This window comes from Podarcis gaigeae (assembly GCF_964106915.1).
Source record: "Podarcis gaigeae genome assembly, chromosome: 6".
In the NCBI taxonomy this organism is placed as follows: Eukaryota; Metazoa; Chordata; class Lepidosauria; order Squamata; family Lacertidae; genus Podarcis; species Podarcis gaigeae.
In genome coordinates this window covers 25,251,947-25,324,035 of record NC_139682.1, presented here as the reverse complement: position 1 = coordinate 25,324,035, position 72,089 = coordinate 25,251,947, and the positions used below count along the sequence as shown (strand labels likewise).

The window sequence follows — 72,089 nt, the reverse complement described above, 5'->3', positions numbered from 1 at the left end:
CGGTGGGAAGCTGTTTTGGAGAATGAATTTGTTGTAAATACATCCACTGGCATTGTCATGTGTACTCTGCAACTTAATCAAAATCATCTGTCAAGAAAAGCTGTCAAGTAAATATATTTATCAGACTTACTTATTAAACTACTTTAACTTTGCCATTGTGTTGCCCCCCCCTACCCCCACATGCAGCTGTAACTTCTTTAAAAACAAATTAAAAAACCACACACACAGCTCCACAAGCAAAAACAAACATATAATTACCAACAGTTCAACAGTTCAAGATTTGGGGAGATCTTGCTGGTCATTCCACGGCCAGCAAGTTTGTCACTTAGTGGGCCTTAACCAGACATCCCTGTTTCCTGGGGACAGTCCCTGGATTTACACATCAGTCCCCATACAAAATCCATTGAAGTTGAAAAGTGTCCCCGGATTCATTGAAAAAAAACCTGGTAGCCTTACCTTAACAGCATGCACTCTCTGGAATGCCTTCCCTCAGGTCGTTCATGAGGTGGAGACAGTTATTCTCTGTAAATGCCTTTTAAAAGCTCTTTCCAGGTCTCTTTCTTTTTTTTATTTATACCTTGCTCAGTTTCATTTTTATTTGAGATATGCACTTCTGTTTTCTTTTTATCCAGTTGTTTGATGATTTTTTTGAATGTTGGGATTTTTTTATTATAAACCGCTTGAGAGGTTTTATTGTTTTAATAATATGTTTATAATTTTTTTACATTTAAAAAAAGAATGAATGAAGCAGACCTCCCAAAAGAGACCGTTCCAAATTATGTACTTCAAGATTTGTACATCTTTCTTTCTTTCCTTTGTGCAATTCTTACATTGGTAAAGAAAGGGGAGAAATCGTATGAATCAAATAAATAATAATACACCCTGCAATAGCAATACTCGGGGTGACCATCAAGCCTATCACTTCCCTCTTTTAATAAGAAGTGAGAGATTATTTTTCTAAAGGCTACGTACTCAGAAAGCTGGGTGCTAGCCTAATTATGTGCTTTTTTTGTACAGTGGTACCTCGCAAGACAAAATTAATTCGTTCTGCGAGTTTTTTGTCTTGCGAATTTTTCGTCTTGCGAAGCACGGATTCACATAGGAATGCATTGAAAATCATTCCCATAGGAATGCATTGAACGTTTTCGTCTTGCGAAGCAAGCCCATAGGGAAATTTGTCTTGCGAAGCAACTCAAAAAACGAAAAACTCTTTCATCTTGCGAGTTTTTCGTCTTACAAGGCATTCGTCTTGCGAGGTACCACTGTACTTAATGTTGAATCATGGGAAGACAATCAGTAGTTCTGAATATTGGCTGCTTTGAACTTCCAGGCACTCAAGCAGAATTATACAGATAAGCAGAAAGACAAAAGGGGTAACAAGTGTGGGGCACATTCTGAAGTTGGATATATTATTTAACATTGTCGCCTTGTTCTGTACTCATTGATTAAATTTAAGCTTGCAGAAGGATGAACGGCTTCCTGGATTACATGACTGAATACTTCACTGGGAGAATCTTCAGAAGTCACTAGTTTTGGTTGACAAGTCAGTGGAAATACCTGTGGTTATCTTCTACCCCCCCCCCCACTATCTGAAAGGGCCTCTTCTACACTATAACTTCCAAAACCCCTTCACAAGCTCCAGCTCTCTGCAGTTCAGACCCAAGCACAAGTGTGCAACAACGTTTTCCTCAAGAGCAGACCCATTGAAATTAGTGAACCTAAGTCATGTTCAGTAATAGAAATGTCTCTACTCTGAGCAGGACTAGTGTTTCAGTCTCTAAAGTTTAAAGCTGGGGTCACCAAGGTTTACCTCGCCTGGGCTGGTTCACTCCCGTGGAGATTGCTCCATGGGCCAGATTGCATCTGTGCAGACGTGATTTCCGGTGCCGCAGAAGTGAGTCCCCGCTCCGCGCTGTGCCAGTTTAGTGCAGCAGGCAGGGAATCACCAAGCGGGTGGCTCGGTTTGGGGGCAGCTTGTGGGCCGTTTAAATGACCCCTGTGGGCCACTTGTGGTTTAAAGCAACCTGTCCTGTTCTATTGCAGCTTAGGTGACAGGTTCATCACTTCAGAAAGCACAAGGCCAACCTCCTGCCCCTATATTGAAAAACCTGAGGCCAGATGGCACTTCTTGATGTGCTAGAATGGGCCTTGGGGCACCCACATTTCGTGAATCCTCTCTTGAATTAGCCGTTCTGTGTAACGCAAATAATTAATTGGCTCTTCAAGTGCTGCAGAAACCAGGGGTGTGTACCAAGCACAAGATTAAGTTAAGGCCCTGATTCAGCTCTTAAAAAAAACAGCCCGATTGGGTCCAAGGCACTTCAGAGGCTCCTGATTCAGGTCAGTCCAGAAGTGTATTTTGGGAAAAAATGAAACTTTGTGTCTCATTTGCTATTATGAGGCAATTCCTAAAATGGTTACAACTTTTTGACAGAAGCAGATGAATTTTGCAGGCACAGTAGGCCCTCCTGAGTGGACATATCATGCCAAATTACAGACGTATTAAGCCTAGGGTTTTTGTTGTTTTGATGCCGGCCACCTTTTAAAATGGGACGCGGGTGGCGCTGTGGGTAAAACCTCAGCGCCTAGGACTTGCCGATCACATGGTCGGCGGTTCGAATCCCTGCGGCGGGGTGCACTCCCGTCGTTCGGTCCCAGCGCCTGCCAACCTAGCAGTTCGAAAGCACCTCCGGTGCAAGTAGATAAATAGGGACCGCTTACCAGTGGGAAGGTAAACGGCGTTCCGTGTGCTGCGCTGGCTCGCCAGATGCAGCTTGTCACGCTGGCCACGTGACCCAGAAGTGTCTGCGGACAGCGCTGGCTCCCGGCCTATAGAGTGAGATGAGCGCACAACCCTAGAGTCTGGCAAGACTGGCCCGAACGGGCAGGGGTACCTTTACCTTTACCTTACCTTTTAAAAAAGGAAGGGTTATACACTTTTTTTTTTTTTTGCATAATTGAATGAAATTTGCAAGCAAGATGTATCCTTTCACATTTCACAAGGATAGTTACAGTAGTTTTCGTGTAATTGCAGTTTTGGAGTAGGTAAAAACGGATTTGCTTAATCTCTATTATTTTGTGGACCATTTGTATGAAAATAGCATGTCAGAGAGGCACCCTCAGCTAAGAAAGCAGTTTTTGTTCTAGGTGCCTCTAAGACTGATTTGGTAGGGAGAACTTCCCTCCCTATGGTTTTGGGGACAATTTCTTTAAAAATAAAAATGACCTACATTGTAGAGGGGACACGGGTGGCGCTGTGGTCTAAAGCACTGAGCCTCTTGGGCTTGCCAATCACAAGGTCTGGTTTCGGTGTTCCGTTGCGCCAGAAGCAGCTTAGTCATGCTTGGCCACATGACCCAGAAAAACTGCGGACAAACGCCAGCTCCCTCAGCCTTTAAAGCGAGATGAGCGCCGCAACCCCAGAGTCGTCTGTGACTGGACATAACTGTCAGGGGTCCTTTACCTTTACATTGCAAAGATACTCCTAGGAAAGTAAAATTTCAAAAGATTTGGTGCATGGGCTACAGGGTTGTGAGAAATAAAACGAAAACAGCAGGGGTCAGCAAACTTTTCCAGCAGGGGGCTGGTCCACTGTCCCTCAGACCTTGTGAGGGGCCGGACTATATTTTGAAAAAAATAATGAATGAATTCCTGTGCCCCACAAATAACCCAGAGATGCATTTTAAATAAAAGGACACATTCTACTCATGTAAAAACATGCTGATTCCTGGACCTTCTACGGGCTGCATTTAGAAGGCGATTGGGCCGGATCTGGCCCCTGGGTCTTAGTTTGTCTACCCATGGAAAACAGCTTCAGGCTTGCGTTCTGCTCAGCTCGCACCAGAAGTCACAGAAGCAACGCACCACTAAAGCTAAGGTTCCATCATCAGTACAAGAATTTATCCTTGCTGGATAGAATGTTCTCCTCTTCTCCTCCCATGTGTCCTCTACATTTGTTTTGTGGCTCCCCCCCCCAACCCTCCGGAGCAGATTTGGGGATAGAGTGGGGTTTGTGGGTGGAGGAGAAGGAGAGGGAGGGAATCCCCTTGCACTAGCACTAACCCTTGCACTTGTACAAAAATTTAGTTGAATATTGCCTTAAGTTCATAGCTGATTTGACAGAAGTGGAAATGTAGCCATGCCCAGCATTTTCCAAGAAAGCACCACTAGCAGAAGTAGCAAAGAGGATGGAACAGAGAAGAACAAGGTGATAAAAATTACCGTACTTCCACATCTCTTTCCTGACAGTGCTGTGATTGGAGAAGCCTGGTAAAGCCATCCCCAAGGATGAGAAACTAGACTTGTCTGACAAAAAAGAGCTCTCCTCCCCCCTGGAATTTTCCTTATATGGCAAGGAACTTTTCATTTTTTGCAGACATGCTGTTTGTCATTTCTTAACATCTGATTTGATTTGGAGGTCCCTGCTTCAGTTCAGAGCTCTCAACTTCAACTTTCGACAAGCCCTGCTTTGGTTCTTTGATATGGGATCCAGCCAAACCCAACACACACCCCAAACAGAAATGCACACAGGTTGCTGAAGACCTCTGTCTACTGAGAAGAGCCTCATCATTGTCTCTGGTGATGACAGTATTAATTTTTTTTGGGCGGGGGGCAGATAATTAAAATGAAACATGGCCATACACTTTCAAAGGTAAATGAGGGAAATCCAGTAGGGTGTAGTGGTTAGGGTGTGGGACTAGGACCTGGGAGACCAGGGTTCAAATCCTCACTCAACCATGAAGTTTTATGTGTGACCCTGGACCAGCCACTCAATCAATCAATCAATCAATCAATCAATCAATCTACCTCACAGGGTTGTTGTGAAGATAAAACGGGAAGGGAGAGAACTATGCATGCCACCTTAAGTTCTTTGGGGGAAAGATGGGATATAAATGTAAAAACAGGGATGATGAATGGTAACATTTCCCTTTTAGCCACCCATCCAAATTTCAGAGCCGAAATTTCTTTGGACAGAAATCTTGGCTCAGTTCCAGTCTGTTTCCAGATCCAGTTCAAGGTGCTCATGTTGGTGTTTAAAGCCCCGAATGACTTAGGTTCCAAATAGCTGAAAGACTGCCTCCTTCCCTATGAATTCTTTCAGGCGTTAGAGATGAGCACAGGGAACTCTCTTGGCAGTTCCACCACCCTCCAAATCTCAGGGAGCAGCTGGCCTGAGATCTCTGTGGCAGCCCCTAAACTGTGGAGTTCCCTCCCCACAGAGTTTCCTCTTGCACCTTCTCCATGCAGTTTTTGCTGTATGTTGGGGAGACTGGTCTTTGGCACTTGAGATGTATGTTTTGGGACCCACCCTATTCTTGTGATTGCAATTTATTTTAAACTTTTAAAATGTTTTAATGATGTGTTGCTGTATAAAGTTTTAATGTTGTCGTCAACCTTAGAGTGAAAGGTAGACTGATGATGGTGATATACTTTGAGATAATTTAGGTTGGGGCGCCAGGTTCTTGTTTTTATATCTTTGGTGGCCTTGTCGGACCATCTCTGAGAATGGCTCCAGCCCTTTGTCTTGCCAAACCAAGTGAGAATCCAGGCTAGCTTGGCAAAAGTGGAAATTGGACGCTGGGATTCTGACGGGAAACAGCCGAGCTTTGTAGGCGCTCAAGTAACAAATTGAACAGTGAATATCTTAAGACGGCTCTGGTTTATTGTCCAGATCGGGTCAGCGGAAAAAAATATTGGGAGGCTGAACAAAGAGATGGGCTCTTTTAGCAGATAAATGGGCTGATCATTTCATATTGAGGAACAATCTCTAAAACATAGTTTACTGCGCAGCTGAGGACTGAAGCATTTGCTGATGCCAAGAGCTCCTGCTCTGACCCTAGGCGCGAGCGGAATTAAATGGTGCGCTGTTTTTTGATGGTTAAACTCCCTGAAGAAGACACACCATTTGTTACCGGGGCTCTGATGAAGTAAAGTGTGGTTTATATGTACAAGGCCGGCCTTCAACTCATCTCAGAATGAATGGAGAGGTAAAATTGAATTTTACACTCCTGCTGCTATGATTAATGTTCGGTCTGTCAGGTGCCGCTTTCGATCACAAGGGGGCGCTGTGGTCTCACAGTCTCGGATCTTTTGCCCACTTATGCAGAGAGACGCCAAATGGAAGGGAGTCTGCATAAATGAATAAAAGGTTGCAAGAATAAACCTGTTACAGCAATAAATTCCCTGCACGCCCACCTCGGTAAAAATCCTTTGATACGAGGCAGTACCTGACAAAGGAATAAACTTGTTAGATGAATAAAAGAGACTGTGTATGTTAAATCACAGCTTTTAACACCACAGCCCACAGCGACAGAGCTGTGGTCCGAAAGCAGAATCTCCACAACAATCACATTGCATCTGGTGAGGGAGGATGAAACCCAATAAAGCTGGGCAGGATAAAATATTAAATATTATTAGCCCAGTGTATGTTGCACTGTCTGGTAATTCCACACACAAATGCACATATTCAAATTTATATCACAATATATTAAATCATCCAATTACAACCTATCATAAATATACCCCCGAAAAGAATAATTATAACCATAGTTTGGCTTGAATTAAACCCCTGAGTCCTACAAGATTCCTAATAATTTATTATCTTACCCTACCTCCAAGTATCTCAGGGTGGTATATCTACCTTCCCGGTTCATCCTCACAAGGCACCTGTGAGGTGTGTTAGAGGACGCGGGTAGCGCTGTGGTCTAAACCACTGAGCCTCTTGGGCTTGCCGATCGGAAGGTTGGCGGTTCGAATCCCCGCATTGGGGTGAGCTCCCGTTGCTCTGTCCCAGCTCCTGCCAACCTAGCAGTTTGAAAGCACGCCAGTGCAAGTAGATAAATAGGTACTGCTGTAGCGGGAAGGTAAATAGCATTTCCGTGCTCTCTGGTTTCCGTCATGGTGTTCCATTGCGGCAGAAGCGGTTTAGTCATGCTAGCCACATGACCCAGAAAGCTGTCTGTGGACAAACGCCGGCTCCCTCAGCCTGAAAGTGAGATGAGTGCCACAACCCCATAGTCACCTTTGACTGGACTTAACTGTCAGGGTTCCTTTACCTTTACCTTTATCATTAGAGGGAGAAATCATGACTGGCCCATAGTTACTGAGTGAGCTTCATTGTCAAAAGAGGGCAGGGGGGATTTCAATTCAGTTTCTAGCCACTATACCACACTGTTTGTCTCTCATGTACTCCTTCTTGCATGGTAGCTGAGTAAATTCAGTATTTGCCTACTGGAAGACTTCATCTCTGCACTTGCAACAATTTTGCTATCTGAGTTGAAGGACAGGATGGTGTCCCGCTCCCCAGAAGCTCACTGGGGACAGGGCACCACACCCAAGGTCAATAGGTGGCATAGCGCAAGCTGTGTTTTCTAACACCTTGCCGCCATTGTCTGCTCCACCCAAGGCAGCTTCTTCCCTCTGCCTAATGGTAGGGCTTGTTTCATCATAGCTTCGGTTTGTTTCCAACTTGCAGAATAGAACAGAATCATTTGTTTTGGGAGCTGCTTCCTTCTGTCAGAGAAGTGTGGGGAAATGCTTTCTGTGTTTCTGGCTAACATAATGGAAGAGCAGGGGTTGACAACCTAAGGTCGATGGGCCACAAGTGGCCCACGGGCCATTTAACCAGCCCCCAAGCCACCCACTCGGCAAGTCCCCATGTACTGCGCTAAAGCGGTGCAGTGTGGCGCGGGGACTCGCTTCCGCGGTGCCAGAAATCCCTTCTGCACATGCGCCGGAAATTGCATCTGCGCAGACGCATGTGCAAACTGGCCCACAAAGGAATCTCCGCTGGAGTGAACTGGCCCAGGTGAGGTAAACCTTGCCAATCCCTGCGGAAGAGGTTTTGCACATCTCCCCTGGGGCAAGATGTGAGAATCCTTCCCTCATAATTAATTAATTAACGACCCTCCCTTCACCCTCAGGTCCCAGGGCAGGTTACAGCATTAAAAACAACATTACACTGGCTGTATACACAACTATAGCATTAAAGCACATTCGAAGCACACATTTCCCTCAAAGAATTCTGAGCTGTAATGATTCTTTTTAATTTAGTTATATTTTATTGAAAATTTTCTGTGGAGAAAGAAAGCGAAGGAAAGGAAAACAAGGCAAAACAAAAAGGAAAAGGGTGCTTGAAACAGTGATAACAATACGATATATGGGTCTATAAGTAGGTAATATGATTGTTCCAACAAGTGTAAAATTATTCACAAGTCATTGTTGCTTTTTATACATGCATTCCATTCTGTGGTATAACAATGTTCAGTGTTGAAGATACATTTGGGAAATGTCTGTGCAGCAATATGGCTGATGGGCTGAGTGGAACTGTAGTCGGAAGCATCTATAGGACAGAATTTGGGGGAAGCTAATATAGACCAAGGTAAAGGTAAAGGGACCCCTGACAATTAAGTCCAGTAATAAACGACTCTGGGGTTGCAGCGCTCATCTCGCTTTACAGGCGGAGGGAGCTGGTGTTTGTCTGCTTCTGCAGACAGTTTTTCTGGGTCATGTGGCCAGCATGACTAAGTCGCTTCTGGTGAAACCAGAGCAGCGCATGCAAACACTGTTTACCTTCCCGCCGGAGCGGTACCTATTTATCTACTTGCACTTTTGGGCATGCTTTTGAACTGCTAGGTTAGCAGGAGCTGGGACCGAACAACAGTAGCTCACCCTGTTGAGGGGATTCGAACTGCTGACCTTTCGATTGGCAAGCCCAAGCGGCACAGTGGTTTAACCCACAGCCCCACTCGCGTCCCGTTAATATAGGCTACCTTGTTTTATATCAGGGATTTGAAGCAAAGATCACATTGTAGACACTGAAATGCCTGGCTTTCCCTGCTCACTGTATTGTATTGACCTAAATGACTACCCAATAAGTTCCCAGACAACTAAAGCACAGTGAAGTCCATTTCTAACCCCTTCTGTCCCCAGGGACAACTTTTTTTTTACAAGTTAATAGAATTGTGCATAATTGGATCAAAGAAATGGAAAGATGTAGTCCAGTTTAGGTCACAGGGCTCCTTCCTCTTCATCCAGGCCTATCAAGATCTCTTTGCATCTCTGGCGTTTTTAATCAATATCTCTTTTTCACACTTTGAATAATGATGGTGCGCTACTCCCTCTGCAAAGACAAATGTGTATTTCCAAACCTCTTCATTTAACCCTGCCCCCAGCTTCCCATTTATAAATATTGCATCCAAGGCTGAGCTGTATTCTTGTACACAAAGTTTAGTCTGCTAGTTTCTGAGCTGAGAGTGAGCTTTTGTCTAGGGGCAATTACCTATAGGTACCTCCTGATTTCTCTAGGCTCAACCAGTCCATGAAACACTTTAGCCCTGATATTAGGAAGATGTGATCTGAGAAATCAGTAATTAAGTATGGTGTGGGGAAAGTAGATGGAGAATTTTTGTCTCCCTCTCTCATAACATTGGAACTTGAGGCCATACAATGAAGCGGATTTCTGGAGGATTCAAGATAGACAAAAGAAAGTACTCATCCAGCTCATGCCTGATTGGCTCAGAAATTACAATGATTTGGCTCATTTACAAATCATTTTTTTCTTTGGGGGGGGGGGCAGAGAGGCAGAAGGTAAAGCCCACCACCTAAGAAAATAATATTTGGAAGAATATTTCCAGTGGCTTCTGCAGCAACAATTATTATACAGGCCTCAAAAACAACTGGTGGGAAAGAAACAGTGACTTGCTGCTAAATAATCTCTTGCTCCAGTGGTTCTCAGTGGTGGGTCCTGACATGGGCGTAGCCAAGGGGGGCAGCTGTCCTCCCCCATCAAGTAAAACAATAGAAATACTTAACTAACTGACCAATCATGTCGGTTCTGCCCCCCCCCCCAAGTCCATGGGTCCTGAATGGATGTGTGGTAAACTAGGTAGTCTTCTGTGACTGAACTGTAGAAGAATTTGGGAGGTTCTAATGATCTCCTCTCCACTGAGGCAGGCATGGCCGAGTCCTCAAAGCTAGTTTCCAGGGCTGAACTAGGGAGTTTGAGCAAGATGTCATCAGTATGCTTACGAAGGAGCAGTATGACCTAACTGTATTCTTCCTGGGGACTTCAAATCCATCAGCAACCCAATTTATTACACAGTATTAATATTAATAGGGACATGGGTGGCACTGTGGGTTAAACCACAGAGCCTAGGGCTTGCCGATCAGAAGGTCGGCGGTTTGAATCCCCGCGATGAGGTGAGCTCCCGTTGCTCGGTCCCTGCTCCTGCCAACCTTGCAGTTCGAAAGCACGTCAAAGTGCAAGTAGATAAATAGGTACCACTCCGGCGGGAAGGTAAACGGCGTTTCCATGCGCTGCTGGTCACATGACCCAAAAGCTGTACGCCAGCTTCCTTGGCCAATGAAGCGAGATGAGCGCCGCAACCCCAGAGTCGGTCACAACTGGACCTAATGGTCAGGGGTCCCTTTACTTTTACCTTTATTAATATTAATATTTCAATATCACAAATATTTAAAGCAACTTAAAATGAAGTCCATCAACTACTTCCAGCTCCATCAGCTTCCATCTGGAATTACCCAGTTGGGGAAAGTTGTCTTAGTCAATTTCCCTGAATGACTGATGTGTGTGTCGGTGAGTGCCTGAGCACGTGTGTGTGTGTGCATACATACACACACAGCCACACACACAACCTCTTTTTATTCCATGGGTGGCTAATCTGTGAACCTCCTAAAATTGTTGAACTGCAGTTCCCACCAACCCTGCCCATTGCCCATATTTGATGGAGATGATGGGATTTGAAGCTCAACTTCGGGAGATCCACACAGGTGAGTTGCCCCTGTTTCATTCTGATTTCATCCATTTTATATGATTGTACTTCCCCTGCCCTGTCTCTGCTGCTGTAAGCTCCTTTGAGCAAGAGCTGGCAAAGTAGGCTATATATATTTTGAATAAATATGTCTGAGGATGGGCTCCATCTGCTCTTCCACCCTGGCACAAGGCCCCTTTAATCAAGTGGCTTATCAGGGGATGGAGCAACGAAAATACAGAACAGAAACTTCAATTTACAGTGTTCCTCTCACTTTTGAAATTGCAGTGATCATCATCATGGGGGCAAAGAGAGAAAGCAAGAATCCCTGTGACAGACAATAAATGGCTGAAGGCTATCAATGAGTCAGTTCCCCTCCAAAAGGAGGAAATTGTTTTTTTGACAATCTGCTGTTGTGGTGGAGGGAGGGGGCCGGGAAAGGATCCCTGCAAGAACAAGGAGTTTGTGTAGAAGGGGATAAGTTAACATTAAATGGGCATCCGGTGACAGGAGAGGAAATGGTGAGACAGTTGGAAATGCAGAAAGAGAGCTGAGAAAATCGATACAAGATAAGCGTTCAAGGGGTAGCGCTGTTCATCAGGTGACAAAGTTAAAGGCAGCAAGACACTAAAAGGGAGAAAATATCACTGACCCCCTGCAATATTGATCAAACAGCTGAGACACCCAAGGCCAATCTCACCAATAAAGTGAGACGTATCAGCAAGAAGGCTATGAGATCAGATTGAGCTGGTTTGCGAAGGTCTTAAAAAATAAGGGGAGGGGGAAAAAAAAGGCTTAGCTGTGAGAGTTCTTGTTAACCGTTTCCTTTGTCTGCAAGGGCTGGGCAAGGTGGAGGCTTAATCATTCCTTGCACATCAAAACTAAAAGTGAGCAGGTACCTATGTTGAAAAGGAGCCCCATTACCTATCGGAGCTCTTAAGTGGTCAGAGTGGGCATGCAATGCAAGCGTATGGCTTGTGAATTTGGTGAGAGAGTAGCATTTCCCTTTTGCGATCGCACCCAGAGAGATGCTCGAGGCGTAAGAAAATTAACAACGTAGCTGATGATAGGAAGTGCACAACTTGGATGGAAACAGGTTTCTAGTTCTAATCTTACTAACTAATTTAGAGAAGACAAAGACATGCTTGTGCCTTCCCCCCCTCAGAGGATAGAGTCAAGGTGACCTCTCGTTTTGAGGTCCAAAAGAGAAGTGTGAGGAGGTTGTAAACAGGATGCAACCTAAGATGTATCAGTCTAAACTTCAAGGGGATAGGGAGGTCAGCAAAGAGGTCAAAGGCACAGTTTGGGAATCTGGAGGTCTCTTATTCTATTTGTTGTAAGCCCATGGAACCCCCTCTCAGCAAACTGAGTTGCACCCAAACTTCCAACTATTGTACAGTGGTACCTCTAGTTGCAGACTGATTCTGTTTTGAGGTGCCATTCGCATCCCGAAAAGTCCTCAACTAGAGCGCCTCTTCTGCGCATGCCTGGGTGGTGAACCCGGAAGTAAACACTTCCAGGTTTGCAGCATTCATAAGCTGAAAGTCCGTAACGAGCAGAACACAACAAGAGGTATGACTGTATGTGGATGATACCTGCACTAAAAGAAAGAATCTTGCAGCATCTTAAATATGATAACATTGGTTGCAGTAAATATTTTTGTAGGCTAGAGAGCTCTTGCTCCACTTGCTGTTGACCAGTGCTCTGCCCTACCTGTCCCAAGAGGCACCTGCTACCTCTGTTTCACATGCTGCATCATCTCCTGATTTCGGTGGTCCAGTTTCCAGCATCTCCCTTTCAAGCCCATTAACTGAAAGCAAGTCGGTCTTATCACTCACGTTTTTTGGGCTGGGCTGCCTTACAGCTGGCCTTTTACATAGTCATTATAAATAGAGGCAAGTGTCTCTGTGTGAGAGCTATTTCTCTCTCTTTATCACAGTTGAGATTGCCTGACTTGACAGACAGGAAGAGTGGAAACACAATCCGCAAGCTCAGGCTTAATCTTCTATTAATAGTGCAATTGTATCCTCTGCCAAAGCTGCTTGAGTGAATAGGATAGAATAGCACTGCATTTAAGTACCGGTGTACCATTTTGCTCTCGCACGGTTACACTGGACGCTGCATCCTGCCATTTGTGATGCAGAGAAAGGGCAGTGTAAGTGCAGCTGCAACACACCAGACATGAGCAGAGCGGAGAGGATTTATTTATTTATGCATTTATAACCCGCACCTTCAGAAAAATATGCATTCAGGTGGTATGCAACATATCAGAATAAAATCAGCAAAAAAACCAACCCCATAAACACACTTATTATAAACATCAACAAAACCAATATTGTTCAGTTAAAATGAGAAAAATTATATTGCAAAGGCCTGTCTGAACAATATCGCTTTCAAAATACACCTGAAAAAGGGGGAAATGGAAGGTTCCTTCCAAACTACTCCTGGCAGGGAGTTCCACGGGAGCCACGTCAAACTTCAGGGGCACCAGAAGTGCTCCCTGAGAAAGCATCAGCATCGTTAAGGTTGTTTGGGCCTGAGGAGTTTTGGGCTTTGGCCTAGTAGCAAAGCGGCAACCAATGCACCTCCCTCAGCAGCAGACTACCCTGTGTTTTTATGAAAAGAGTTTGTATATAGTAAGAGGCATGCTTGAATTTGTATATAGTAAGAGGCGTGCTCCTGATGTCAAATGTGGAGACTAAGAGATGATGACCTGGCCAATGTTGTGTTCAGGAGTCAGAACATGAGGGGATTATAAATAGGATGGCCTTAGTGGGACTGAACCTTTTTGAAGGGTGTTGGTGCTTTGTTCCGGGGGTGGGGAATGGTTGCAGAATGAGCAGCTTTAGAGCCTAAGGTAGAGATGGAAATAGTACAACAAGAATCAGATTATGAGCATGGAGTGGTCTCAAGGTTACGGTAAAGGTTACTGTGGGTGGGGAGAACTTTTGACCTGCCAGATGTTGCTGAACTACAAATCCCATCAGCCCCAGCAAGCATGACCAATGGCCAGGGACGATGGGAGTTGTAGCTGAGCAGCATTTAGAGGGGCAAAGGTTCTCCACACCTGGGCTACTGCTTGGTCCTGAAGTCTCAGTAGAGAAGAGTTACAGGAGAGAAAGAGGGGGAGAGTGTCCTGATATGAAGGAAAATTGTCCCCTCTGTGACATTTGGGTCCCAAGAGCCAACTGCCAAAATGAGGTGATTAAAAACTCTGATCTGCCTCACTTCAGATGGTGGGAAAGAGTAATTCTGACTGCTCCCAATTTTTTTAAAAAATTGCATGTAAAAGTAACATATAAGGCTACTATTTTTTCTGTTTCTCTGTATTGGTTTGCTACATGCAGGAAATTGCTCGAGCTTGTTTATGTGGGAGAGCATTAAAAATATGGTCTTCCTACCTGGAGTCTGAAATGGTTTAGTCCAGAATTCTACCTGCACCCCACACCATCGCAATAACAAAATCTACTGCTTCATTTTGTGTTAAGTGTACATTGATTCCTACTGATCTGTGTTGGGTTGAATACTGCCTGCATGTTTCCTATTATATCTCTAAAGACAAACAGGTATTTCGTTTTAAGATTCAAAAGATGCACAGTGGCGTTGCTGTCTTTTTGCTCACTCATATCATACAGAGCATTCGGATGAGATCATTTCCAAATAGTTGGCTTTCAATTCCTTGTCTTTTCTGCATACCCCTCCTGTTCCCCCCTTCCCAGATGTAAATTTTTGATTGATGATTGATTGATTGAGCTTACTTATATGCACCTTTTCCACAATGAGTTGTGCTCAAGGCAGCTTACAGCAAACACTCAAAACATCAAAACACAATAAACAAAATACAGAGCTCATCGATAATTTTTTTTAAAAAAATGATGAATCAACAATTTAACAAACACAGAATAAATTCAATGTTACAAATAACCCATCTCATCTAGGTTTACTGGTAAGTACATAAATATAAAGCAAAACAAGAGTTAAGTGACAACAAAGTTTATGGTACTAGTCTTCTGGTGTGTCTTAAATACAGTACAGAAGGGAGGGGGGGGTGTCTCTCACCAGGCTAGATGACATACAGCTGGCTCCCATATCCTTATTGCAGGGGAGGCTTATAAGCAGCAAAAGGCCCCCCCCTCCATTTTTTGCTCTACATTGTAAGCTGCTTAGTGAACCTTTATCATGAATTCATCTAAACATAACCTATATAAATACTTTTTAAAAAGTATTTAATTTTGTTACTATGGCCTGTATCTAACATAGCTCTAAGCTGGTGCAATGGAACCTTCACCATCTCCCCCGCCCCTGCAATGTCCCCTAAATCTATTCTGGGATTTTCCCCAAGCCCCTGGAGCAGATTTGGGGCAATGTGATGGGAGCCATGCCATTGCTGAAGCATATATCCTTGCAGTAGCAGAACAAGTGTGTTGGATACCACCCAATCTATTGAACAATTAACTTTTACATCTGACTGCTCTTTAGCTTCTTTGTGTCCCCCCCCCCCCCATGGACAGTAAGAGGGCATTCTTAACTCCAATCAACTCTTCCCTGCTGCAAATCTCTGAACTAGACAGACTTTGTAGTTGATCCAGAAGGGCTGTTCCTGTGCTGCCGCTGCTACCAACAATATTTATTTATTTAGCACTTAATGAAAAGCAGTAGTTTCCCTTGACTTACACTGAAGGGGCACATAGTCCCGGGCAACGTTTTGTGTTTTTGAGAGGCCAGACCCAAGTTGTCGGATAACGGATGATGTGCCACTGCTTGAGCGCCTCCAAGCACTGTTAGATCAGCACTCTGCCCGCCTGTTGGTATGGTAACGGCCCTTTATTTAGTGGGACACGCCATCCATATCGCTGTCTGGCTATTTGTACTTGTCTAATTATTATTACTCTTTGCATTTTCTTCCAGTGGATGAGTAATGGAGGAGGGTTAGAAGGAAGGGAAGGTGCGGAGGGAAGGGAGCAGTGATTTGTGGAATAGGTATCTTGTCTCTGAGAGGGGAACATTTATCTTGTTGAGCTTCAGCTACGAGCAGAAAGCTGCAGATAGGAATATGTTGTACACATACACACACACAGGCTGCTTGTGTGTACTGTACTTGCATGCATGCACCTTGCAACTTTATGGTTGACAACCTGTTGGGACTAAGGGATTACTTTTTTCTGATAGTACAGCCCATGTTCTGGTACAAGTCCTGTTCCTTTCAACTGGTCTTGTCCAAAACAACATCCCAGTTCAAGCTGCAGGTGTGGATCTAAAGAAGACTATGGCCAATTCAGTTGCAACATGTGTTTTTCAAACAGAAGCCCCCTCCATGTCACATGGAAAACATCTTTTGAAACTGAGGCTGTGATGTGGTGCATGATCCACTTTGTTTTGGGAAGTTGCTTGTTCACTATGCATTTGGATACCCAACCAAATTTTGCACTCCTGAATCAAGAGCAGCTTTTTGTCTATGCTCACTTACAATTAGACACCATTTGTCATGGGGCCAGGAGTCAGCTTCGTCTGCTGAACAACAACCTGAAAGGGGAGAAAGCAGAGTGATTCCACCAGCAGCTGATCAGTCTTCAAGGACACAGAGGAGAAGACGCTGATGCGAACCAGTTGGCTTTAGCCTTCCTAAGCAGAGATTCCAGAAGCAGTCAAATGCTTGTCATTCCTGGTCCTACCTTGCTGCTTTCTGTTTGTCCTGACCGTTGACCCCATGATCATCGGATTCCCTGATCCCTGGACCATCTGACCACACAGATTGCTGTTCTCTTGACTCTAAGACTGCACCTGATTTTGGATACTTACTCTGCCTCCAAGCAAGTATGCCTCAGAGACGCTTCTGGTTAGCTGACCTCCCCCTCCACTGAGCTCTTCTCATTGTTGCTCAGCAACGAGACTACGACACCATTTTGATTCAAGATGGCCAACTGAACCTTTTTATGCTGCACTGGTTTTAATAAACTTTTGTATGATGGTTCCTGAGATCAAGGAGTAAAAAGGTAATGGGACCCCTGACCATTAGGTCCAGTCGCGGACTACTCTGGGGTTGCGGCAACAGGAATGATATGATAGCCATCTTAAAACATCTTAAGAGCTGTCGCATGGAAGATGCAGCAAGTTTATTTTCTCCTGCTCTGGAGGGTAGGACTTGAAGCAATGGCTTCAAGTTACAAGAAAGGAGATTCTGACTAAACACGAGGAAGAACTTTCTGATGGTAAGAGCTATTTGAGAGTAGAACGGACTCCCAACAAAGGTGGTGGACTCTCCTTCATTGAAGATCTTTAAGCAGAGGTTGGTTGGTCATCTGCCATGGATACTTTAGCTATTATTGTTATTTTATTGCCCACCCTTCAGCAGCAAGTCCTAGCATGGACCACAATTGAAAATTCAGAATTATAAACAGTAAAACAGATTACAGTCAAAGGAATAGGGTGGGCCCTATCTCTCTATCTCTGCCCTTTTCCTGACTCAGATCAGTATTTAAGTGTGACAACAGCCTTGTGAGGTGGTCAGGCTCGGAGATAAGAACAATCTTCATCGCAGGGCCAGGGCCAAAACTGTAGTCACTGTCTCACAATGACTCTCCTCAGCCATATAGGTACAGTTTCAGCTTTCAATTGCTGTGGCTGTTTCCAAGTAGAAAAAAAAAAAGGTTTGACTGGCTGTATTAGTGGAATCCAGAGACTATGGGAGATCTGCTTGCCTCCATTGCTTGAGGCTTATTGCAGGACAATTAATGACTTGTCAACAAATATAATCCCCAACTACTTCTTCTTCTTCTTCTTCTTCTTCTTCTTCTTCTTCTTCTTCTTCTTCTTCTTCTTCCTGTTGTTTAGTCATTTAGTCGTGTCTGACTCTTCATGACCCCGTGGACCAGAGCACGCCAGGCACTCCTGTCTTCCACTGCCTCTCGCAGTTTGGTCAAACATTATTATTATTATTATTATTATTATTATTATTAAATTAAAATTGGTATACTGCTCTGCATCTGAAGATCACAGGGTGGTTCAAAACATAAAAATTCAAAACGAAAACACAGAATACATAATAAAACAAAAGCTATTTGCTTAATACTCCTGGTGTGTGTGTGTTGGTTATGTGTTGTTTATAAAACAGTACATTCAGACAGTTAAAAAACAACAATGCTGCTTTTTTATGCTGTTTAATGAATTAAACACATCATCTGCTTTGATTATTCCCAATAGGAAAACGGATAAAAATGCTTTGAAATGAATTAGCTAAGCCACACTTCTACAAGTGATGTGGTGAGAAAAGGCTCTCCTGCATAGTGAGCCGCTCCAGATGATTGACTCACTCCATGAAAGCAGCCATCATGGAGAAGGTGGAGAGAGAGAGAGAGAGAGAGAAAGAGAGATTGAGATTTAGGAATGACCAGCAGAAGCAGCTCTCCTGAACCAAGGTAGCCATTTCCATAGCCTTCCTGCTAAGTGTCCCATCCGCTATGTGCATGTTTGCTTTTGCTTTTTTAAAAAAGAAGTTCCAGTAAATATATTTAGAATGAAAATAATACAGATTAGTGGCCTTTGCAAAGCAGCTTTCGGCTAAAATAATTCTGTAGGCTGCATGTTTTGGCACCAAGCAGAGGATGCTTGCCAAGGAAGTGGGAATGGTTTCTGCTATTGCGAGTTGGCTTTGGTCAAGCTTGTAAGTTCATCTGTTCAGGATACAGGGGGAGGAATTGCACTGGCCCATCTCTTTCTGCACAAATGAAATGATGGATGATGCATGGCTACTTGACTCTTAGCCTGCTTTTATATGCCTGGAAAAACAGACTGCAGTATGTTTTGCATCTTATTGATTCTGGAGGGCCATTATTTCCTATTATGTAAGTGTGACAATTATTGAGTGAGAGGGAATTGGATGTGTGGAAAAAGGAAGGCTTGTGCTTATGTGTGTGTATTTTTGTCATGCCACAATTACACCAAACAGACCTAGAAGTCAGGGCCTGTCCAATACCAGAAACTGGTATTAGGAACATTACACAGCAGTCGTGGGTGCTGTATGAACTGGTGTAAAATAATGCCAAAAGACCGAGTTGTGATTTAGCACCTCTCTGGTTTGGGTTTGAATAGCACCAGCCAAGTTAATCTCAGAAGTTAAAGGTTTTGGCAATCCCACTTGTGGGATTTGACTATACATTGTGTTTTGACTATACTCGATTTTAGCTTTAGGCATGATCCCTGGAATCGTAACCCCTGCATAAGTTGTGGGCTTACTGTGGACTCAACCACATTACAGGGTGGTTATAAAACTGTTACAACACTGTGACACCAGATGGTGCTGTATAGCTGAAATCACATCTCAATTGTATTTTCAATTGTGAGCTTTACAACTTTTTTTTTGTAGTAGAGCGTATTCAAAGTGGGTTTTTTATAGTTGTGTAGATCTAGCCTGTATATGCAGAAACTGATTGCATGGGTTTAGACAGCCAGATAGCTTTCCAATCATTATCACCTATAGATGGTTCCATATCGGAGACCTTTGTGATCTTTAAACCAGCCATGGTACCTGGTGCGCTCTTAATTGGTTCAACGTATAGTTTAAATTCTAGAGCAGACCCTGTTCAGAGATATTGGTTGCTTGTAACAAATTTTCAAAATGTGGTGTGCATTCATATTTCACTGTGTGGATGCCAAGTACCTATTCTGCTATGATAAAGTTCTGCAAGGTCTGCTAGTAAAATGGGAATGGGAGAGATAATTTCCATGGAATTCTGTTTTAAGCCAGCAGTTCCAATTCTGCAAGATGTGTACTAATGAGGTGGCGGAAGAGCCTGTTTTAGTGTTTGGTGTGCTTTAGCAAACTCACAGTTTACAAAGCTTATCTTGACAATTATCTTGCTTAGGAGGAAACGGCACTGAAGATGAAATGGGGTAAGTCGCTGAATATCAGAAGAGGGAGCTAGGAGATCAGTTTGAACCGGGTGTTTCCCATTCAGAGCTGGTGAGTCTGCAGTGAAGTTGCCCCATTGCCCTAGTGGACCATGGTGGTAGATGAAGTATCCATAGATATATATTCCACTTCTGGGAATCCCAGCAGCAAAGATAGGTAGTGGGTAAAAGGTTGCAAATCTATATCCCTTGGCTGTACCACTTGCAGGCAGGTGCTCAAATTTTTAAATATTCCACCACAGGAAAAAAAATCTCTTCACATACAAAATAAAATCTCAAGGGGAAAGATTCCAACATAGCCCTCACACTGACATGCTAATTGTCTGTATGAATGTGTTCTTTATATTGGAAGAATATTCAATCACGTGAGCCTCAATGTTCAGTCTGAAGTGCTTGTTGGTTTCTGCTTCCTTCACTGAGCAGCGAAGTGCTTGTCACAAGACAATGTTTACATTCCACAGTCAAATGCTGTTGGGTTTTCTCACGGGAAAGGAGACTGGATGTGACGTATACTGGTTTCCTGTTTTTTCACTGTTCTTTGCAGTTCAGTGTGTTGTTCTCTCCGTGCTTTAGAGGAGAGAGAATGCTTTTCTCTGCTCCGGCAGAGGCAAGATGTTTTTCTGTAATCTACCAGCTTTGAAGTGTAAATAAAGCAATATAGAGTATGTGGCACGTACTCCTCATCCTTCCGCTGTGCACGGGACGCTGCTCATCAACCAATACCTGGTTATGGGCCCAGAAGTCGAATCGGAGTGCCGGCAAAGGATCGGAATGCAGAGGGACAGATCGGAACGGAATCTGCTCTGCGCGTCAAGATGGTTGATGAGGTATGTGCTACTGCTCCGGGCAGCCTGCCAGCTTCTAATTAATGGCTTTATGGCTGGACTTTGAACTTTTAAGGCCGTTTTGCCAGGCTCAAAGGAACAAGCTCCTATGCTGGGGAAATCGAAAGTAACTTTTAAAAGTGCTTTTGGTATAAAGCAGCTGCAGCAGTGACGCAGCATGGATTTAAGGCAGCAGAGAGAAAGCACTTTTGAACTTGCCTTTGGAATGAGGTTTTGCAGCAGCTGCAGATAAGCAGAGTGGCACAGGCTCACAGGCAGAGGCTGTTTTGGACTTGCTTTTGGAATGAAGCAGCTGTACACAGACACAGCTAGTATAAAGCAGCCTGATTTAAAGCAGCAGAGATGACGCAGAAGGCTAATGCCAAAGTCATGATGGCTAGCTGCAGAAGGCTGGATGAGGCAAGTGGGGAATTTGATGCCAATCAGCCAAATGCTCAACTCACAGTAGCCAGTGATACTGCCATGATTCAGAATGGAGCAGACCGCCAGGGTGCTAGCTGCATGGGCAAGGGGGAGACTCAACAGACGTCATCCCATAGTGCAGTGGAACCACCAGATGGTGCCAAAGCTTTGAAGGCAGTGAAATGCTACTCGTGTGGACGTCTAGGCCATATGAAGAGGGAATGCAGATATCCCAGGGCCAAGACAGAGCAGCGCAGCGAAAGCTCATCGCGTGGAAAAGGCCGAGGCAAAGGCAAAGGTCCGGTGTCCAGGACAACGCAGCACAAGGCAATGGTCTCACGCTTCACTCCAAAGGTTGCAGAGGTCCAGAAGACGTCTAGATCCTTCTTCGTTGTTGATTCGGCTGCAACGCATCACATGTGCAACGATAAGCGACTGTTCGTGTCTTTTACACCGCAGGAAGGTGCGATTCACCAGGCGGATGACCACACAATTCCCAGCAAAGGCTACGGAACTGTTGTTCTTCACAGTTTGGACTTATCGATACAGGATGTGCTTTATGTGCCAGATGCCAAGCATAATCTGCTCAGCGTTGGACAGCTGAATGAGCGGAAAATTGACGTTTCCTTTAAGAACAAAAGGTGCATCATCACAAAGAAAAATGATTATGTATTGCATGCTGAATATGTTGATCGTTTGTATGTTTGTATTTTGATGATGTTGTGCAGGATGACACTTGTTGCATTGCAGGTTCTAACAAAAGTTTGCATGCAGAATGTATTCATGATTTTCATCGAAAATTTGGTCATTTGCATTTTGAGGCAGTATCTAAAATGCCTGCCTTGGTTGAAGGTATGACTATTAAACCCTGCAGGTACCACATGAAGTGCAAGGCATGCGCAGCAAACAAGGTGAAAATGGCTGCGAAAGGTAAGGTGTCTAGTAGGCAAGCTACAGAACCATACCAGGTTGTTCATGCTGATTTGGTTGGACCACTAGCGCCCTCTTTGGGTGGAAACAGGTACTTCATGGTTCTCATTGATGCATTTTCCAGGTATATTTATGTGTACAATCTCAAGCAGAAATCAGAGGCTTTTCCTAGGTTCAAGGAATTCTGTGCTTGGTTGGAAAATGTGCATGGTAAGAAGATAAAAATTCTTTTCACTGATCGCGGGGGAGAATTCACTTCTCAGCAGTTTGAAGCTTTTCTGACTGAGAAAGGAATTCAACACGATTTGTCTAGTCCTCGCTCGCCATGGCAGAATGGACTTGCGGAACGAGCAAATCAGACATTGCTTCAAGGGTTAAAAACCTTGCTGCATGATGCCAATCTTCCAGAGAGTTATTGGGCCGAAGCTCTCTCGTGTTTTGTTTACAGTTATAATCGCAGGTTATCTTCAGCGATTGGTTGTACCCCCTATGAGAAGATGTTTGGCAAGAAGCCATACATCAAACACATGAAAATTTTTGGTTCTGACATGTGGGTTCACTCACCACAAAGCTCCAAGTTAGACAAGCGTGGATTGCATGGTATCTTTCTAGGTTATCAGAAAGGGTCTTACAGAATAATGATGACTGACTCTAAGGCAATTAAGCTCACAAGAAGTGTTGAGTACAATGCCAAGTGGGGGGAGAATGTGGGAATTTTCCAATGTTATCCTGATGACAGTGATGAGACTGAGGATAGTCAAAAGCAACCGCAACAACCCACACCCACTGATGAAGGTTCTGATTCTGAGTCTGAAGCTGAATCGGGTGATTCAGAGGATTTCAAGAGTGCGAAAGCCTCTATGCGACCCTCTGAAAGCTCTGATCAAGAATTAGAGGAACCATTGTTCACAATAGGTCACTTTTCTCCTAAGAAGGAAGAGGAGAGTATTGAAGACTTAAGGCTAATTCGTAGGTCACAGAGAGCCACAAAAGGCAGACCTCCAAAGAGATTTGCTGATGAGTTTGCTAAGATAGCAGTAACAACTGTTAAAAGCTCCAAGAAGGTATTTGAACCTTCAAGTTTCCAAGAAATCCAGGATTTGGATTCAAAGGAAGCTGAGCCATGGTTAAATGCCATGAAGGCTGAGCTTGATTCCTTGGAAAGGAACAAAACATGGGACCTTGTTCCAGTAGTTCCAGGAATGAAACTGCTTGGAAGCAAATGGGTCTTCAAAGCGAAGACAGATCAAAATGGCAAGATAGTCAGACACAAAGCCAGATTGGTAGCCAGAGGTTTTGCACAGGTACCAGGTGAAGACTATCACGATGTTGGTTTCTGCTTCCTTCACTGAGCAGCGAAGTGCTTGTCACAAGACAATGTTTACATTCCTCAGTCAAGTGCTGTTGGGTTTTCTCACGGGAAAGGAGACTGGATGTGACGTACACTGGTTTCCTGTTTTTCACTGTTCTTTGCAGTTCAGTGTGTGATTCTCTCCGTGCTTTAGAGGAGAGAGGATGCCTTTCTCTGCTCCGGCAGAGGGAAAATGTTTTTCTGTAAATTACCAGCTTTGAAGTGTAAATAAAGTAATATAGAGCATGTTGGCACGTACTTTTCATCATTCCGCTGTGCACTGGACACTGCTTATCTCCAATATTTGGTTCCGGGCCCAGAAAAACGCAGTGTTTTGAGAATGGACTCCAGAAGTCGGGCTCCTGGCAAAGGAACAAAGGAGCAAAGAATTGGAGTGCCGGCAAAGGATCGGAATGCAGAGGGCCGGATCGGACGATATCTCTGCACGTCAAGATGATTTGATGAGGTATGTGCTACAGCTCCGGGCAGCCTGCCAGCTTCTAATTAATGGCTTTATGGCTGGACTTTGAACTTTTATAGCTGGTTTTGCCGTGGCACAGGCAAAAGGCTAGAAGGATAAATTTTTCCTATGCTGGGGGAAATCGAAAGTAAAGCAGCTACAGCATTGTCGCAGCATGAATTTAAGACAGCAGAGAGAACTTTCACTTTTGAACTCGCCTTTGGAATGCGGTTTGAAGCAGCTGCAGATAAGCAAAGCAGTTAAGCAGAAAGGCACAGGTTCACAGGCAGAGGCTGTTTTGAATTTGCATTTGGATTGAAGCAGCTGTACACAGACGCAGCATGTATAAAGCAGCCTGATTTAAAGCAGCAAAGATGACGCAGAAGGCTAATGCCAAAGTCATGATGGCTAGCTGCAGAAGGCTGGATGAGGCAAGTGGGGAATTTGATGCTGTACAGCCAACTGCTCAGCTAACAGTGGACTATGTTACTGCCGTGATATTGAATGAAGCGGATCGCCGGGGTGCTAGCTGCATCAACAAGGGGGAGTCTTCACAGACGTCATCCCAGAGTGCAGTGGAACCACCAGATGGCGCCAAAGCTTTGAAGGCAGTGAAATGCTACACGTGTGGACGTCTAGGCCATATGAAGAGGGAATGCAGATATCCCAGGGCCAAGACAGAGCAGCGCAGCGAAAGCTCATCGCGTGGAAAAGGCCGAGGCAAAGGCAAAGGTCCGGTGTCCAGGACAACGCAGCACAAGGCAATGGTCTCACGCTTCACTCCAAAGGTTGCAGAGGTCCAGAAGACGTCTAGATCTTTCTTCGTTGTTGATTCGGCTGCAACGCACCACATGTGCAACGATAAGCGACTGTTCGTGTCTTTTACACCGCAGGAAGGTGCGATTCACCAGGCGGATGACCACACAATTCCCAGTAAAGGCTACGGAACTGTTGTTCTTCACAGTTTGGACTTATCGATACAGGATGTGCTTTATGTGCCAGATGCCAAGCATAATCTGCTCAGCGTTGGACAGCTGAATGAGCGGAAAATTGACGTTTCCTTTAAGAACAAAAGGTGCATCATCACAAAGAAAAATGATTATGTATTGCATGCTGAATATGTTGATCGTTTGTATGTTTTGTATTTTGATGATGTTGTGCAGGATGACACTTGTTGCATTGCAGGTTCTAACAAAAGTTTGCATGCAGAATGTATTCACGATTTTCATCGAAAATTTGGTCATTTGCATTTTGAGGCAGTATCTAAAATGCCTGCCTTGGTTGAAGGTATGACTATTAAACCCTGCAGGTACCACATGAAGTGCAAGGCATGCGCAGCAAACAAGGTAAAAATGGCTGCGAAAGGTAAGGTGTCTAGTAGGCAAGCTACAGAACCATACCAGGTTGTTCATGCTGATTTGGTTGGACCACTAGCGCCCTCTTTGGGTGGAAACAGGTACTTCATGGTTCTCATTGATGCATTTTCCAGGTATATTTATGTGTACAATCTCAAGCAGAAATCAGAGGCTTTTCCAAGGTTCAAGGAATTCTGTGCTTGGTTGGGAAATGTGCATGGTAAGAAGGTAAAGACTCTTTTCACTGATCGCGGGGGAGAATTCACTTCTCAGCAGTTTGAAGCTTTTCTGACTGAGAAAGGAATTCAACACGATTTGTCTAGTCCTCGCTCGCCATGGCAGAATGGACTTGCGGAACGAGCAAATCAGACATTGCTTCAAGGGTTAAAAACCTTGCTGCATGATGCCAATCTTCCAGAGAGTTATTGGGCCGAAGCTCTCTCATGTTTCACTTACAGTTATAATCGCAGGTTATCTTCAGCGATTGGTTGTACCCCCTATGAGAAGATGTTTGGCAAGAAGCCATACATCAAACACATGAAAATTTTTGGTTCTGACATGTGGGTTCACTCACCACAAAGCTCCAAGTTAGACAAGCGTGGATTGCATGGTATCTTTCTAGGTTATCAGAAAGGGTCTTACAGAATAATGATGACTGACACTAAGACAATTAAGCTCACAAGAAGTGTTGAGTACAATGCCAAGTGGGGGGAGAATGTGGGAATTTTCCAATGTTATCCTGATCACAGTGATGAAACTGAGGATAGTCAAAAGCAACCGCAACAACCCACACCCACTGATGAAGGTTCTGATTCTGAGTCTGAAACTGAATCGGGTGGTTCAGAGGATTTCAAGAGTGCGAAAGCCTCTATGCGACCCTCTGAAAGCTCTGATCAAGAATTAGAGGAACCATTGTTCACAATAGGTCACTTTTCTCCTAAGAAGGAAGAGGAGAGTGTTGAAGACTTAAGACTAATTCGTAGGTCACAGAGAGCAACAAAAGGCAGACCTCCAAAGAGATTTGCTGATGAGTTTGCTAAGATAGCAGTAATAGCTGTTAAAAGCTCCAAGAAGGTGTTTGAACCTTCAAGTTTCCAAGAAATCCAGGATTTTGGATTCAAAGGAAGCTGAGCCATGGTTAAATGCCATGAAGGCTGAGCTTGATTCCTTGGAAAGGAACAAAACATGGGACCTTGTTCCAGTAGTTCCAGGAATGAAACTGCTTGGAAGCAAATGGGTCTTCAAAGCGAAGACAGATCAAAATGGCAAGATAGTCAGACACAAAGCCAGATTGGTAGCCAGAGGTTTTGCACAGGTACCAGGTGAAGACTATCACGAGACCTACTCACCCACCGTGAGGTATGAGAGCATTAGGCTTATGCTCAAGCTAGCTGCAGAAGAGAATCTACACATTAGTCACCATGATGTGAATACAGCTTTTCTGTACGGATCTCTAGATGAATCACTTTATATGCTTCCACCTGATGGCGTACAGGTAAAACAGGGATTTGTTTGTGCTCTGAAGAAGTCCCTTTATGGTCTCAAACAAAGTGCACGGTGTTGGCACACAAAACTCACTGAAGTATTGTTTTCTCTAGGTTTTAAGCAAGGGAAAGCTGATCCATGTGCATTTGTCAAAGAGGAGGGGCAAAAGAAACTGTATTGTTTGTTTTATGTTGATGATCTTTTATTCTTTTGGAAGGATGTCACAATGTACAATAATGCCCTAGCTCAACTGAAAGAGAACTTTGACATGAAAGATCTTGGTGAGGTAAACAACTACCTATCTCTGGAAATAGAGAGAGATCAAGATGGTAACATTCTAGTACACCAGTCACGGAAAATTGCTGATGTGTTAAGCAAACTAAACCTGATGGATGCTAACCCTGTGGACACACCAATGATAACAGGTTATCAGGTAGATGACACTGAAGAAGCATTTTCTGACACTACACTGTACAGAAGTGTGCTAGGCAAGCTAAACTTCATTGCCAGATGTTCAAGACCTGACATTGCTGTTAGCTGTAATTTGCTAAGCAGACAAGTCAACAATCCTACTGTTAAGGATTGGAAAGCTCTGAAACGCATAGCGCGGTATTTGAAAGGCACTATGCATTACAGACTGAGATTTAACAATCAGAAGTCTGGTGGTCTTGAGATATTTGCAGATGCAAGTTTTGGAAGTGACACTACAGACAGGAGAAGTACGTCTGGAGTTTGCTATATGTACAATCAGAGTCTATTTGATTGGTCATGCAAGAAGCAAACAACAGTTAGCTTAAGTACTTGTGAAGCTGAACTGAATGCACTGTCTTATTCACTTAAGGATTGTGAATGGTTGTTACAATTGTGCAAAGACATGAAAATTCCTGTCAAATGTCCAATCCAGGTTTACCAGGACAACAAAGCATGTTTGGCTTTGCTGAATTCTGAAGGTTGTAAGCAAAGCACGAAGCACTTGCAGTTGAAGTTGCAACATGCTAGGGAACGTATTCAAAAGGGACTCGTAACAGTGTCCTGTATGCCAGGTAATGAAATTCCTGCTGATGTATTGTCCAAGATTGTATCAAGGGATCAACACTGTACCTACGTGCAGAAGTTGGGTTTGTACTGATATTGTATGAACACGCTGCCCAGTGATGTTCACAGAAAGGGGGAGGATGTTGGTTTCTGCTTCCTTCACTGAGCAGCGAAGTGCTTGTCACAAGACAATGTTTACATTCCACAGTCAAATGCTGTTGGGTTTTCTCACGGGAAAGGAGACTGGATGTGACGTACACTGGTTTCCTGTTTTTTCACTGTTCTTTGCAGTTCAGTGTGTTGTTCTCTCCGTGCTTTAGAGGAGAGAGGATGCTTTTCTCTGCTCCGGCAGAGGCAAGATGTTTTTCTGTAATCTACCAGCTTTGAAGTGTAAATAAAGCAATATAGAGTATGTGGCACGTACTCCTCATCCTTCCGCTGTGCACGGGACGCTGCTCATCAACCAACAGTGCTATAGTCTAGATTGGCTCCTCCACTGAAAACTAAGCTATTAAGTTGGACTAGAAGACTTCTGTGCTTTTTATTCCTCTAGCTTTTTTATTCTTCAGTTGCAGTCCACTCCGACCAACAGAATTCTTTTCTTATTACGAAATCTGTTTTAACAGTACAGTGGTACCTCGGGTTACAGACGCTTCAGGTTACAGATGCTTCAGCTTACAGACTCCGCTAACCCAGAAATAGTACCTTAGGTTAAGAACTTTGCTTCAGGATGAGAACAGAAATTGTGCTCCAGTGGTGCGATTTAACCTTAACCTCAGGTTAAGAACAGTTTCAGGTTAAGAACAGACCTCCAGAAGGAATTAAGTTCTTAACCCGAGGTACAACTGTATCCAGTCCCTGTGCAAAGAAGCCTCTTGTTTTTAGCTGGGCCAGGAGGAATATTCTGTATAGCAAACTGATACGGCTTTTTGCAGCAAAAAAATTACTAACGCATTGGATCATCATATATGCTTATATATCATTTGGTAGATGAATCAGAGTGCACTTGTTGGCTAAGTTAGACAGCAATTGCAACTTATGTAACTGTGGGCAGAGAGTGTGGAGTGTTTAGAATAATATAGGATGCGTTTAATTTTGCCTCCTCTTAACTCTCTGTGCCCCCAGCAAACTTCCGAATAGTATGAGGAAGGGTATGTGATGAGGACAAAAGACCTGAAACGAAAAGGCCTCAGTATAAGTTCATTGTAGGGCAAAGTGTGTGAACAGCCAATTATGATGTTATTATGAAAGATGGCATTACAGCACTGAGAATATTGATTGGGCCTATGGCTATGGTGAAGCACTGAAAGAGATAAAGAATGAGGGCGAGATCAATATATGCATCTTTAGACCTATTTATTGCTGGGTGATTTCTCCATTCCCCTTTCCTGTTCAATCTGGCATAATTTACCTTCATAAAGTGTTCAGCGTCAGGGGTCCATTATCAGAGTAATCAGTTTTGATTAGTAGAGAAAAGGGTACAAAATTGTTTAGCCTCTAGATAGAACTGTGAAAAGTGAGTAAACTATGCTTGACAGCACCTAATGCAGTTAGAATGTAGACTTAATTTGATTCCAATTCTTTATGGCTTTCCGTGATTTCAAGCATCTATTGGTTTGTTAGGGGGGAAAATATAATAGGAAATGGGCCATGGCAGGTGGGAGGAGAGAGATAATTTAGATTTGCAGGATGCAATTTTCCTCAATATAAACATTCTAATGCAATTTGATGCCTGCTGTGTTTTGGTGTGCTCGGGCAGGAGCATTTAGCCTTCAGATTTATTTTTAGAGAAGCTGAAATGTGTACACAGGATGACCAAGGAAGCAGTCTTTGGCTCCACATTCTCACACTCCTTGCCAAGCTTTTAGGAATTCTCTCCTTTAAAAACAATATTTATGCACAGATGGAGCCAAAGGGTTCCGAGATCCAATGTGATGTGGCAGAAAGAGAATTGGCTTTGGATGTGGGAAAAAGAGAAGAGGTGGAGGCAGCATCAAAAGGCAAAGCAGAAGAGAAGGCAGAGCCTGGAGAGGGTGCTGAAAAATCCATCTCGGATGTTGCCTTGATAGGAGAACCTCAGTGTTGTGCCCTTGAGGAAGGTAGTTTCAGCACTCCTTGCTGCTGCTTTTGCTTTGGTACAATGTAGGAAACTCAGATTCCCAGCTATAGAAAGGGAGTGGGAATGGCAGATTTGGGTTGCTTTGCATTGTTGTTTGGATATAAAGCTCTTGGGACGTGGGTGGCGCTGTTGTCTAAACCACTGAGCCTCTTGGGCTTGCTGATCAGAAAGTTGGTGGTTCAAATCCCCATGACGGGGTGAGTTTCTGTTGCTCTGCATGCCAGTGCAAGTAGATAAATAGGTACCGCTGTGGCGGGAAGGTAAACAGTGTATTCATGTGCTCTGGTTTACATCGTGGTGTCCTGTTGCAGCAGAAACGGTTTAGTCATGCTGGCCACATGACCCGGAAAGCTGTCTTTGGACAAACGCAGGCTCCCTCAAAGCGAGATGAGTGCCGCAACCCCATAGTCACCTTTGACTTAACCGTCCAGGGGTCCTTTACCTTTACCTTTACCTTTACCTATACAAAGCTCTAGTCCAGAGGATGGTGTCTTCTCCATCCTTCTCTTGGTATTGTCCAGTTACGAAGGCTTGTTCCAAATGGCAGCCTCTGAAACTCTTACAGTCACTGGATTTATGCTTCCGTAATCATAATGTGGCTCATATTACTAGAACTTGGGGCCGTCCAATAGAGCTGAAAGTTGAGAGTTTCAGGACAGACAAAAGAAAGTACTTCTACACATGGCACATGGAATTCATTCCATAAGAGCTGGTGATAACTACTAACTTGGATGGCTTAAAAAGATCAGTCAAATTCATGGAAGGTATCAATGGAAAACAGCTATTCTGGACATGTTCCACCTCTTCTGCTGATGATAGGATGCCTCTCAATTCTAGGTGCTGGGAATCACAAGTGGGGAGAGTGCCGTACATTTAGGTCCTACAGGAATCTGGATGGCTTTTCTTTTTTTATGCTCCTTTACATGATAGCCTTCAGTGCTGATAAATGAGCAGACCCACCAATCCTAGTGATGTCTGTGGAGTGTGAGCTGAAGCACATTTAATATGATATATCCCAGAGCAAATATACTTAGGACCTCAGCCATAATGAAGAACTCCCATGATCCAACCCAGAAGTGCTGCACCAATCAATAACTTGACATGAGATAGGGAGTACGTAGGTTATACCAACTTTTCCCAGGGGAAAAAAAACTTGCTGTGACTATGCCACCCACTATGAACCCTTGGGACAGGGTGTGGAGACAACCAAATGGATACACCTCACCATAAATATTTGGAGTAAGAATTCCTGTAACCTATTCTGAACTTCTCCACTGAGTAAAGCATATGATCCTCTGTGGTGCTTTTATCCATCTGTAAACTGCTGGGCTACTAAACGGAAGTCAGCAACACAGCTTAAAGTACAAAATTTCAATGTGGGTTATTGGCAGGATAGCATTTTGGAACAGAGAATTTCTGTACCAACAAACTGCACATCCCTTTGCAAAATTTTCTCTTTTTTTTATGGCCAGCCAGTGTTTGCAAGGAATTCATACTGACTGATCAAATGTATTTATTACACCCTGTCTCTTGAGTCCTCAGAAATTGCCAATTGCATTGGTGTAGTAAAGGCTGATCCAAAGAACTGAGCTGCCTGTTTCTTTGCTTAATTTACAGTGAATGACTGATTTATACATATGCACATAGAATCTTCCCTGTAACATACTTGACATATGATAAACAGCAAAATGTAATCAGTATAATGGAATGACTAGCCTATAATTGTCAGAGGAAGCTGCAAGATGGGTAGATGGGGACTATTAAAAGAGCTTTCATATTATCAACTGTATTGTGAGTGTGGTGGGGGAAGGTTGGGAGCAGAATCTCCTTTTGGTGTTTTGCCTCTTCTGATACCATCTTCCCCTTAAATAGGAGGAATTTCCAGTGAATGGAATTCGAAGTCAAGAGCTAGTTAGTTGATTGTCTTTGTGTGCAGAATCTTTTCCTTCTGTGGTTTTGGATTCTTGGTGCAACTTGATGCAAAGCAGGGCAGTCAGTAACATTTTCTGATAAGGGTGTAATAGCATTGCTAGTTCTTGGGCTGACCATTCCATCTGCTCTAATGCTTAGCTGAGGAGAGGCGCTTTCTTTGCTGAAATTGATAAGACTTGTAGCTATCATTTCAGGATTCAAAGATTAGGTCTATAAAGCTGTACAGTGGCTCAGGAAATCCATACCTTATTAGATGAGTTCCAGCCTCATCCATCCCGTTCCCTCCTTCTTACTGTAATCTGACATGAGGATTTAATTTCAGCCTTGCTTTAGATAAATAATCAATTATGGAGAGAGGTAGCGAGGAACGCCAGAGCAACTGGCAGGTCAGTTTGAACATGCTTGCTGTGTGAGCAGTGGCAGTGTTCTCAGAGGTGTACAGGGTCACCTGCAGCTGTAAAGTTTTATACCATTATAAAATTGACAGTAAAATCTGGGCACACAGGACTTTCCCTATATTTAAGCAAAGCTTTAAAGCTCTAGTTCCTGACACCCACACCCTCTTCCCTTAAAAGCATCCAGCAGCCCAGTGCTAGGGACGAACGCAAGCTGTCAAGGTACAAATGGCAGTTTTAAACATGATCTGTTATTTGGTGGATGGAGCCGAGACACCCAGCTTTGTGGCAGCCGCCATTAAAATCTACCACTGCACCCTTCATCTTGGCTCTTGGGTAAATAAACAGCCAAGATAGAGGCATATCAACAGAGCAACCCACTTACTTCTTCTCTATGTGCTCCCCCCAAAAAAAATATCCTTGTAGATGGGTCCCTTCCAACTCTACAATTCTATGACCCTACGCACAAGTCTGCAGTTTTTAGCCCCCCACCCCACCACTCAAGAAAGGATTGTGTTCAGTGTGGTGATTTGTGACCATCTCGGAGTTTTCCTCAGCTGTGCTTTCTAGAGAGAAGCAAGCGCTTCGCTTATGGTAGGCATGCGGCCTCTACACACCACAAACGACGTAACAGCTTGTTCACACCTGTTTCGTGTTGTTACAAAGGTTGTCTATATTTCCCAGGGGTTGCCAATGCCTTCTCTGACTGGTGTCAGCACTTGCATCCTTATTAGCAACCTGCCATTAGACATGTAGACATCAGTAGATAATGGTACTTACGTCCCTGCTTTCCCTGCTAATTTCTACAAATCCATTAGGTCACATCCAAACCATACATTTAAAGCCCTATTACACTTCTTTAACAGTCATAGAGATTCCTGAGAACTACAATTTCTTCAGGGTGTTGGGAATGGTATGTCTGTGAGGTCAGCACCCTTAACAAACAGCAGTTCATTGGATTCTCCATGACTGTTAACACAGTATAAGATTGCTTTAAAGGTGTTGGTGTGGCTGTGACCTTAAGAATCAAAGTAATATGTAATGATTGGCAAGTAGTTGATACTGATAGCTGATACATATGGGGAAACTGGATCAGGACCCTGGCATGAGGGGAGAAGGGTGTCTCCTTGCCACGGTCCCAATTCAGATCAGTCCTCCCCTCTTGCTATTTGCAACAGGAGGAAACTGGTGTCAATAGGAATTTTCTTTCCTTTGCAAATAGGAGGTGTGTGTATATAGGGCCACGAGAAGGGAAATGAATTAACACATCCTTTCCTCATACCGTGGTCCTGAACAGCACTCCATACAATGACTAGTTTTTTAAAAGGTTAGCTTTATGAGTGCAAACAACATGGCAACCATCATGCTTAGTCTGGACCCAAAAGGAACATCTCTGGTCTGTTGGCAATCCTATTATCAATCCATTGATACATTGTGGAAAAAGACAGGGTGGGTACACCCTATGGAATACACCAGCAGTACTCCATAACTTTAATTTTTGCTGAACCAATGAAAGCAAGCCAAAGAGTCCTGAATAACAAGAGCCTCATAGTTTGCTTCTATTTAATCTCAGAATAAATGACCATGCAAACAACAGTGTTGCTTTTAGCTCAGGAATGAATTGTGTGGGTGCAGGCCTGAAGAAATTGCAAACAGGCATTGATGTGACTTACTGTATTTATTTTTTACGAAATTATACCCCATTTATACTGCACAATGGTGTTGCTCAAAGCTGCTTAGGAACAAAAAGCAAACCTAGGAGAAGCAATACAAGTGCAATACAACAAACTCAAAACAAGAGAAAAAGCAAAAACACAAGTTTTGTTACAGCAGTGCTAACAACCCATATATAGATATCAAGTTCTAATGGTCCAATTGCATCACAGCTTTTAATCAGATGACTTTCCAGTGACCTCATTCCCATTGCTTGCCCCTCCTTCCCCCCAAAATGAGTTATGAGTTCCAACTTTACGTGGATATTACACTCTACACAAAGAGTACAAGCAAGGAAATGTATTTTTTTATATAAAAAATAAAGAAATAAAAAATACCAGAAGACCATATGCATCTTTCATTTGTTCGTCCAACTTTTATAATAAGACTTGTGGCATTTGGATAATAAATCCATGATCTTAAAGACCTTGTAATCAAGTTCAAGAATTCAAGGGAAAGCACTAATGATGTAAATACAACAACCTTGGGGAAGAAAAACATTTTTCATGCAACATTTTTCATATACAAAAGAGCAGCCATCTGCAAGGGCAAAATGACTTAAAATTAATTACCCTGAGCTCTTCTGGATTGAAGAGACATATAAACCCTCCACTAGTTAGAACTCAAAAGAGTTTTTGCTGGAGGCAGCCAGTCTTCAGCCCCCGCCTGCCCTGGTTTATGAGTCCAGAGGAACTGAGGTCATTGAATACTGGAGAGGAAGAATGGAGGCTTCATGTGCATGTATGTGCAAGGTGGAGAGGGAATGCAGCTTTGAATTCTTCCCCAGGTAAAAACACTGCCTGCATCTAGAAAAGCAACACAGCAGGAAAGAAAGTCCCTGGGTAGCTCAGTTGGTTAGAGCGTATCACTGATAACGCCCAGGTTGCAGGTTTGATCCTTATATGGGACAGCTGCTAATTCCTGCATTACAGGGGGTTGGACTAAATGATTCTCAGGGTCCCTTCCAGCTCTACAATTCTATATTCTAAGATAGGCATAGGCAACCTTCGGCCCTCCAGATGTTTTGGACTACAAGTCCCATCATCCCTGACAACTGGTCCTGTTAGCTAGGGATCATGGGAGTTGTAGGCCAAAACATCAGGAGGGCCGAAGGTTGCCTATGCCTGTTCTAAGGGCTTGTGTGTTGTTGTTTTTAACACGCAAATGGAGCATTCTCAACAATGGCATTCTCCACCTGCAGACTAAAATCAACAGTTCTACCACCTCATTTTCCTACCACACTGTCCCTACATTCTGCAAAATAAATGAAAAAAATGTCCAGTAGCACCTTAAAAGGTAAAGGTAAAGGGACCCCTGACCATTAGGTCCAGTCATGGCCGACTCTGGGGTTGCGGCGCTCATCTCGCTTTATTGGCCAAGGGAGCTGGCGTACAGCTTCTGGGTCATGTGGCCAGCATGACTAAGCCGCTTCTGGCGAACCAGAGCAGCACACGGAAACGCTGTTTACCTTCCCGCCAGAGCGGTATCTATTTATCTATTTGCACTTTGACATGCTTTCGAACTGCTAGGTAGGCAGGAGCAGGGACCGAGCAACGGGAGCTCACCCCGTTGTGGGGATTCGAACCGCCAACCTTCTGATCGGCAAGTCCTAGGCTCTGTGGTTTAACCCACAGCGCCTTAGAGGCCAACTAAGTTTGTTCTGGGTATAAGCTTTCCAGAAGAAACTTAGTTGGTCTATAAGGTGCTACTGGACAATTTATTAAAAATTTATTTTGACTGTGTCAGACCAACACGGCTACCTACCTGAACCTACATTCTGCAGTTGGCAGGTACATTTTCATATATATATTTTTTTAAATGCCTGGGATAGCTTGACTGTGGTAATGCAGGCACTGGCAGCTTCAATGTTGGGTTACTGCAACACTCTATGTTGGGCTCCCCTTGTATTTTGGTCCAGAATGCAGAACGCTGCAGGACCATTAACACCCCTGCTGGGAGATCTTCCTTGGCTCCTGATTTATTACTGGGCCAAATTCAAGGTGTTGTTGCAAGCATCTAAAGGCGTATACAGCTCAGTGCCAGTTTATTCCCAGGGTCACCTACCCTGTAAGTGTCCACTTGACTGCTTAAATTTTTTTTGAAGCACTTGGATCTTAGGCAGGCTCCTTCACTGTTTAGTTTTAAGCACCTGCTAAAAGATTTTTCCCCCTCTAAGGAACCCTACCTAGGCATGTAAAGTTATTGTGCAATTTTAGCATGTGTTTCTAGTTAGTATAATTGTTTTAAAATAACTGATTTCGTTCGTATTTTACTTTTCATGTAACTTGTTTTTAATTAGTATTTTTATGAAGGTTTCAGATTGTCTTTTGTAAATCTTTGAGTAAGTAGCATAGATATATATTGCTAAATAATACAAAGAATCACACAAAGAAATTCCTTACCTAGTGACAAGGACTAGGGCTGCCATATGTCTGGATTTCCCCAGACATTACTGGGATTTCAAAGGCGGAATTGACATTTGGGGGCAATTTCTGAAAGGTGGTGCTTTGTCCTGGATCTTAGGCAAGTCAAGCAAAAAATTGCGGGGTTTTTTTTTGGCATTTTTGTAAAAAAAAAAAAAAGGCTCAACAACTTTGGGGTTTGTCTTAAGAAAGCTTGACAATTTTGGGGGTTTCCTAAAAAAAGCTGCCAACTTTCAGGGTGTCCTGGTTTATACTTTTTGAAATATGGCAACCCTATAAGAATGGACCCTGCCAAATCAAAATTCTATCTCGGAGTCCTCTTGGCTTTGCTCGTTTTTCAGCTGCAGTAGTTTTGTGTGTGTGCATGTGTGGTTTTCTCAGGGAAGCATTTTAAAACTCAGCTGCACTCTGATCTACTCTATCATAGAATTGAAGGGTTGGTAGGGATCATCTAAGGGACACAGGTAGTGCTGTCGGTTAAAAGACAGAGCCTAGGACTTGCTGATCAGAAGGTCGGCGGTTCGAATCCCCGTGACGGAGTGAGCTCCCGTTGCTCTGTCCCTGCTCCTGCCAACCTAGCAGTTCGAAAGCACATCAAGTGCAAGTAGATAAATAGGTACCACTCCAGTGGGAAGGTAAACGGCATTTCCGTGCGCTGCTCTGGTTCGCCAGAAGCGGCTTAGTCATGCTGGCCACATGACCCAGAAGCTGTACGCCGGCTTCCTCGGCCAATAAAGCGAGATAAGCGCCGCAACCCCAGAGTCGGTCACGACTGGACCTAATGGTCCCTTTACTTAGGGATCGTCTAGTAGTCCAACTCCCTGCAATGCTGGAATCACAGCCAAGGAATCCCTGATGGATGGCCATCAAACTTCAGTATAAAAACCTCCAAGGAAGGAGAGTCTGCTGTCTTTCAGGGCAACCCGTTTTTGAACTCTGTCATCTCTTTTCTGCTACATGTACCACTCCTGCTACGTTTCACTGCTGCTCCTGGAAGCAGCAGTCCTGCCTGAGGTTGGCCAGGGATTGGAAGGCTCTGACCTGCCAGATTGTACGCAGTGACTCTGAAGGGAACAGGACGCTTCCTTTCCAACTGGAGCATTGCTGGACGGGGCTGGAAGTGAAAGGGCATCCTCTGTTAAGCTCTTCGAGTGAACAGGAAGCACACACAACATATTCTTCCAAAACTGTAAAAGTACTTAAGGTATTTTGGGGGGGTGATTGTAATTAAGATGTCTTTCATCTGATCAGTGATCAGTTGGCATTTCACGCTGCTCCTTTATAGTTCTTACACCATTTCAATGTTGATTTATTGTGTTTTAGTGTTTTATAACTCACGTTGAATGCCCGTCTGAAAGCAGGAGGTATAAACCATGCAAATAAAATTGTAACGCAGAAACTATTTTTTCCTGTATGCTAGGGGAGCTTACTAAAAATATGTGACATGTAGATTGCCAAATATTGCCAGCTATTAGGGATGGATGACTCGGTCAGTTCTGGTTTCTCTCCATTTGTCTTTCCCCCCAATATTAACTTCATGTTAACCGCATTTCTGTATCAGTTTACAATTTAAAAAATAAAATAAAAAGTCCTTGCTAAAATTTACCAGTATTTAACTGTGCAGTTCTTCTTATATAGATGTGTCTGTCATTTTGCATCATATTCACATTTTTGCCAGTAGTTTCCCCAAATATAATGCATTTTTAATATGTCATTTTCATGAATTGGTGCATATTTGTGCACACTTTGCCCTAATATGCACATAATTTGCACACATTATTTGGTTAAATTGATCTGTTAGGCAGTTCTTTATCTCAGCAGGCATTGCAGCTGTTACCCTGCTCTGGTTTTTTCTTCTTCTAAGGGTGTGAGTCTTGGCCCAGATCCTCTTCTCGAACAGAGCCTGGGAGCTGTGATAGCGTTGGCCCTCAGAGTAGCATTGCCCATCTGCTTGGGCGGCAGGAAGAGATATCTGTTTCTTTTTCCCTTCCACTTGACGTTGTATATTGGAATTGCAGTAATTCTCCAGGGCCATCACATGAGAGCGGTGATGACCTGCTCTCTCCGGAAGAGGATCCTATTATCAATACAGCACAAAGGCCTCCTTGCAATGATGAAATTTCAGAGCTGTGGGTAATCCAGGAATGTGCCTTGTTAATTTTGGAATGGAAGGGAATGGCTATTTTCTAATATCTCATTCACTGTTTGCACAGCAGCTGAAAGGCCATTAGCTTCACTTGGCTAAATTTCCTGATGGTAATATGCAGTTTCCTGACTCCTTATGGACGATAGGAGGCGATGAACTGATAAAATCAAGGGTTTTCCTCTCAAGATTTCAAGACAGGTTTTAATTAGCCATGGGAAGTTAAACCTTATGTGGTAATAATAAACACACTCTGCTTATCATCTCTAGAGCTCAATGCTGCCACGAAGAATAGACTTCTCAGCCCCAGAATATGAGTGTAGGGAGAAGGGAATGAAAGAAGGAACTATAAACTTATGATGGGTGCATTAAATTGGAATTCAGAAACTTATTTAAAGCTGAAATGAGTTTGCCTCCATAATTCTTATTCAAAAGTCTCCTCTGTGACTTTTAAAAAACCATTTTAAGATTTGCGGATATGGTATATGATGATGGCCTCAATTCAGCTAAATTTAATCTTGACAGTCCCATTGAAAGCAACAGCACAGAAAATAATCACAACTAACTTGTTCTGTTGGTTTCAATGGATCTTGGTTTCTCAGTGGCCTTCAATTCCACCATTTATTTATTTTATTTGTATGCTGCTTTTCCACACCCCCCCCCCAAATTCAAACAAACACTACAAAAACAATTTCACGATGGACCAGGCTTGTTTTCTCCTACTCCAGAGAGCAGGACTAGAACCAATAGCTTCTAACTACAAAGAAGGAGATTCCAACTAAATATCGGGAAGAACTTTCTGACTGTCATTGCTGTTTGGCAGCGGAACGGGCTCCCTTGGGAAGTTGTGGACTCTCCTTCCTTGGAGGTTTTCAAGCAGAGGTTGGATGACCATCTGTCATGGATGTTTTGCTGAGATCCCTGCATTGCAGGGGGTTGGACTAGATGACCCTCAGGGTCCCTTCCAACTCTACATTTCTGTGATTCTAGGCAAGAAGTGGAAATGATCCTGCTCCACATCTTCCTCATGTTTCTGGTTTGTGGATGTGGCAAGTAGAAGAAGAAGAAGAAGAGTTTGGATTTGATATCCCGCCTTTCACTCCCTTTAAGGAGTCTCAAAGCGGCTAACATTCTCCTTTCCCTTCCTCCCCCACAACAAACACTCTGTGAGGTGAGTGAGGCTGAGAGACTTCAGAGAAGTGTGACTGGCCCAAGGTCACCCAGCAGCTGCATGTGGAGGAGCGGAGACGGGAACCCGGTTCCCCAGATTAGGGGCCTACCGCTCTTAACCACTACACCACACTGGCTCTCAAGTAGTTAAAATAGGGTTGCTAACTTTTTGTTCCTGTCAAAATTTATTTGCTGTTTACTTTTTGGTGTGCCCAGAAATGCAGCAGGTGAAACTCTACTTGCTATCCCTGTATGGCATTCTTTGGAAAAGCTTCCTGCTAAATTTCTGTCAGTTTTTGCAGAATATTGAAAGGACAGAAGCCCAACCAGAAAAAAACCCCAATAACCCTGATAAGGACCCTATGAGTGGGATTCAGCTAACAAACCTCACCAGTCGAAAACCTCCGCTAGGGCTTCTGCTTGCACAGCAGGGCGCCCTCCCTCTCCTGTGAGGGTTTGCAGGGACCAGGCTCTGGCCATGCTTGCCTTGGGGGAATCGGGTGCAGGCCGGCAGGCATGCTCAGATGATGTGATGAGCTGCAGCTGGGGGCAAGCTCAGGACGACTCATATAAGGCCTGCGTTTCACCCTTGGTTTGTGTCACAGCAATGTGGCCTTATGCTGAGCTGTAGTCTGCTTCGGGTTCCTGTGTTCCCATTATCCTGCATCCTGGCCTCCTCTGGTCCCTGACCTCTGTTGGACTTGCGTCTGACTGTGGACCCACTGGTTCTGGCGTGCTGGTCCTGGACTCTTGCTGCCCATGCCCAGGATCATGACACCAAAATTGTCCCAGGGTGGTCTGGAGAACCCCCAGAATAGCAGATGGAACATTTGTTTGTTTTTTTAATTTTTTTTAAATTTAATTTTAATTAATAAAATAATTCAACATTTATACATACATATTACAAGTATACAAACAAACATACATTTCATACAATCCTTAAAAATATTCATACATACCCACACTCAATTCTACAGATACTTCCTTTTCCCACCACCATCCCTCACCCCTCACCCCACCCTTGTGTTAGACTTCCAATCTACTCAATTGCAATTTCTTTCCACTTCTATTACTTTCTTTCACACACTTTTAAACCAACTTTTCTACTTCTTTTTCTGTTACACATTCTTATCCATCTTATTTAGTATTTCACTATTTATAATGGAACTTGTTTATTCTAAGAGGAGTTCTGATTTTTTAATAAGATTTTGCAAGTATCCTTTAAATACCTTCCAGTCCTTGTCTATCTTTTGAGATCCTTCCAATTTCTCCCATTGTTTTGGATATATTGTAATACTCCAATAATTTGGCAAGCCACTCTGTTTTTGTCGATATTACTTACCTGGCAGGGGAAATATCATGATCACAGCAGATGGAACATTTGTAATAGCACAGTGTTTAACTTCACCATATAAGTTCTGCTTAATGTAGGCTAACAGGTCCTTCAAGAAGTCTAAACTCTTTCTGCATTGATTTGTCTGCTGAGAACTCTGGTGAGGACCCTGGGGACATGTTTCTAGGATGCCTACTCAGCTTACACAGGGCTGTGACCTAGCTTGTTGGGATTGCCTATAGCCCTGTGTGACTTGAGTGTGCAGCCTAAAACAGGTGTCAGCAGACTTCAGGCTTGTGGGATTTTTACTAGAACCTGATGTCAGCCAACCAGAGCCAGATGCAAAATGGTGGCTCACAGGGTGGAGTCAATGACCTAACTACACGGCACACACTAGAATGTCCTGCATGTACAAGCGCAATTCTACACCTGAGTTATTTTTATGGAGGCTTTTTGTGGAGCTACAAGAAGTCAACCTGTAATCTACCAGTAGATTTTAATCTACCTTCTGTCAACCACTGCCTTGAAACATACGCAACGCTCCCCGGCAGCTGCAAAATGCACAGGCAGAGTCCTGGGTAGGCAAACTGTTTTTCAGGAGAGCTTGTCCACCTTTCTGATAAAAGGACTTCTGAGGTGCCCAGAAACAGTGTTTGCAAACTGCTGATTTAGTGTAAAATATGAAGACACCATTACTGGTTCCACTATGCTTTGGAACAGTGTGATCACTGCACTGTTCTCTTGCTCTGAAGGAAGTGCATTGCCAGGGAGCAACAAACCTTAAGAAAAGAGGACCTGCAACTTCTCAAGCCGCACTATGCCTCAGCTGAAACGAAGGGGGGGAAATTGGAATTCTATCCCTGTCTGAAAAGTAAAAGGGACAAATTAGTTTCTTGTCACTGCGCTGCAATAAATACATTGTCATTTTTATACCCCAGTGAATCATATTCTCCATTTCCCCCGTAACTATTATACAGTCTGCTGGCAGTACATCATTTTTTGGTAATTTTATTTTCGCCAATTGTTTTATGAAATTTTTGAGTTTTATGGACACTAAAACAAATCTAGCCTGCAAGTGTTATAGCCCCTTAAATCACCAGCAGGAAATCTCAAGGTTCCTCCAGACTGTGAGGGAAGGAAGCTTTAAGAAAGAAAGATTGCCCCTAGCTTATAAACTGAGCAAAAACCCAGAGATAAGTTTGTAAAAGGGACATACATCACTGGTGGCAAAAAACTGGAACATAAAACAACATCGCTCCACTCAGCTCCCTTAAGAATAAAAATGGATTTTTATTTAGCAGAAGCACTAAAGGAGTTAGGAGAAAGGAACACACAAGCTTCTCCATGCTTTCTTAGCCATAACAATCCTTATTTCCTGCTGAGCAAAATTGTCAGGCAGTATTATGGGGTGACTTTGAAAGGTAATAGCCCCAGCACCAAGAAAATAGACTAGCGGAAAACATTCTTTTGCTCATAAATATAATGGTTCAGCTTGGTTCTTCAGAAAGTGAATTGATGCTACATTCATGAAATGGACAATGTGTGCCCTTATTCCTCAATTCTCCTGGTATGTTTTAAGTTTTAAAAGCAACTTTTAAGATTTCAGGTTATCTTTTTCAACTCACGTACACACTTTCAAGATCTTGGCTGATCTCTTCTCTTATTTACTAAGACCTATTATTTGCGAAGACCTATCTTATTTGCTAAGACCTATTGCTATTGGAGTTAATTAGTGGCATTACCTATTAATATGTAGTTTGATAATTATGATCATGTAACTTAATAGACAGTGCTGATTTTTCAGACGTACTTCATTTCCAAAATGATTTTCTGAAACCATGTTTTCTGTAGATTTTGATGGTGAAAACTGTTTTAAGAAAGTGTTCTTTTTTTTACTTTCTACTCATTTCCTTCTGTTAGTGGTTTGTTTTTTTTAAATGCCCTTGATTATTTGTTTAAAGTCCAACTTTCCTTATTCTTTTCACATTAAAAATACTTGGAACATCAGCCTGTTTAGGAAGCTCTTAGGTATGCAACAGAACGTCATGTATCAAAAGGTTTCCTCTTCTTCTCTACCAGGCTCTGCACCCAGAATTCTTAGTGATGTGCAAATAATTGTGCTGCATAAAACTGTTAAGCCACATGGCTTAATTTTTTCAAGAGGAGGATCTAGGGCATAAGTTAAGTTTGGGAATCTGGAATATATACTTGTGAGTTGCAATATAGGGTCACTCATGACAACTGAAAAATCAAGTGATTTGATATATTCAAATAAACCATCACAAATACAGCAGTGCAGGTGAAGTTGTCGCTCTTTCTTTATCTTTTTTAGTGGTGTCTTATCTACCCACCAGCTAGCCACTGCATATAGGAATGACCGCTCCCCGCTTAAAACGGGGGGCGCCCTTTGCATGGACGCGTGCAGCCCCTACATCTGGAGCGGCTCCAACAGCATAGGCTTGGCTTTGCCTTCCCTCAGGTGGGATACCTGGAGGTCTCCGCCTACCTCAGTCAGTTGTCCAATCCCACCTGGGGGAAGAGTTGCCAAGGAGACCAGGCCAGGTAGGGGAGGGATTACCTGCCCACACAAAGGAGGGAGGATCTTACCTGGGAATTCTCACTTGGCTCCAGAGCTTCTCCCACCCTACCCACCCTCAGTTAATGTCTCATTCTGCAGGTTAATTTTTCCTCACAGGTTTTGCAGGTTAACTTTTATTCACAGGTATGCGGGCGCTGCTACGTTAAGGTCGCTGTTAAAGGGCCGGAAAGGAATTTCCCTGCATTGGCAGGTTTCGCCTTTCCCGTAGCAAAACGTCACAACTTTGGTGGTATCAGGCCTTGGGTGGAATCCTTTTGTCCATCTTCCTCTTTGCGACGGCGATACCAGGGTTCCCCGTCAAAGGGGTTTTCTGAAGGGAGGCTTTGACCGTACGCCGAAAGGTCGTCATTGCTCTCCCCTGCGGCGGCGGCATTACGGGGGTGGCTATCTCTGCTTGAACATATGTTCTCCAGAGCCGGCCCATCCCCCCCCACACTGGATAACCCTGATGCTCCCTAGGTCCCTGGCTGGGGACTGGGGAGGGAGAACGCCCAATGCCTGAGCCAAGGTCTACCCACATTTGAAATTTAATAAAGTTGTGGCCAATTTAATCCTATAGCACGTTGTCTTGAGTCGTTATTCCACATGATGGGGGGACCGCGCAGGATCTGGGGACTCCGCCTGTCCACGCAAAAAAACACCCAAGTGATATACATGGCAAACATGTATGTGTGAGTCATAGCTGGTTATATCCTAGTTAAAATATGAAACTGGAACCTTGGAATTGGACTGCAAGATTGCATATATCCTCTCATGTGCGAATTCTGCCCCACTCAGGTAAAAGGTGGACTTTTGCTAATCTAGTATAATATCCAGGGTATGTTTCCCTAAACCCACTTTGAAAATCTTGATTAAAATTCAACCCTATGTATGGAAATTTGGGTATGAAGAGGTTGTATCTACAGTCCTTGCCCACAACTTCCATGCATCTATCATTCTTGTGTTTGGAGAGGTTCCACATGTACAAATCATATTTTCTCTGTGTGCATGGTGCATTTGCAAGGAAGCAGGCTGTGTATGCAGAATGCATGTGAGCAAGGCTATGCGCATGTAGGAACAATTAATGTATAGAAGTTGTGGGCAAGACATCAGGAATAAACCCATTTCTTCCTCCATGTGTTCATTGTACACACTTTGTGAATGTGTGAAAAAAGCTTGTCTTGCTTGCCATGGAAGAATGTAGAAGACCCTAGTGGTTCACCTCCAGTACCCAAGAGGTTGGGATGAAGAAGTCTCTCTTCCAGATCTAAGTGTGTCTTCTCTTCTTCTCAGAGGCGGATTTAGGGAGCGTGACTAGTTCAGTCATACGGACGCACAGCATAGACACCACAACTATGATGTAGAATGGAAGTGAGAGATGGGGAGGGGATACTGGACTTTGGTGTCGCAAAGGGCCACTGAAATTTGAGACCCCAAGGTCTGTCATTGCTCCTCTTCATTCAACTTCTGTGTGACTGTGTTGTATTTTGAGCTATTCTTTTCTAGAACTAGGGATCCAACAGAGACATGTACAACAGTGAGAGGAATAGCATGGATGCAAATGTTAGAATTCTCCACTGGGAATGTCTCTTGCACAAGCCTCATAGAAATGAATGGGCACTGTGCAAGAGCAGTGCCATGCTCTCGTTCAAGTTCTATTTGTTTAAATGTGGCAGAGAATATTTCCACTGAAAAGTAACCATTAATTGTGCCTACCTTAGGCTGTCCCAACCTGGTGCTCTGTAGAACTTCCACCATACCTGACCTTTGGTCAAGCTGGCTGAGGCTGATGGATGTTGCAGTCTAAGCTAATGGGAAGCTCCAGGTTGAGGAGGAATAGCTTAGCTTGATCACCACAACATTGAATACATAAGCCTTTAGAGCTGGGATGGGGAGCATGTGAGTCTGCAGATGTTCTTGAACTACAACTCCCATCATCTATGATCATTGGCCATGCAGGCTGGAGCTGATGGTATCCAACAGTATCTGGTGGGCCACAGTTTATCCACCTCTGCTTTGAAGGATCTTAACATATTGCATTTTCATATGTACCCCTAAATTACTTTAGTAGTAAAACCAATTTGGGAGACAGATAGACAGCATGCATTATACAGGTGCATTTGTCAGATGGCAGGCTGGCACACCAAGGTTTGTTACGGAGTCATGTGTAAAACCACCTTTGAGGTCATTTAGCTGAGCCAATCTGCTCTGCAACACAGAACTTATTCAGATTGCACTAACCTTCAATGCCATTTTACTTTATTGTAGGCCAATGCAAACTTTTTAAGGGATTCTGCAAATGCTAATTGCCCATCATGCTGAAGACCTGGAAGGTTTTATGTCTTCCCAAGCACTATTACGTACATCTTTACTCTTCTTGTCGCCGTTGCCCGCCAGCCCCGTGTAACATTTAATCTCTAACTTGGAGCCCCAGAGCTGGTGTGGTTTTACAACAGTTTTGTCATGTTTGCTGTCACACTCCTGACAGCTTCGTGACAGGTGGCAGATGTGCTGATGATGGATGGTTTCTCTCCTGTGCAAGGACGATGGGATAAAAGGGCAAACAAACTGGGTAATAGATGGGAAAAGCAGAGCGGTGTTGATAAGGCCTGGTCCAGACTCAGTGATGTATGGGAAAGCAAGCTGTGGGCAATTTGTTTTGGTGGAATGAGAGCATTTCAGCTGAAAGAGAGGAAAGGGAAGCAAGCAAAATCAAGAGAGACTGTAAAGGAATTGCACAAGAAAGCAAGACAGGGCCCTTCTCAATATATCAGGAGTTGAGCTGCTTTGTGCTGAAGTCAAGCTCATTGTAAGAGCACCCCAGCTCTTGAATGGGTCTTGTGTCTAGAGTTGAGTGTGCAACTCAACTTCCATGCCCATTGGCTTCATTGGTTACAGACTTTGGGGGTAAAGTCCAGGATTTGGGGGGAAGAGCCTGAGCCCAAAATGATGCTAGAGTGTGTGTGGCAACAAGCTGTGGCATGTGCAATGAAGTAAAATACACTCATACCTCGGAAGTCGAACGGAATCCGTTCCGGAAGTCCGTTTGACTTCCAAAATGTTTGCAAACCAAGGCGCAGCTTCCAATTGGCTGCAGAAAGCTCCTGCAGCCAATCGGAAGCCACAGAACCCGCATTGGATGTTCAGGTTCCAAAAGAACGTTTGCAAACTGGAACACTCACTTCTGGGTTTGCGGTGTTCAGGAGCCAAAACGTTCAACTCGCAAGGCATTCAACGTCTGAGGTACTGTACTGTGCCAGCCAGGCTCCAGCCATCTACCATCTTCATCTCCTGAGAAACACCTTGGGGACTGTATGGGAAGCCAACATGGTGAATAGTTGGGAGTTTTGGCTGGTGCTGCTCTTTGCTTCGTAAAACATGTCACTTAAGCAAGCAGGGAAGCAGCATTGTTGGAGGAAGGGAGAGCAGCCCAGCTGAGCAAAAAGTTACAAAGCTGAGAACAAAGATTTTAAAAAGAAAAGAAAAAGAAATCTTGGGGCAGTTGCAGTGTAGGAGAAGAACAGAACAGCCAGGGCAGTAGGGGCAGGAGAAAATGGGGCAGTCAGGTTGAATCAGGAGCAGGTAGAAGGGCACAGCTTGGAGCTGGTGGTGGAGGGGAAAAGGTACTTTGATTGCAGCTCTTGCAAACCTGGTGCGGATCTCTGTCCATGAGAATATACAGAATTTGGCATTGTGCTAGTACAGATGCAGTCTATAGCCCTCCTCTGGTAGTCAGTTTGAATGCATGAAGGAGCGAGTGGGAGTGTGTGCAGTGAGCCTGGCCTCCTTGATGACCTTGCATATGCTGGAGCACTCTCTGGCCAGTCTGAATTGATCTGAAGCGGACTGCCTCACTCAATTAAATTCAGGTCGAACTCAAAGGCAAACATACCTAATTTGCACTTTCGAAAACAATATGCTTACTGAAATGTAGCCATCTCTTGAAGTTTGCACTTATCTGAATTTTGCAATGCATACTAGGGTATAATGTGCATATAGTGCATTTTATTGCACACTTCTGTGCACATTTTTGTATCTGATTTTGCCTAATGTATACATTTTTGCAATTTCCCTCAATGCAATACAATTTTGTATGTTATTTTCACTGATGTATGCATTTGATCCGGCCACATGACTCAGAAGCTGTCTGCGGACAAACACTGGTTCCCTCGGCCAATAGAGTGAGATGAGCACCGCAACCCCAGAGTCGTCCACGACTGGACCTAACAGTCAGGGTTCACTTTATCTTTTATGGGTGTAGAGAACCTTTAACCAGAGGTTGCTGGACTACCAACTTCCATTAGCCCCAGCAAGCATGCCAAATGGCCAGGGATGATGATGATGATAAATTATTTATACCCCACCCATCCAGCTGAGTTTCCCCAGCCACTCTTGGTGGTTCCCAATCAAGTGTTAAAACCAATACAGCATTAAATATCAAAAACTTGTTGTAGTTCAGCAACACCTGGAGGCCCAAAGATTCACCACACCTACTCTACTGAGTGCCTTTTTGTACACATTACTTGGCTGAAGAATGGCAATCTGAAGAAATGCAAATTTTGCAAAAGGATAGCTGTGTTTCGGGTCGCAAGCTGCTTTGGAATGTGCGAATTACATAGATTCGCCTTTAAATGTGCACTGAAGCATATTACTGTTCCATCTTTATCATGCTGAGATTCTCAGATTTCTTTCCTGGGTGGTGCCAGCCAATTTAAATCACCAATGTAGATGCGACTTTGTGTGTATTTCATCAGGGCCAGAGTGGTTGGTGAGAGGGGAAAGTGTAGAGATAAAATTACATGCTCTGTCACTTTTCCCTTTAGAAATGCTTCAGCCCTAAGTGGCCATCATTTTGAAATGCAGAAAATGTCTTACAGGTATTGTGGATGGACACCTTGGTGTTCCTCTTATCAACACACAGAGATACATGAGCTCAACCACCCATTTACTGGCATGTAAATTTCCAGGACTTCGTCTTCCTTCCCAGCCTGTTCTGTCGATGTCAGGGACTTATTTAGGCCCATAATAGTGATAATTTATTGCAGCACACTTCCTACTGTGAGTAAATAAGTCTGTCTCCTTTAAATTCCCTGGGCAATTAGAAGAATGAAAGACTGGTGGTGGTGCATATTAGCATTCATTTCCTCCTGGCGTTTTATACAAGGCCATTTTCCCGCTGACAAATTGTGGGGCAAATTGTTCTCGAAAAAGTCTGTCAGATGAAAAGGTGTTATGATTAAACTGCTGGTGTAAATTTGGGCGACAATAAATCCTTTTATTGCATTAGCTGGATTTATTTGCTTGCAACTGCCATTAAGGAGGCAAGGAAATAATAATAAACAGAATGGGGAGGGAGCCATGTGGTGAAATTTGCACCTGCTTAGGGGTAATTAATATGCCTTCTAAAAATAGACGAGGTTTCTTAAAACTAAATCAGCAGTTCAGGAAGCTGGTGATGTAGCAAAAGATTCCAAGGTCTGATTTGCCAATAGTACAACAAACAATTTAATACATTATGAATAAACCTCTGAGCATGGGGACAAATGAATTCAGGGAAGGGAGAGCATCGTGTGCATGTCAATCTCTGGTCTAGGCACATGAGGCCAGTCCTCAGGTTACCACCCTCGCTGGCCCTGCTTTGCACCCTGTATATTTTTGCCAGGCTGGAATGTATCTATGAGTTCTGATAATGCCTCGTGCTAACCTAGGTGGAGGCTAGGTGTGTGTGTGTGTGTGTGTGTGTGGACACTAGTTTACTGTAGAAGGTAAAATTTACATGTGGCTCCACCAATTTCATACTCTCCAACATTTCTCCGACAAAAACAGGGACATCCAATTCCATAATAGCAGTTTTATTATTTATACCCCGCCCAGCTGACTTGGTTGCCCCAGACACTTTGGCGGCTTCCAACATATATAAAAACATAATAAAACATTAAACATTTAAAAAACTTCCCTATAAAGGGCTGCCTTCAGATATCTTCTAAAGGTTGCACAGTTACTTATCTCCTTGGATTGCTGGTCACATAACTCCATACCCTCCAACATTTCTCTGATGAAAATAGGGATGTCCTAAGGAAAATCAAGACATTCTGGGATCAAATCAGAAACCGGGATGGCTTCTGTAAATCTGGGATTGTCCCTGGAAAACAGGGACACTTGGAGGGTCTGCCAATTTTGGTCTTTGGCCCTGTCTACCACTAACACATGGCCTAGAAGGGGCCTTGGACTGAAAAAGGTTCCCCACCACTGGAACAGTCCATTGATTACAACGAATTAATGATGCAAATATGGTGGGTTTTTTGGGTTCTTTAATTCCTGAATGATCGTGCTTGTTCCTTAGCCCTGCTCAGTCTGTGATCTGCCCAGCCAAACTCTCCACCGATCTTGCTCGCCAATGCAGGTAGCGGCACGTCACAAGAGAATGTGCAGTAGGAATGGGATGCTAGGCCTCTGCAGAGCCTGAGAAGGGTAGTCATGCCTAGAGGGAATGAAGGTTGAGATGGAGCTCTTGTCTGAGCAAGCTGTGGGCTTCCTGGGCTCTGTCTGGTATCCTGAAAGACCTGCCTCTGACTGCCCTTGTTTTCTGGAAGCCTAACCTTGCTTAAACCCCTCCTGCCTGTTTCCTGCCTGTGCTCTCCCTTTATCCCGGATTGTTTGTGGGACCTGCATCATCCCAAGCAATCAATGGATTCGCTTTACCAAGACTGGGCAGTATTGCATTCTCCCTGACATTTCTATAATTCTGCATAAAATGTTATTGGCAGCAACCCAACTCTATTAGGCTTAGGAAACATTTGTGCCAAGTATCAGTTATCCACCAAGAGTGTCCAGGTGGCTTCTTAGGGTAGGTTCCAGTTGACGTTTTGGGTTCAGATCCTGGAATTCCTGTCAGTACATGTCCAGCCATTTCTGGCATAACTTCACCTGCTACGAGGATAAATGAGATGACGCAGTTTGCATTGACATGCTCTATAAACATTATAAATAATCAAAGATGTAACTTTCCATTCATTAAAATAATCCAGCCATGGTTAAGAGCTCTTAAGTCCTGCTGGTGGGAGAAAGTTAAGCATCTGCATAGCCTGATCATTCCCATTTCAGGGCCCCAACCCCAAACTGGCGTTTCATTCTGGATGGATTTTGCCACGTGGACTTGGGATTAGTGGTGGATTTATTCTGCCTTAGTTGATTCTGCCAGGCTGCCCCAATGCTTTCACAATGCTGCTTTTCAGATGGGCTACGGAGCAACAAATATGGGACAAAAAAATGTTTGCAGGATAAGAAGTTACAGGATTTCCACAGGAAGTTGTGGAACAGGCACTGAATGGAAATGAAGCAGTGTGGCTGCCCCAGTATTTCTGCAGGCACAAACTGCTATAAAAACGAGAATGGTTGGGAGCACAAACATACTGAATATGCAACAGGGGCCCTAAATTTTTGGCAGGATTGCTGTGAATTAAGTAATTGGAGGTGGGGGGTGGGGAATTCACACAGTGGGATTGCAGAACAGCTGATATTTAAACTCACCACAAAATCTGCTCAATTTGGGGCTTGTGAAGTTAGTTTCTTTTATTAAACACCAGTGAAAATCATTCTGGAAATATCTGGAGTATACACCACTTGCCTTCCTGCCCTCCTCCCTTCTCCTCCCATACACTGACACTGTTTTGATCATATTTTATTTCCTGTCTTCAAATTTTGATGTAAAGTTTGCAAAGCGTGTTCTCCTTCATGGAGAGCATGTGTTGCAGTTGGGGCCGCCAGGACACTCCAAAGTTGTGGGGCGGGCTAATTGATCGTTGGCCACTGATCCAGTTGGGCTTCCCTTGTTGTTGGGACGAAGTTAATGTTTCCATTTGTTGATTGACAGCCAGAAATGCTAAAACTCTTTGCTAAACGAGGCTAGGGCTTCCTCTTTTTGCCCGTGCATCGGATTGCTCATCCCCCCTCCCTAGAATTAGGGTTGTTTGCTTGACCTTGCTATGCCTGTCATGGGGTCGTCTGCTCTTGAGGCCTGGTAGGAATTTTGTCCATCTGGCAGATTGGCTGGGCCAGTTGGTTTTTTGCCTACTGGGTAGCAAATCGTCACAACTTGTAAGGTTGCGGTTAGGCATTGGTTTATGGTTTGGTTGGTTGAGGGGCATGGATTGGCTGTGCCTGCCCCTCTAATGCTGCTGCTGCAAGGGATTCCGTTAAAGGAATCCGGGGCTAACTATTGCTTGTCCACCCTGTCAAGGGGGCTCGGGCCACTGCAAAAGCTCCTGGCTGCATTTGGGGAGGGCTGAGGGCAGGTTCCCTGCTCCGTATTCCCCTTTTCTGACTTTCGCATGCGTGCGTAATGTCAGACTGTCCCCCATGGTGGGGGCAGCTAGTCGCAACCAATGCCTAAGCAACCACTCACATGTTTATATTTTAATAAAGTTGTGGCCAAAATTATGCCAAAACCTTAAACTAAAATTTTGGTGTGATGTGTGAGTTATTTGGGGTGGCCCTGGGGACCTCGACACGCAAAGAACTGTGAGCCAGGCAGAGGAGTTTGCACAGATAGTGTGATGTTGCAGCACATTTAAAAAATGTGGGCCAGAAGTCATTTTCTGAAGACCCATAATTACTTAACATTGCATCTGTGCAGTCTCATAATATTAGACTGAATCTTGGCGTTTCCCCTGAGCGGATAGCAATGCAATTGACAAGCCCAAACTATAACCAGACGTACATTGCTTAAACATTTATTTTTGCCTGATTAAAAGTCAAAAGTTTTGCATGCATGTTTCCTCCCCATTTCCTTTGATTTATCAGCTTTTTCCTTCCAATGGAAGGGGCACGTTGCGTTTATAACGAAAAAGAACGAAGCAAAAGAGCAATGTGATCTATGGCTGTTTAGAACCAATGCTACATTAAATGGGAAGACCCTCCAGCAATGAGACTATATAGTTCAATGGAACTTGTATATATTTAATTAAGAAACGCCACTCATATAGAACTGAAATGTGCTAACCTAATTTACTGCCATGTCTGTCTCTGTCTAGCCTTTGTCTCTCTTCGCCCTGTATACTGGCCTACCATCCTATTATAACAAGGTAGGTAGATTCTTGCTTGGCTGAGCCGAGATCAAAAAGTAATTTTTCTTTTTGCAACAGCCGATTAGAAATTCATTTATTTTCACATTACAGACATTTGGCAACAAGAACAGCAGCAGCAACAAAAAAAAACACTCTTTGGCAATTTAGCTCTATTTGTATAGTCTGCATAATGGGAGACAGTATAGTATGGCTGTTGGAGAGGAAAAAAAAACATGGCCTAGGGCAAAAATTAAATGCAGAATCATGTATCAGAAATGAGATGTATTTACTATTGTTTTTGAAAATTAATGGTGCATTTTTAGTTTTTATAATGTAATTTAATGATGCAATTCATCTAATAAAAAAATCATTTTAGCATAGTTATAGAGACCTACTGGGGCAGGGCAAAATGTACCTTTCAGATGTAATACTCTTCCCCCCTCCACTTTTCTTTTGCAAAAATGCCTAAGTGCTTAGGGCTTTTTTTGTATAAAAATGAGAGAGAGGGAGGAACTATGCATGCGCCAGCTAACAGCTGGGATATCAGCAGGAGTCCAATAAAAAGGACATTTTTCTTCCTAAATATTGGTGTTTGTGCTGCATACAATAATATTATAAATGCAGTGCTGAGCTTGAAGTAGAACTTTGCCGTTGATTATGGAATGCCATATGGCGGTAACATGTTCAACTGATCAGAAGGAGGAAGGATTGTCACTTCAAATGCAGTGGGTGAGCGGTTTTTGCTTAACTAGTACAAATATACTGTATGGTATAAATGCATTGATTCTGTCAACTCTTTGAAAGGAACTGGTAGCAAAAGCAGGATGGAGGAGACCACCTCCATTCACAGTGAGTTGCGTAAGAACGTCCCTTTGTTCATAGCAGTTGTGTAGGTGCAAAATTATTGACCAGGAACTGGAGAGTCCATGAGTGATATTATTATTATTATTATTATTATTATTATTATTATTATTATTATTTTCCTACTCACGCATCACAGGGTGGCTGGTTTTTATGTCTGATGACAGCCCTTTATAACCTTCCAGAATACTTCTCTGGATGACCCTGATTTTTTTGGGGGTGGGGATTTTCTGGGACTTATGGGGTTATGTCATTTCATAGAATGCCACAAACTTGGGGGAAGGCTGCAGCTCAGTGGTAGAGTGTCTGCTTTGCATGCAGAAGTTCCCAGGTTCTATCCCCAACGTCTCCAGGTAATAATAATAATTTAATAATAATAACTTATTATTTCTACCCCGAACCATCTGACTGGGTTCCCCAGCCACTCTGGGCAGCTCCCAACAGAACATTAAAAACACAATACTAGATCAAACATTAAAAACTTCCCTAAACAGGGCTCCCTTCAGATGTCTTCTAAAAGTCAGATAGTTGTTTATTTCCTTGACATCTGATGGGAGGGTGTTTCCCAGGGTGGGTGCAACCATGAGAAGGCCCTCTGCCTGGTTCCCTGTAGCTTCACTTCTCACAGTGAGAGAATTGCCAGAAGGCCCTCGGAGCTGGACCTCAGTGTCTGAATGACAGAGGTGGAGACGCTCCTTCAGGTATACTGGGCCAAGGCCGTTTAGGGCTTTAAAGGTCAGCACCAACACTTTGAATTGTGCCCAGAAACGTACTGGGAGCCCATGTAGATCATTCAGGACTGGTCTTATATGGTCTTGGTGGCTACTCCCAGTCACCAGTTTAGCTGCCTCATTCTCGTTTAGTTGTAGTTTCTGGGTCAACTTCAAAGGTAGCCCCATGTAGAGCACATTGCAGTAGTCCAAGTGGGAGATAACTAGAGCATACATCACCGGGAGATCACAGTGTCTGAAATTCATGAGAGCTGCTGCCTGTCACTAGGCTACAATCTACATTCTAATCACATTTGTATACCACCCATATATTGTACAGTGTAAATTATAGTGCAGACTAAAGCTTTCCAACCTTTTCGAGTTGATGACACACTTTTTGGACATGCGTCATTTTGTGACACAGTAATTCAGCTTTATTAGCAAACCAGAGGTTAAATCAACCCTTTCCAGCCCCAGGAAGAGTATGGGGAGCGTACATGCGACACACCTACACACTGCAGCCAACACACTACTGTGTTGTGACACACAGTTTGGAAAGTTCTGGTGTAGACAATGCTCATGTAGATGTACCAATGGTCTGGCTTGGTATAAGCCAGGTTCCTATTGCATTGGATTTGTCCAAGTGTACAGAGAAATTGGGACATGGGTGGCACTGTGGGTTAAACCACAGAGCCTAGGACTTGCCGATCAGAAGGTTGGTGGTTCGAATCCCCACGATGGGGTGTGTTCCCATTGCTCGGTCCCAGCTCCTGCCCACCTAGCAGTTCAAAAGCACGTCAAAGTGCAAGTAGATAAATAGGTACCACTCCGGCGGGAAGGTAAACAGCGTTTCCGTGCGCTGCTCTGGTTTGCCAGAAGCAGCTTAGTCCTCCTGGCCACATGACCCGGAAGCTGTACGCCAGCTCCCTCGGTCAATAAAGCGAGATGAGCGCCGCAACCCCAGAGTCGGTCACGACTGGACCTAATGGTCAGGGGTCCCTTTACCTTTGCCTTTACAGTGAAATTAAGTAATTTATGAACAATACATGAACAAGCTCTAAGACATGACTTGATTTGATTTTGTAGTCTGCTTCATTTATCAATGCACATGGAGCTGAACAAAGATTGACAAAATCTCCTCTTACTTTCTTACTGCTCTCCACTAAATGCAAGCTGAAATAGACCATTTCCCCAACCTTATGACATCTGTCAGATGTTTAGGACAATCTGTGTGTTATATACCGCTTCAGTTTCTTGCACTTTCAACAGTACAAGTGTGGTTTATGAGCAGTGTAATGTATGGGTGGGGAACTGTCCTCATTCTATAGGTCAACTCTTGCAGAGGCATGTTATTTGAAGTTGATCTGCAGGACTTGAATGGGCCACCTGAATTGTCCTCACTTGCATGGGAGGGAACATGTGTGTGGATCTTATGTATGAACCAGCCTTTCATGTGTTGATCCTCTGGGCAATTGGAAACACTTAGTACAGAGGCTGTGGAACATTCCCTGCTCTTGCTATGCCTTGGTTTGCACCTGGTCCTGGAAATCTACAAAGTGGCACCAATAATGAGGCAATTAGTAACAGGTCAATGGACTGTCTCAGTCACACACATCCAACCCTGGGGAAGATTGTCAGATTCCCTTTCACTCCCATGGATTCCACTTATCAAGCAGTGGCCAGCATTAGAAGGTTACTGAGTGGAAGTGGAGAGACAGCAGCAGTAATGGCAGTAATTCAGGAAGGTTTTAGATTTGAACCATTAGTGTGGAAGTAGAAAACTCTGTCTTTTCCTCTCCTCTGAACCATGCAGCCCTCTGCTCCACACTGCAACATATATAAGAACAGTGGCTTTTGGATCGAAACCCAGTAAATGGCCTGAAGAAATAATTTCTTATAGAACTTCCTGTATGTAGTCTTTTATTGCTTATGCTTGTGGCCATATCTAGCTGAAAGCGTCATCTGTCTGGAAATTTTATATAGCCTTTCTTTCTTTCTTTCTTTCTTTCTTTCTTTCTTTCTTTCTTTCTTTCTTTCTTTTTTCTTCTTCTTCTTCTTCGTCTTCTTCTTCTTCTTCTTCTTCTTCTTCTTCTTCTTCTTCTTCTTCCCACTTCTTATCTATGAAAGGAGCCTGGACTAACCACTATGTTAAGTATGCTGCAGTCACTGGTGGGGAACACTCAGTGTTGATAGTACCAAGCTCGATGGATAGGCAGTATTCTGTGTTCCTGTGTTGGAGTGGAGAGCTTTAATCTACATTTCCTTCACTGGGCTCAGAGAATCCTGTTAGCTCAGAGTAAGCCCTCACATCGAGAGCCAGTGTTTGTTTTGTCCCTCTGAAAGTAGGCCTAAATTGGCATTGATACATGCAAATTAGCAGATGTGACATTATGCAGAAGATAGTCTCATAGGTTTTTTTAAGGTTCCAGCAACACCTCTGAAGTGATGCAACAGAAAATGAGACTCTGCCTAATAGATGCATTGTGTTGTATTGAAAATATATAGCGCAGAGCACCAGTGTGCGATCAATAGATCAATAAATCATCCATTCTTCCTTTAGCCACAATGCATGTTAATTTCTTCTATATACCAAAACTAATGAATCTGAAATCATTTTACGCAGAGCTATGACCAAGTCAAGCCACTGGATTTACTGGTTGGATAAGGATCTTTCTGTTGTATTATGCTTGATATTATGCTCAATAATGAATTGGGGGAGGCAGGGAAGTCATATGTCAATATTATTATTTTTTTAAAAAAATGGTTTCTAGATACCCCATCCTAAAGGAAGAGAATCAAATTTATTTGCTAACTGGAAAAAACACACACACAAAAACCCAGTCCTCCAAGGGAGGTGTACGGAAGGTGGAATTGTTCAAGGCTGCTCCTAAGTGGCTGCTTGTGTAAACACCCATGAGAGAAATTAAGAAGGGATTAAACAGCCTGTAATAGAGAGAAAGTTAGATACAGCAGCTTACCCAGATGTTGAAGCAATAGAATGGCTGTAATGAAACACACGTGTTTCCTAAACTCAAACTGCTGTTTAGGGGGAGGTGAGAGAGAGACTGAAAAAAAAATCAAGCACATTTGTTTGGAGCTCGTAGCTAATTTGCTGGAAGTTGGGGGAGTGTTTCCTCTCTTCCTCTCCCTCTCTCTCTCTCTGAGCAAGTGTGCATGTATTGCTGCATATCAATAAGTCAGTTTTGAGTTTCTAAAGAAAGGAAGAAAGAAAGAAAAATCACATAATTTTTCAATGAGAAATCCAGGAGGCTGGGAGATGATGTTATGGTGTGAATTACATTGCAGAATGGCTGTCAGCTGTCCCAGTCAGCACTTTCTCAGATGCCATAATGTGCAGTAAATGCTGGGGCTGCAGCTATTAGGATTATTGTGGTGCTGTGTTTTTTGGGAGGGAGAAAGAGAGCCACAAATTAACAGCCAGTGAAACATGCTTCTCTTTCTTTTTTTAATTGCTCGACTCCCTGAAATGACTCCAGCGCCTCAAGCTTTAATTTCTTTATTCCTTTTCTTAAAAAAAAAAAAAAGAGAGAAAGAGAAAGTAGTTTTAGTCTTTACTGTGTGTATTGAAAAAGAACTGTGCTTGGACATTTATTTGTCTTTTGCTTCTTATTGCTATTACGTTTTAGGACACTGATCCTAAATAGTATGTCTGGGCACATTAGTGCACTATGATAAGGGGTGAAATGTGCTTGGAAAACCACTGTAGGATACATCAACTGCTCTATACCCATCAGAGCAGAAAGGCCTTGCCAAATGGATCCTGCCAGGGGTGGTGGAGAAATCTGGTTTAATTGCTGTTTTAATGCAAACCTGTATAATTTGGACCTTGCAAAATAATTTGCAGACTGAAGTGCAGATGTCTCTTGAAATCTGTGTTTCTCCAAATTTGGCGATGCAGTTCTCTAATCTCAAATGAATGTGAACATAAAAAGAAAAGTGTGAATAAAAATGTATATGGTTACCAGATGTCCCCATTTCCCGGTCAGTCCCCGGATTTACAAATCAGTCCCCATACAAAACCCATTGAAGTTGAAAAGTGTCCCTGGATTCATTGAAAAAAATCTGGTAAGCTTATATTAGTGAAAATAACATACAAAAGGTACATTATATTAGGGAAATTTGCTTGCAAAAATGTGTATTTTTGAAGGTATGCACACTAAAATTTGAAGATATGCACACTAACTTTTTGGGGGAGGATTTTTTAAATTAAAAAATATATGGAAATATGATGAACCAAGCTTATGTCCGCGTAAATGAGAAATGGAGAGCAGCCCAGTTCCATTTTCAATCTTATATTCAGCTCTCCACAACAGTTTGTGATTGAAAAAATAAAATAAAGCTCATCGTGAAAATCCATTAAGATGTTAGTACAAATACACATTTTTAGGGAATTTTTGCCCAATTTACACATTTTTTTTTGCAAAGCAGCTTTTCCACTAGTTTATACATTTCTGCAATATTTTATAACAGTATATGGATTTTTTATTCAATTTTGTTAGTAATTGTACTTGGCTGGAGAACTGCATTCCAAAAGTGTGAATTTTGAGGGATGGCTGTGTTTCAGCTTATTTTGGAAAGCACAAATTAGGTAGGTTCACCTTTAAATGTGAACTGAAACAAAATTGTCCCCCATCCCTAGCCCAGGTTATTGGCAGCAACATCATCCTGTGGAATGAGTAAGGACACACTGGAAATCCCTGACCTGGAAAGGGGAATCCCATAAGCATTGCTGTTGCCCACAAAGCATGTGACTCTTTCTGAAACACCACTGACTCAACTATCCTTCTGAGACTATTTTTGCCAGGCCCTCTTTCCCTGCAAAGAGGATACCTGCCTGTTATTCTGGCAGCTGACTGAGGAACTAAACATTTATCCTTTTCAGTTTAATACTGAGCAATGGCTCCACTTCTTTAACCCTATAAAAATGGCACAACCACTCTGTTCCCCTGGTAGCAAAGGTCTGCACTTACATATCAGCCTGTGGTACTAACCCAGGTGATGAAATAGATAACTTTACTATAGCTGGTAGACTTTATTTTTTATTCCTTATTCTTCCAGAGTATTACAGTGCAGGGACTCTGATAGATATCCTTTATTAAAGGATAAGTCCATACAGTCAACATTTGTGTGATTTATTCCATTATATGGTGCTACAGAGGTCCATGGCCTTCCATCTTGATTTGCACTCTACTCATGGTTTTTAATACAGTAATTGGTACAATACATAACAGTATCAAATCTTCCCATGAGGTTCTTTGGCCACTGCAAATGTGGTCAGGACAATTTGGCGATTTCCCTTCAACTTTCCCCAGGCTGCATGCTATCTAGCTTTAAATTTGAAGAGATCTGGGGGCAGTGATTCTAGACCTCAAAGAGTTTTTATTTATGTATTATTTTTCCACCTCGCCCTTTCCTCCCAAATGAGCCTATGGGGACAAACCCCAAAGCAGGACAAGGAGAGTTTTGAGGGCCAGGTTTGATAAGCTTGAAGAGGCTTGAAGACATTGGCCCCTGAGCCTCAACTCACAGGACAATATAGAACGTTTGTCCGATCCTTTTCTGAGGTCAAACAGCACTCCAAATAGTTCATGCAGTTTGAAAAAAATGATTGCTGTACATTACAAGTGTGATTGCTAATGTTTTCATCTGCTTACAGTGGTCTCTCAAGTAAATTATATTTTTTCCCTATTCTTTATTAAAGTTTTGGTCCTCTTGGTTCCTGAACTTTCCAGTCAGTTTTGCCATTTTGACATAGTCCAACAACTTAGTTTGCCATTCATCTCTGGGCTAGTAACATCTACACAGCTGTTGTTGCAGGCATGAAAAGTCTTTTCTGCTCCTTTGGGATCTCGGTACCTACAATTCCTAATAAAAAAGCTTCTTCTTTTTTTGTTAAAGTTATTTTAAACATTTCATTATATATCATTTCCCAGAATGCTTTTGTTACCTTACACGTCCACCACATATGATAAAAGGCGCCTTCTTTTTCTTTACATTTCCAGCAGATATTTGTACTTGCTGTATAGGTTTTTGCTAGCTTACTAGGAGTCAAATACCACCGGTACATCATTTACATATAATTTTCTTTCAGCATGCAACATGACGAGAAAATACTATGTAGAAAATATTATGGACAAAATGGAGAGATGATGAAATAATACACAGTTGAAAAGGTTGATAATAGGACCCACGAAGGGGAAGGTGGGAAGTCTAGAGGTTCTGAGAAGTCTCTAAATATGGATATGTATTTTGTGTTGTTATAATTCCACACTTGTAAAATCAAATAAAAATTATTATTTTTTGGGGGGGGGGGGAGAAAGAAAGAAGGATTTCTCCACATGGTGTGGCCGCTTCCCACTTTTGCCAATGGTCTGGCAGCTTTTGTATTGCTTCCAGTCTACCAAGCCTGCTTGTCTCAAGGTGCACCTGGGGAAGGAGGCAGGAGAGAAAGAAAGTGCACAATATGGACTGAATCACCACTTTCAGCTCTTTTAGAAATATTGTTTGTCCATCTGTCTCCAGCCTATAGCAACTCAAGCCATTTCCTACTGAGATGTGCAACTTCCTTTCCGCCCTGTAGATGACACTCTTGGACTGCTCTGCAGATTCTTCAGGTCTGTAACAGGCATTCTTTCTGCCCTGTAGTGAACACAGCATATTTATTCACAGCTTTGGTAGATCTCTCCTATCATTTGAAGAGATCTGGAGAAAATGTTTTATTTGTCCTCCAGGCTCTCTCTCCCCACCCCCACCCAGTGTTGTATTATTTTAAAGCACATTAATGGAAATAATTAAAAGCATGTGTTTTGGATGTGGCCTTGTGGAGAAAGAGAGAGGCATTGTGTGCCCATCTTCTGCCCCCTTCCCCTCCAATTGTTCAGCTCCAGATATGCAAAGAGGCCTTTTGTATGTCTGTAGGCTCTGCCTATGTGAATGGGTTCCTGTAAAAAGCAGCGTTCCTAATCAGATGTGCAGAGTTCGTGCATGCAAGTATCCCTGCCCTAACCACTGTGGTTGTTGGGGAGGAAGTCCCTCTTTGCCACAAATGTACATGGGGAGAAAACTATGTTCAAGGGAAAACAGAGCCTCCAAGTGTCCCTATTTTCCAAGGACAGTCCCAGATTTACAGAAGCTGTCCCAGTTTCTAATTTGATCCAGGAATGTCCTGCTTTTCCTTAGGACGTCCCTAATTTCATCAGATAAATGTTGGGGGGGGGTATGGAGTTAAATGACCCCCCTCAAGCCAATAAGATAAGTTACTATACAACCTTTAGAATACATCTGAAAACAGCCCTGTATAGGGAAGCTTTTTAATGTTTAATACGTGGAGTATAAATAATAAAATTATTATTATTATTATTATTATTATTATTATTATTATTGAGTAAAATGTCCCTATTTTCATCAGAGAAATGTTGGAGGGCATGTGAAAATGGGTACGGGAGGTGGCGGCAGTCACATGTATTTTTGAACTATGTCCTAAATTAGTCTGAAAATTCAGACTCCTGAAATGATCACATTAAAAATAAACAGACAGACTTAGAAATGGAATGCTTTATAGGTGCATTGCACAAAAGGCATCACTTTGCCCTACCCATTTAAGGGGGAAGGAGCTGCTTCTCCTTTGTACTGCCCACACAAACCTTGCTTCTCTCCGATGAGATGACTGCTGTCTGCCTTGGGAGTCATATGAGACTGGAAAGGGGCATAAAATATAAGTAATGATACTTTGGCCTACATGCTTGAGCAAAGTGTCTTACCACTGTAGAAGGTCTTCTGGTGTTTGTTTTTGCATCTCACCCCATTTGCTTGGCTCTCAGATGATTCATCATTCTACTTTTTTCCGAAGAAGCATGGAATGTTTTTTTCCCTCCCCATCTGGATGTGTGTGGGAGGAGAAGGAAAGGTAATGTTAGCTGACTTTTTGGAGCCAGAAGCTAATGTTTAGAAGATTATATATATGCTGTAAAACATGTTTCAGAGTGCAGGGAAGTATAGTAAGTGGTTGCCTGCGGATAAATCTTTAACTATGATCTAACATATTTAACTACTAATAGTCTGCTCCGATTTATTACAGATACTTGTCACACTTCGGTATCAGAGATGAGATCTTTAATGAAACTGAATCAGGAGCTTGGAAACATCACAGACAGGGATGGGCAAGTCTGTCAATTTTGGTTTCTCTCAGTTTCTCATCTTTCCAGTCTCAAGTTCAGTTCTTCCCATTTCTACATCAGTTTTCAATATTTTTTTAAAAAGTTTTAATGCAATTTCATCAGCATTTTGGTGCAAATTTCTTTGAATGTAACATGTTTGTTTGCAATTTCACTCAATATACACATTTTTGTAAAGCAATTTCCCCCGAATAGAATGCAATTTTGTGTGCTGCTTTCACGAATATATGTATTTTTTTTTGCACACACTTTCTTTCAACACATGCGTTTTGTACACATTACAGTGGTACCTCAGGTTAAGTACTTAATTCGTCTGGAGGTCCATTCTTAACCTGAAACTGTTCTTAACCTGAAGCACCACTTTAGCTAATGGGGCCTCCAGCTGCTGCCGCGCCGCTGCCGGAGCACGATTTCTGTTCTCATTCGGAAGCAAAGTTCTTAACCCGAGGTAGTATTTCTGGGTTAGCGGAGTCTGTAACCTGAAGCATATGTAACCCGTGGTACCACTGCACTTGACAGGAAAACTGCATTGAAAAGTTCAGAGTGAATTTCCAAGGATGGCTCTGTTTCAGTTCTTGTATTGTTTTGCACACTGTGCATTCTGTAGATTCAGCTTTAAATGCAAACGAAATTGAGCTACTCTCTCATCCCAAATTATGGCAAGTATTTCAGATATTGCAGGGGTGATTGGTCATTTACTTAAAACGTGGATCACTTTCTAGGCTGTGTCTTGTCGCTTTTAGTGTTCTGGCTCCAAACAAAAAGTTCAGGAGAATTTATGCAAGGAAGAAGGTCTGGCCTGGCCTGGCCTGGCACCAGAAGGTGGCAGCTTAGCTTGTTTAGAAGGGATGGAGCCAGTATATTTTGCAGATTGACAGGCACCAAGACCCTGGGGGTGGGGGGTAGGGTTAAATTAAACAATTGTAATGTACTTGATGCTAAAAAATAAACCCTCTGTGTAGATGAAAGTATCTTTTAGGCAAGCCTCACTCCAAGTGCCAATGGAATATTGGGAATCTAAAGAGGGACAGGAAGTTATGTTCTTCACAGCACACAACCTTTTCAAAGTATCTTTCTAGCTTCAAAGGCCTCTTAGGATAGGACTTATTTTAGGGTCAGTATTATAATTATTTATGGTTTTTAGATTTCTTACCATCCGTTCACCATAATATCCCAGGGTGAGTTACGACAATGTAAATACAGGACATTAAAATCAATTGAAACAGTTTACGATCAGAACAATAGAATGGGTCTTATGTATATCAAGTGTCAAAGTGTCTTTCTAAAGAGGAGCATTAGAACTTAAGAAAAGCCTGCTGGATCAGACCAGTGACCCATCTGGTCCAGCATCCTTTCTCACAGTGGCCAACCAGATGTCCATGGGGAGCCCACAAGCCTGACGCAAATATTCTCGACTGCTGTGGTTATTGGCAACTGGTATTCAGATAGCATACACTGATGGTATGCTGACCATGTGTATCTTCAGCAGGCAACAAAAACTGTAACAGGACAGTACCAGGCACACCTCTGTGGGGAGCAAATTCCACAACTTAGGGGCTGCCATGGAAAATGCCTTCTTCTGGGACACTCCCACCCCCAAACCTCAGAGGGCAGTGGAACTACCAAGAGGGCCTCTCTATTGATCTCAACACCCAAGAGCGTCGGTTGGAAAGGAGGTTGAGTGAGATCTCAAGCAGTTGATGCTAAGAGGTAGGGAGAAGGAGTGATAGTTGGACAATGGCACTGTTTGTGTCATGTGGCATGCCGTATGGTAGCCAAATGGCCCCTATGCCAGGCATCCCCAACCTTCGGTCCTCTAGATGTTTTGGACTACATTTCCCATCATCCCTGACCACTGGTCCTGTAAGCTAGGGATCATGGGAGTTGTAGGCCAAAACACCTGGAGGGCTGCAGGCTGGGGATGCCTGCCCTGTGCTAACCTACTCGCTGCAGGAGAGATGGAGGATTCTGTGTGTCATCATCAATGTTGAAATATAATTCACCTACCAGTCTGGTCAGCTTTTGTGTGTGAAATTGGGGGGCGGGGGACCTCTTTTCCTTCATCTTAGGTATCAAAATGTCTTGGGCCAGCCCTGGTCTCCCTCTGACAGGCTTTTTGTTATGGATGCTTCTATATAACACAAATTTTGGGCATGCCTTAAACAAAAGGCCTTAACTCATTATAACAACCTTTCATTCCTCCCCACCGATTACTTATTTCCCCATCCGAACTCCCAGCAGAACAAAGCAGTTCAAAAAAGAGAAAGCACTAGATTAATCATTCCTCTTATCCCAAATGGCGAAAATATATTTATTCAAAAAAAAAAAAAGAAAAGAAAAAGGAAGAAGACATAAGGGGGGTGGGGGAAGAGCAAGGCAGAAGAGGAGGAGAGTTGGGAAGTGGAAAGCGAGATGCACAAAGCAAAAGAGAGGTTTAGGCAGCAAGCCACAAATACACACCATCAATCACACTGCAGTCAAAAATGTTCATGTGTTTGGTACCTGCTAGTTATTGGCAGGACTCAGGAAGTCTCTAGAGTGCAATCTTTGAGAGTCTCTCTCTCCCTCTCTCTCTTTTTTAATGTTCCATTTTCATCTGAAAAACTGTTTGTCAGCACCAGAATGGCAGGTGCATTAACTCCCTCAGAACCAGATTATAGGAAAAATTGCAAACACAGGGAAATAAGACATTAGTAAACTCCAGGGTCCCTTTTCCTCTCTCTCTCTCTCTCTTTCCTTTTGAAAACTATTTTCAGAAACTCATATGCACATTAATGGTCCAGGGTTAGGAAGAGGGTGATATTTCACTTTGGTTGCCAGTCTCTTGGTTCCAATGTAGAAGAGATGGGTGGATATCTGGTCACTTTCGTTCTGGAAATAGACCTCTGTTTGTGTTTTTAAGAAATGTGTTTTTCTGTGTTTTCCCAAATGAGAGAACTGTGTATTAAGGCTAGTGCTGTGTTCAAAATTTCTGCCACCCCTTTCCCCCAATTTCCCATCAATTAATGAGAAAATAAACTGCATTCCAAAAGTATCAAAGGGGAGAGAAAATTTTGGTAAAATTCTCAAAGTTGGTGTGCAAGGTTATTGATGCACTAACCTTACTTTGCAGGTAGCCAAGGAGTGTTTGTGAGAGCCGTCTCTTTTATTGCACAAATCATTTAGCTAGTCTTCTCAGGTGCCCACACTTCAGTTAAGGCTCAGGGGAAGACATTGTATCTTTAATTCCTCCCATGGGGCTTTTAAAATACCACACAGTGTTGATAGCTGGGGAGACAACAGAGTGCTGTAGAAAGATATCCTGGAAAGAGAGCCACACAGGCAGAAAACTGGAAGCCACTTTGGAAAGCAAAAACAACCTTCAAGAAATGAAGTTCAGATTTTGGAACAGCTCTAATCAGGACCCCAAAGGCCCTTGCAACAAGGGAAGAATTGGACAAATGATTACCTCAGACAGTTTTTTATTATTTCTGGCCAATGGCCATTGCTTAACAAACAAATGCCTTGACTTTAAAGTTAATGCCTGATAGTTTGTTTCCCAAACCAAAATTATTTCCTCCAGTCTTGGCAGTTTGCTCCCTACGCTTCCTTTGTCTGATTAGGGCAGATTTTGCAGTATTTTGGCAAATGTGTGTTTCCAAATCCCTGGTTGTTGAAGGAATGGGGAGGTGAGGGGAACTTACAAGGGGAGGCCCAGCAGATGGGCTGGGCGTGTGAGTACTTGACCCTCCTGCTGATTCTCATTTGAAGGAGGAGACTGCTCCCCCCTGGCAGTTTTTCCTAGTCAACCTTCCTATTTCAGAGTCTGAGGAGAAAAGTGACTTAAAATAGTATCAGGACCCATTGGCAGGGGACATTCAGTAGGTGAGAGAGAGGGTGAAGCACCCTCCTTTCCTCTCTTATTTTCATTTCTTTCATATACAATTGGTTTTGGCCTTAGGTTTTATAACAAAGGTTTAACTTATGCTTGCAAAATTTTTGAATAGATTCGTGGAGGTTGTTGTTGTTATTATTGGTAGCACGTCATCATGTGCCTTTACAAATTAGTGCTTTTCTAAAGTGGACCGCAAATGGCATACTCCTTCCCTGAACTAGGGCCAGCACCTGCTAAAAAGTCTTGCTGCAGACACCAGTTCTTGCATTCATCTATCCCTGCCTTATAGTCAACCAGGTCACCTCACACTGTTGCATGGCAGGGCCCAGCCCTGTTAAGAGCAATTTATTCTGCAATCACTAGCAGGCAAGAACACTGACTATGACTTGCCCTTGTAATGCTAATCCATGGCTTTGCATTAAGTGTGACTGAAGCCACTGCATGCCTTGGATATCTGCATATGATGCTGCTAACTCAGGACCAGCCTTAGGGATTGTTTTCTTGCACCTTAGGCTAAATACTAAAAACTCCATGGTGTTTTCCATGCCAGCTCACAGTCCTGATGCTCAATCTTTTCAAAGCCCACTCTGATCCCATTGATCACCCTAAGTCAGGGGTCAGCAAACTTTTTCCGCAGGGCGCTGGTCCACTGTCCCTCAGACCTTGTGGGGGACCGGACTATATTTTGAACCCCCCGAGTCTCCCCTCCCTTCTCCACAGCACTGGACGAGCCCCGGTGGCTGCTTACCTGTGCCTTGCGAGCGGCAGGGGTTGGTGGCGGTGGTGGCAGAGGGACAATGAGCGGAACGAAAGTGCTGGCTCCAGAGAGGGGCTGCTTAAAATAGCACTTAGCCAACCGTGGCTCAACAAAGCCCAGCCCCCTTCCTCCTCTAGGCAGGGTGGGAAGAAGCCAGGAGGAGGGAGGGAGGAGGCGCCACTGCAGGTTGTGTGTGTGTGTTTGTGTGTGTGTGTGGAAATGGCACAGCTGAAACGATCAGAATCCCCACACCGTTCCACGTGGAGATTCCCGGACTGTCTGTGGGCCGGATCCAGAAGACAATTGGGCCGTATCCAGCCCCTGGGCCTTAGTTTGCTGACCCATGCCCTAAGTGCTCTTTCTGAGCACTCTGTTACTCCTTCTTCCTATGTCAACCAGCTCTTTAACGAGATTCCTTTTTCATCTATGCTACCCACCTAGGAATGGATGAAAGTCAATTTAGATTTCTCTCGGTTTCTCACTTTTCCACTCTCAAGTAGGCTATTTATTTATTTTATTTTATTTAAATATCATGAACATTCACCAGCATTTTCATGTGAATTTCTCCAGATAAACACATCTTTTTCCAAGCGAATTTCCATAACATAATTTTGGATTGTTATTTTCACCAATATAAACATTTCAATGCATGCTTTTCACTAATATTCACATTTGGTTTGAGAACTGCAGAAAAGTGGGAATTTCAAAGCTTAGCTGCATTTTTGGGCAAAGTTATTGAGCTTTTAAAGATAATTCCCCTCCCCCCCAAATCAACACTTCTGACATGAGTTACCATACACCCGGGTTTCCCTGGACATTTTTACCATTTCTCGGCAGTTCCACCCAGATACTATTTCCAATAAACAAATCCCAGATTTGTCCCATAAATCCTGAACGTATGGCAGACCTATCTGAGGTGAACCATAGAATGAAGCAGGGAGTCAAGGCCTACAGAGTGAGGTCAGGACTGAAGGTCAACCAAAGGACACAGGAAGCTGAGAAACAGCACAAGGATCTGGCTTCCCCTGCAGACATTGAAATAATGTTTAAGCAACCAAGGCTAAAATTATTCACAACAACAACCAGATGCTCTGCTACTGAACTACAGCCCTTCTTCCCACCTGGTCCACATAGCCCTGTATCGGTTACATTGGCAGCAAGCCTTTCTCCAGGATTTCAGACATGTCTCAGCTCTACTTGGAGATGCTGAAGATTGAACATGGAACCTTCTGTCGGTCAAAGCAGATACTTTGCCTTTGAGCGATGGCTGTTCCCCTTGCTATAGCCTTCCTCTTATTTGAGTACCGTGGGCCCATCACATTTGTGAGGGTTCGATTCCAGGGGTCTGTGCGCAATGGCAAATCATATGAAGACCCCCTGGAATTGCACCCCCATCGTGAGGCATGAATGCTGCTTAGCACGCTTTGGGATGACACATTGAGGTTTCTGGAATGCTGCCAGAGTTACCTCACTTATCTGGCTTTGGAGAGGCAGCGCCAGGGTTCTGACAGCATCTCACAGCCTTTGCGTCACCTTCTCATAGCCCGGTAAACAAGGATGACAGGCTGGATGTGGGTGGGTGGGATAGGGAAATAGAGAAACGGAGTGTGGAGAAGTTGGTTTTCTCTGCTCTCTGTTTATTTGTTTATTCCCCCCTCACCTGCGTAAGGTTGTGATTGTCTCCATAAAGTGGGCACAAGCTGTGGGTTTACTGTACATGAAACTAATGTAGGCATCACTCAGAGGACAGCAGAAGGATGCCACATTTGTGATGGACTAGCAAACCAAGTTGACTCCCTTTTGCCTCAGGTCCACACAGTCATTTGGCCTCGGAAAGAACCCTAGATCTTTTGCATATGCCTTTTATATCTATTGACCTCTTAGTTTGTCTGCCAATGGAAACAGTTAAATTATTTAGCAGCTTTAACATTTCTCTTGTAGGTTGGAACAGCCAGAAGGTGGCACTCTGGGGCTTTGAACTTTGGTTATCCTGGTACCTACCAGAAGAAACATAGAAAACAAGTTTGATTTTTTTTTAAGGGGGGGGGGGTCATATTGTTAATTGGTTCACATCTGACTATCAGTTAACATGAATTGAAACTACCTAGGTACAGAAGCCTGAATCATGCCCACTGTTTCTTACTCTTTGGGTATCATTTCCCCAGTGAAATGAACTTTCTGCTTTCAGGGTGAGTTTATTCTGTTCTCTTGTATCTAAATTTCTAAGAGAATTAAACTGTTCGATCTTTTTGATACCTGATGCATTTCAGCTACCAGTACCTCTTTCATAGGCACTGATCTGACTTCCGTAAGCTGGAAAACTATGTCTAGAGTGTTCCAGGCATGTATCTCTCCAATGCTGGAGCACCTTCAAGTACATCAATTTGAATGGCACCGTTTCAGTGCTGCTCACACAACATACAGTTTTGAAAGTGCCTTTTTAAACTTCTGAGTATTTTTGCAGTGATCTTGAGGATGAAACTACTGAGAACAAAGAGGTATCTACTTTTTTCTTTTAAAAAATATGGCCTATGTTGTAAGGATATATCAATTTTGAAGTAATGTTTCAGAACTTCTTTGCAAGGGATATAGGGCTATGCTGTTTTAAATGTTGAAGTCCAACTTTTGGGTTATGCATTCCTCACTCACATTTATTTTTATTTATTTGTTACACTTACAGAGTTTGAAGCAGAATACATATGATTCTTATGGGAGCTGACAATCCAGGCAATTTAGAGGGCTGGAGTTGTTCTTTTTCTGCATCATTTTCCTTCAGACCATTCCCTGAATTTACAGCAGCATATAATACAAAATCAGTATACACACATTTGATAAATTTTGAGTGGCTTATCTGAAGTCCAATCATCATATAGATAGTACTTTCCTAAGCTAAGCCTGGCTATCGGTAAGCAAGTTTGCTTATAGGCCTACAACCCATAGCCTTGTGTGTGTTGTGTGTGTGTAAGAGAGAGGAAGAAAGAAATATGAGATCAATGGACCTTTGGAATTCAGTTTTTTTTATATAACCAGCTTACATTTTCTTAGCAGGATATTAGAGCCCACTAGCAGCAAGTAAGCCTACTAATATTGAAATGAGAGTTTACACAGCTTAATAATTTGCTCATGTATGATCAACTGAACGTGTCGTTCCTATATTCCTGCAATGTTTGCTCAAAGACTCAGCTGTTAGTTTGTTTTTTCAAGGGATGCCCTCCCCTTTGTAGTGCACTTTTCAAAGCCAACAAGTGCATAGCATGTCAGATCTCTTCAGCTTTGACTGGCTGTTGTGACAGATCTTGAGCATTTAATTGTGATCCTTTCCACTGCCAGAATTAGGGGGATCTGTTTGGGGAGTTTGGTTACTTGCAGTTCTGCCCATATTTTAAAAACACAAACAGAAAATATAATCAGAAGTGGAAATGAATGGGATCCTTATTGACACAGACTTGGAAATAAAAATAAAGTACAGAGTGCAAAATTTGGATAAGGGGGTTTAGATAAAAGCAGAGATACCAAGGTGTTATACTGCTGAGTCAATAGACAGAGAGGTAGATGAAAGTTTTAATTATTAAATATCCGGCAGTTAAACTGTCACTAGTTTAGAAGAGGTATTTGAAATCAAAACAGTTCAATGAAATCTGGACAAAAGCATTTTTCAGATCTCTGAGTGGCCAAACAGGCTAATAGAGATGTGATATGTTGGTCTTTTCTTGTGGTGGGAAAAATAGAGTTGTATTTTCAAAATTAATGAAATGTGACCATCTAATATATACTAAGGTTTAAGTGCTGTAACATACTGGTTGTCTGGTGCAAATGTAAAACTAGCTGGAAAACAATAAAAGTGCAAAAAAACAACCCAGTGATAATCTTTGGAATGTTACCAGTCCATTTCTGGTATTATACTATCAAAGCAGGAAGGTATGCAGGGCAGAATCAATCCATCAATCACTGAAACTTAGCAGAGAACACATTTGTGTGCTTGTGCATGATGCCAAAATGTTATGGTGCACTCACTGCTCATTAAATTGGCAGTTTTAAAAGTATGGAGATTTTAATTCCACCCCACACTTAGTGATTTCAGAAAAGATAGAAGGAGAGAAGGGGAGAATCTTTTTGACACGTTAAACTTTTTTCTTTTGTAATGAGACACCAATTTCCCACTGTACTTTCTTTTCTCTGAAGAAAAATAGCTGCACTCACTATACGGAGGTGAATCTACATTACATTCAGAAAACACATACCTTTCTTTTTTAGTTACTTGCTTATAAATTAATGGTTTTTGACCTTCTGTTATTCCCTTTCTGGTGGTCCACATCTTTTCTTAAAAAGCTCTACTTATATGAAGGTTATCCTTTTAAAATATTTAGGTGCTGAAGATGCTAGTTCATCTATCAAAGATCCTGCCTGAAATTACATATTGTTTTCATCTGGTCATTTCTTTCACTCATTATTTTTGTTGTTGTTGTTAAAAACACACACAACACCATGCTTTTTATTTTTTTTACATTTATTAAAAATAATTGCAGCTTTCTTGAAATGTAGCAAGGAAATCCGGTTGCAATCCAAATGCACATTTACACACAAGTGAGTCCCACAGAAATGAGTGGGTTTTAGTTTGACTACACATTCTTGGGATCAGACTACAAGTTAACTGAAATGTGTTTATTAGGTTGAATATGAGAGAAAATGGGGGGAAATGGAGCGAGGGTTGTTTTGGTAGAGTTTGTTTTCTTTAAAATTTTGAGCTAGTGTCTTCTGGAAGGGGGATACATGTGCCTTAACATTTAAAGGGTGAGTTCTCTCTTGCAAATAACTCATTTTCAAAAGCTTTGTTGATTTACAAAAGTACAATACGTTGCTTTGTTAAAATGTCTCTGATGTTAATAAAAGGGAAACTCTGAACACTGTTTCCTTACTGGATAATAAACCCCCGGAGGATCCAATTATTTTTTATTTTAAAATGTTAAGTTATGAAAATCCAGCCCAAGACGTCCTTTGAATGTTAGAATTAGAAAGATGAGTATTCCTTTTAATTGGCTCTTAGAAACATTTTATCTCTCTCCTTTTGTGTTCACCAGTTCAAAGTTCTTGTGATGGGTTTTCTAATGTACATTACAATACTGTAACAATGAAATCTGCTGCTCCCTTTTAAACAGCAAGAGAATTAATTATTGTAGCCTCATTCAGAAGATGTGGCGATGCTTTAAGTTAACATTCTCTAATAGGCATTTAATTCTCATTTAATAAGACTATTATTGCATGATAAACAAATGCCAATTGAT

The 72,089-nt window shown here is 43.0% G+C and overlaps 1 long non-coding RNA gene across 1 annotated transcript; it reads left to right on the top strand.

Moving 5' to 3' along the window:
- Nucleotides 1–23,281: 23,281 nt before the first annotated feature.
- On the top strand, nt 23,282–27,959 carry LOC310848007. Its single transcript, XR_014566126.1, has 2 exons — nt 23,282–23,318; nt 27,836–27,959. It is a non-coding gene; the product is annotated as an uncharacterized lncRNA (long non-coding RNA).
- Nucleotides 27,960–72,089: the final 44,130 nt, after the last annotated feature.